Genomic DNA, 72089 nt, shown 5'->3' with positions numbered 1-72089 from the left:
TTGCTAGAGAAGCACAGAGACCCAGTGATGATATCACTGGGATGATATGTGATGTTTTCTTTAATAAATGTATTATCATGTTGATGGGGGGGGGGGGGTTTAATTTTGAATAGAACAGGAAAGTGATGGTAAAGCTCTCAGGAAGCTATATACAGCCTCCTGACGGATCTTCCTACTAGCCAAGATCTGCCTGCTTTGCATAGGGAAGCACAGAGGCCCAGTGGTGATGTCACCAGGTCTACAATGAGGTATGTAATAAAAACATAAAGATGACATTTAATAATTTCATTAGCACGTTGACGTGTCAGGAGGGAGGAACCAGGAAAGGCAAAATCTAAGTATTTAAGTGTCAGCTTTCAGATTAATCACCCGTTAACTGACACAATGTAGCGATTAGTGAAATGACGTGCCGGTGTTGCTGAGGAGATGGCTGGCATTTGCCCACTCAGATGACACACATCATGCCCTGTTCACCCCCCTCCCCGATGGATCCTCCTCGTGCACACACAATGATGGGGATCCACACACAGATATTGATGAGAGGCTCTGCGGGGCCCACGTCTGACATCCCACAGCTGTGGGGGACACTTGATGAAATCCTGCGTCAGCACGCTGCATAATCTCAGCTTTGTCCCTGAATATGTTACCACTCTCAGCAAAGTGACATGCACTCCTATTATCCTGCCAGCGACGGGGATTATGCTCGCCGATAAAATGCAAATCAGCCGGAGAAACGCAGAACGAGAGATAGGAGCGCCTGAAAACACGCTCTGATGGGGAGCTGAGCGATCAAGTGGTCCTTCCTTACCGTGTCTCCATTCATTGCAGCTGCAGTCTTCCTAGGAGACGATGGGGCATCTAACACATGGGATTTATCTGTGAACGCTTCCCTTGTGTAGGCATCCAAGAGCACGGAGACTGCTGCTGGGTGCCGCCATCTTGGATGTGATGTCAGCAGTCCCAGCAGACTCAGAGATGTTACTCCAGTGACACCGTATAGCAGGGGGTCTCCAAACTTTCTAAAGAAAGGACCAGTTTACTGTCCTTCAAACTTTAGGAAGGCTGGGCTGTGGTCAGCAGGAGTAGAAAATGTCTTGGTGGGAGGAATAGTGCCCCATCATTGGTGTCACTGGGAGGAATAGTGACCCCATCATTGGTGTCAGTGGGAGGAATAGTGACCCCATCATTGGTGTCAGTGGGAGGAATAGTGCCCCATCATTGGTGTCACTGGGAGGAATAGTGACCCCATCATTGGTGTCAGTGGGAGGAATAGTGCCCCATCATTGGTGTCAGTGGAAGGAATAGTGCCCCATCATTGGTATCAGTGGGAGGAATAGTGCCCCATCATTGGTGTCAGTGGGAGGAATAGTGTCCCATCATTGGTGTCAGTGGGAGAAACAGTAGCCCATCATTGGTGTCAGTGGGAGGAATAGTACCCCATCACTGGTGTCAGTGGGAGGAATAGTGCCCCATCATTGGTGTCACTGGGAGGAATAGTGACCCATCATTGGTGTCAGTGGGAGGAATAGTGCCCCATCATTGGTGTCAGTGGGAGGAATAGTGCCCCATCATTGGTGTCAGTGGGAGGAATAGTGCCCCATCATTGGTGTCAGTGGGAGGAATAGTGCCCCATCATTGGTGTCAGTGGGAAGAATAATGCCCCATCATTGGTTTTAGTGGGAAGAATAGTGCCCCATCATTGGTATCAGTGGGGGAATAGTGCCCCATCATTGGTGTCAGTGGGAGGAATAGTGCCCCATCACTGGTGTCAGTGGGAGGAATAGTGCCCCATCATTGGTATCAGTGGGAGGAATAGTGCCCCATCATTGGTATCAGTGGGAGGAATAGTGCCCCATCATTGGTATCAGTGGGAGGAATAGTGCCCCATCATTGGTGTCAGTGGCAGGAATAGTGCCCCATCATTGGTATCAGTGGGAGGAGTAGTGCCCTATCATTGGTGTCAGTGGGAGGAATAGTGCCCCATCATTGGTATCAGTGGGAGAAACAGTGGCCCATAATTGGTATTAGTGGGAGGAATAGTGCCCCATCATTGGTGTCCGTGGGAGGAATAGTGTCCCATCATTGGTGTCCGTGGGAGGAATAGTGTCCCATCATTGGTGTCAGTGGGAGGAATAGCGCCCCATCATTGGTATCAGTGGGAGGAATAGTGCCCCATCATTGGTGTCAGTGGGAGGAATAGTGCCCCATCATTGGTGTCAGTGGGAGGAATAGTGCCCCATCATTGGTATCAGTGGGATGAATAGTGCCCCATCATTGGTATCAGTGGGAGGAATAGTGCCCCATCATTGGTATCAGTGGGAGAAACAGTGGCCCATAATTGGTATTAGTGGCAGGAATTGTGCCCCATCATTGGTGTCCGTGGGAGGAATAGTGTCCCATCATTGGTATCAGTGGGAGGAATAGTGTCCCATCATTGGTGTCAGTGGGAGGAATAGTGCCCCATCATTGGTGTCCGTGGGAGGAATAGTGCCCCATCATTGGTGTCAGTGGGAGGAATAGTGCCCCATCATTGGTATCAGTGGGAGGAATAGTGTCCCATCATTGGTGTCCGTGGGAGGAATAGTGCCCTGTTGTCGGTGTCAGTGCCATGAACTATGCCCCACTGTTGCTGACATAATGGCCCAAGGGATAAAAGCAACCAAACAGCCACATCTGGCCCTCGAGCCGCAGTTTGATAACCACTACTCTATAGTATGCCCCTTCACTTCCCTCCTATCCAGGTGTACAGGCTGCATGGGCCCCCTGGAGTATGGGGCCTGGTCTCAGTTGTGACCCCTGCGACCTCTGTATGTACACCCCTGATGTTGGGTCTTTTTAAGTCCCTGCCCCCAGGTTTTGGCACACATTTGCGAAGTGGCTAATATAGGGAGAGCATACCCTTCTGCCAGGGACAGCACTAGCGATAGGCACAGGTTTAGGAGGAGTTGCTCAGGGACTCTGTCTGCACTTCATCAAGCTCCCTTTTGGGTACGAACTGGCAAGGCGGCATTCTACCCCTCTTGGCATGCCGGGCCAACTAACACTGATTCTCCACTGGACCCTCAGCTGGTCCTGAAGAAGCTTTATGAGAAATGTGTTGACTTAAAGGGATCTTCCAGTATACAGTGAAGGAAATAAGTATTTGATCCCCTGCAGATGTTGAATGTTCGCCCCTCACTAAGAAATGATCAGTCTAAAAATCGATGACTGATGAGGTAAATAAGTATTTGATCCCCTATCATTCAGCAGGATTTCTGGCTACCAGGTGTCTTTCATACAGGTAACAAGCTGAGATTAGAAGCAGTCTCTTAAAGGGAGTGCTGCTAATCTCATTGTGTTACCTGAATAAAAGACACCTGTCCACAGGAGCAATCAAACCATCAGATTCCAAACTCTCCACCATGGCAAAGACCAAAGAGCTGTCCAAGGATGTCAGGGACAATATTGTAGACCTACACAAGGCTGGACTGGGCTACCAAACTATGGCCAAGCAGCTTGGTGAGAAGGTGACAACAGTTGGTGCAATCATTCACAAATGGAAGAAAAACAAAACAAGTGTCAGTCTCCCTAGGTCTGGTGCACCATGCAAGATCTCACCTCGTGGAGTGTCAATGATCATGAGAACAGTGAGGAATCATCCCAGAACTACACGTGAGGATCTTGTCAATGATCTCCAGGCAGCTGGGACCACAGTCACCAAGAAAACAATTGGTAACACACTACGCCGACAAGGACTGAAATCCTGCAGTGCCCGCAAGGTCCCTCTGCTCAAGAAAGCCAGTCCCTCTGCTTTCCTATTAAAAACTGACCACACTAGGTATGAGATTACAGCGTGGTCAGTTCTCTAACTGTTCTGGGAACTCAGCCTGCTGTCCTCCAATGATCAGACTTGTCCTGACAAACCCTCCTCCCCGCAGAGCCATTAATGGGAAGATCCTCCCCCAGCTCTTTATGCAGCTGAGAACAGAGGGAATGTGATCACTTACAACAAAGGGGGAAAAGGGTATTTATGATGTTTTAATATTTATACACAAATGTTTTGCCTTTCATTTCTATTTTACACTGAATGGGTTGTTTTACAAGATGAGGGTTTACATATACTTTAAATTTAGATTGAATACTTGACAATGTATGATGGCAGCTAGGAGAAGATATTGAATAGTAAGGACCAGGGGCGGACTGACAACTCATGGGGCCCCCGGTCAATAGGGGATCATGGGGCCCCTGTGTCCTTGCCCAAACTCAAAAAAGCCTATGAAAAATGTACCAGGGGCATCTCATGGGGCCCCCTACTGATCCCGGGCCCTTGGGCAGTGCCCGAGTTTCCAAATGGTCAGTCCGCCCCTGGTAAGGACTATGGTTTTTAGGATCACAATGATCCATATATATTTTATAAGCAAAAATAAAATGATGTACAACTTTTTATGATATGTCAGCGTCATCTCATCTGTACCAGTAAAGTATCCAATCAGAGAACGCCTTGCATTCATTGAGGAAATGATTGGCGCTCGTGCCAAGTGAGCAACCTTCTGTGTTCAAAATGCAGAAGGATAGGCACGCAGCATGCGCCTACTACAGGTGATTTCCAGCTTCCTTGAGGATCCCACAGGTATGGTACAGTGAAGGAAATGCGTATTTGCTCCCCTGCTGATGTTGAATGTTCGCCCCTCACAAAGAAATGATCGGTCTAACAATGGAATGTTCGGTGTAACACTGAGAGACAGAATACAACAACAAATTCAGCAGAAATGCGTCTAACAAATGATGACTGATCTGCATGTTCATGAGGGAAATAAGGATTTGATCCTCTTCACAAAACATGACTTAGTACTTGCTGGCCAATCCCTTGTTGGCAATCACAGAGGTCAGACGTTTCCTTGAGTTGGCCCCCAGGTTTGCACACATCTCAGGAGGGATTTTGGCCCACTCCTCTTGGCAGATCCTCTCCAAGTCATTAAGGTTTGGTGGATGACGTTTGGCAACTCAAACTCTCAGCTCCCTCCACAGATTTTCAATCGGATTAAGGTCTGGAGACTGGCTAGGCCACTCCAGGACCTTAATGTGCTGCTTCTTGAGCCACTCCTTTGTTGCCTTGGCCGCGTGTTTTGGGTCATTGTCATGCTGGAACACCCATCCACGACCCGTTTTCAATGCCCTGGCTGAGGGAAGAAGGTTCTCACCCAAGATTTGAGGGTACATTGCCCCGTCCATTGTCCCTTTGATGCGGTGCAGTTGTCCTGTCCCCTTAGCAGAAAAACACCCCCAAAGCAGAATGTTTCCACCACCATGTTTCACAGTTGGAATGGTGTTCTTGGGGTCATAGGCAGCATTCCTCCTCCTCCAAACATGGCGAGTTGATGCCAAAGAGCTCGATTTTGGTCTCATCTGACCACACTTTCAACCAGTCCTCCTCTGCATCATTCAGATGTTCAGTGGCAGACTTCTGACGGGCCTCTTTGTGAGGGGCAAACATTCAAAATCAGCAGGGGATCAAATACTTATTTCCTTCACTGTACATACAGTGCATTGATAAAGTAGTCAGACCCCCTTCACTTTTTTCAATGTTGTTATGTTGCAGCCTGATACTACAGCTGTATACATTCATTTTGTTCCCATTAATCCACACTCAGTACCCCATAATGGCAAAGTGAAAACAGAATTTTAGACATTTCCGTGAATTTATCAAAAAGAAAAAACTGAAATATCACATGTATTGTATTCAGACCCTTTACTCAGTACTTTGTTGAAGCACCTTTGGCAGCAATTCCAGCCTTGAGTCTTTTTGGGTGTGAGGCCACAAGCTTTGCCATTCTTCTTTGCAAATCCTCTCAAGCTCGGCCAGGATGGATGGGGACTGTCGGTGGACAGCCATTTTCAGGTCTCTCCAGAGATGTTAAAAGGGTTCATTCAGGGCTCTGGCTTGGCCACTCTAGGACATTGACAGAGTTGTCCCTAAGCAGGGGCGGACTGACCATTTGTAAACTCGGACACTGCCTGAGGGCCCTGGGTCAGTAGGGGGCCCCATGAGATGCCCCTGGTACCTTTTTCATAGGCTTGTTTGAGCTTGGGCAAGGACACAGGGGCCCCATGATCCCCTATTGCCCGGGGGCCCCATGAGTTGTCAGTCCGCCTCTGTCCCTAAGCCACTCCTGTGTTGTCTTGGCTGTGTGCTTAGGATCTTTGTCATGTTGGAGGGTGAAGCTTCAGCCCAGTCTGAGGTCCTGAGAGCTGTGGAACAGGTTTTCATTCAGAATATCTCTGTACTTTGTTTCATTTAGCTTTCCCCCAACCCTGCCCACTCTCCCAGCCCCTGCTGCTGAAAAACACCCCCCAGCGTGATGCTGCCACCACCATGCTTCACTGTTGGGATGGTATTGGGCAGGTGACGAACAGTGCCGTGTTTCCACCAGGAATAACATTTAGAATTGAGGCCTAACAGCTCAATCTTGTTTTCATCAGACCAGAGAATCTTGTGCCTCACAGTCTGAGAGTTCTTCAGGTGTTTATTTGCAAACTTCAACCAGACTTTCATGTGTTCTCCCTTGAGGAGAGGCTTCCGTCTAGCCAATCTGTCATAAAGCCCAGATTGGTGGAGGGTTGCGGCGATGGTTGTCCTTCTGGAACTTTGTCCCATCTCCTCACAGGATCTCTGGAGCTCAGCCAGAGTGTCCATCGGGATCTTGATCACCTCTCTCTTACTAAGGCCCTTTTCCCCCCGATTGCTCAGTTTGGCTGTACAACCAGTTCTTGGAAGAGTCCTGGTTGTGCCAAATTTCTTCCATTTGAGGCATTATGGAGGTCACTGTGCTCTTGGGAACTTTCAGTGCAGTAGAAATGTTTTTGTAGCCTTCCCTAGATCTGTGCCTTGCAATAATCCTGTCTCTGAGCTCTGCTCCTTTCACCTCATGGCTTTTGCTCTGATACAGTATGCATTGTCAGCTGTGAGGCCTTTTATAGAGAGGTGTGTTCCTTTCCAAATCATGTCCAATCAATGTAATTTACCACAGATGGACTCCAATCAAGCTGTAGAAACATCTCAGCAACGTTCAAGAGATATAGGAGGCACCTGAGCTAAATTTCAAGCGTTGTTGCAAAGGGTCTGAATACTTATGCCAATGTGATATTTCAGTTTTTCTTTTTTCATACATTTGCAAATATTTCTAAAATTCTGTTTCCACTTTGTCATTATGGGGTACTGAGTGTAGATTATTGAGAGAAAACATGAATTAAAACAACTGTAGTATAAAGCTGCAACATGTCAAAAATTGATAAAAGTGAAGAGGCCCTGAATACTCTATGAATGCACTGTACATACTTTGCATGCTTTGGATTGCAACATGTGACATACACTCACTGGCCACTTTATTAGGTCCACCTTGCTAGTATCGGGTTAGACCCCCTTTTGCCTTCAGAACTGCCTTCATTCTTTATGGCACAAATTCAAAAAGGTGTTGGAAACATTTTGGTCCATGTTGACATGATAGCATCACGCAGTTGCTGCAGATTTGTTGGCTGCACATCCATGATGCGAATCTCCCGTTCCACCACATCCCCAAGGTGCTCTATTGGATTGAGATTTGGTGACTGTGGAGGCCATTGGAGTACAGTGACCTCATTGTCATGTTCATGTCATGTCAAGAAACCAGTTTGAGATGATCTGAGCTTTGTGACATGGCGCATTATCCAGCTGGAAGGAGCCATCAGAAGATGGGGACACTGGAGTCATAAAAGGATGGACATGGTCAGCATCGATACTCAGGCAGGTCGTGGTGTTTAAACGATGCTCATTTGGTACTAAGGGGCCAAAAGTGTGCCAAGAAAACATTCCCCAACAATATTACACCACCAGCAGCCTGAACCGTTGATAAAAGTGTCAGGGATCGCTCCCTCGCCGTCACGTATCCCTGTCAGCCGCAGGGTTGCGAGTGCGCATGCGCGGGAGCGTGCAGTTGTGCGCATGCGTACTAGCGTACTCGTCACCGCAAGGCGGGCTATTTAAATCACCAACACAGTTTAGCTTATGCCTTCTGGTCTATAACGTTCTGCACTCCATAACCTGATTCTGTTGCCTGTATCTGATCTGACCCTGACTAAGAAAGAACTCCGCCTGCACCGACCCCGGCTATCCCTGACTATCCGTTTTCCTGTTCCCTTGTACCTGATCCGCTCGAATGATTCTGACGCGGCTTGTCTGACACTGCTACACATACGTTCCTGTATCTGCACCTGGCCTGTATCCTCCTGCTGCAGCACCTAGGCTCCTGCATCCACACCTGGCCTGCACTGGGGTTACCGCCATACCTACCTGCTGCCGCACCTACGTTTCTGCATCCGCACCTGGTCTGCATCCTGGTTGCCGCCATACCTACCTGCTGCTGCCACTACGTTCCTGTATCCGCACCTGGCCTGTATCCTGGTTACCGCCATACCTACCTGCTGCTGCACCCACGTCCCTGCATCCGCACCTGGCCTGTGTCCTGATTGCTGCCAAACCTACCTGCTGTTGCACCCACGTTCCTGCATCTGCACCTGGCCTGCATCTGGGTCATCATCCGCCATCTCAAGACCCACCCGGCACTCCTGTCACTCCTGTCTCGGCGCCCTCTGTCCCCACTATCAGGGGCTCCGAGCAGGAGTAGTAAGAGGACACCCTCCTCTCCACGTCAGGCTCCCCAACCAGGTACGTGAAAAAAAAGGCAGGATGGATTTATGCTTTCATGTTGTTTAGGCCAAATTCTGACCCTACCCTCTGAACGTCACAGCTGAAATCGAGACTCATCAGGCCAGGCAATGTTTTTCTTATCTTCTACTGTCCAATTTTGGTGATCCTTTGTGAATTGTAATCTCCGTTTCCTGTTCTCAGCTGACAGGAGTGGCACCCGGTGTGGTCTTCTGCTGCTGTAGCCCATCTGCTTCAAGGTTGGATGTGTTGTCAAAGATGGTATTCTGCATACCTTGGTTGTAATGAGTCGTTATTTGAGTTACTGTTGCCTTTCTATCATCTTAAACCAGTCTGCCCATTCTCCTCTGACCTCTGACACCAACAAGGCATTTTCCTCCACACAACTGCTGCTCACTGGATATTTCCTCTTTTTCAGACCATTCTCTGTAAACCCCAGAGATGGTTGTGTGTGAAAATCCCAGTAGATCAGCAGTTTTTAAAATACTCAGACCAGCCCAGGGGCGGACTGACCATTTGGAAACTCGGGCACTGCCCGAGGGCCCGGATCAGTAGGGGGCCCCATGAGATGCCCCTGGTACCTTTTTCATAGGCTTTTTTGAGTTTGGGCAAGGACACAGGGGCCCCATGATCCCCTATTGCCCGGGGGCCTCATGAGTTGTCAGTCCACCCCTGTCACCAGCCCGTCTGGCACCAACCACCACGCCACGTTCAAAGTCACTTAAATCTCTTTTCTTCCCCATTCTGATGTTCGGTTTAAACTTCAGCAAGTCGTCTTCACCACATCTAGATGCCTAAATGCATTGAGTTGCTGCCATGTGATTGGCTGATTAGCAATTTGTGTAGCAATTGAACAGGTGTACCTAATAAAGTGGCTGGTGAGTGTATGTGCATCATGGTGTGGCAAACAGGAACATTACAAGTCCAAAAGAGGCAAATAGATATAGATTTGTGATAACTGTGAGCTACTTCAAACTCCTGAGAAGATAACGAAGTACAAGACACACGGAGGAAAACAGTCATCAAGAAAGTTGATCCAATTTTGCAAGGTATGACATCCCTGAGATAATCCGTGTTCTTCGTTAATGCAGCTCAGTTTACTTTTGATGAGTTTAAGCAGACAAATAAGATGTAGGATTTGCAGCATCAGACTTTATCACCGCGAGATCCTCAAATCAATGTTAGAGCAGAGTCAGCAGGAAAAAAGGCCAAAAGATGGATGCATAAAGCATAACAGGCTGAAACAGATATATATCTGAGTTTGTTGGATCAAAGAAGTACAGCCAGCCAAGGCCTGGATGGTAGTCCAGCACAAAGACTAATGCAGGCCATAGATGGGTTGAAAATCGGCCGATTTTTCGTCCGAAAATAAAATCGGCCGTTTTTCGGATCGTTAGTGGGCTATTTGTTCGGCTGTTTTTTGGTATTTTGGCAGATTTTTTTTATCAGTAAAGTTGGAAAAAAAATCGGCCGATTTTGCCGATCGGCCGATTTTCACGGCAATAATGGGCAAATCAATAAAAAATCTGCGCATGAGCAGTGACCTGCAAGAGGAAGACAAAAAGAAGAAAAAGAAGAAGAGGAAGAAGAAGAGGATGAAGATGATGAAGAAGAAGAGGATGATGATGATGAAGAAGAAGTAGAAGAGGATGATACTGATGATGAAGAAGAAGTAGAAGAAGAAGAGGATGATGAAGAAGAAGAAGAAGAAGAAGAAGAAGAAGACGAAGATGATGAAGAAAAAGAAGAAGATGATGATGAAGAAAAAGAAGAAGAAGAAGAAGAAGAAGAAGAAGAAGATGATGATGAAGAAAAAGAAGAAGCAGAAGAAGAGGATGATGATGAAGAAGAAGAGGATGATGATGATGAAGAAGAAAAGGATGATGATGAAGAAGAAGAAGAAGAGGATGATGAAGAAAAAGAAGAAGAAGAAGAGGATGATGATGATGAAGAAGAAGAAGAGGATGATGATGATGAAGAAGAAGAGGATGATGCTGAAGAAGAAGAAGAAGAAGATGATGCTGATGATGAAGAAGAAGAAGAAGAAGAAGAGGATGATGATGATGATGATGATGATGAAGAAGAAGAAGAAGAATGAAAAATAAGAGGAATTCCAGCCCGGCAAAAAGTGTCCCTGCAGAGAGCTCCTCTATTTCTTTGACAGTTCCTTGACATTTACAGCGGTTGCAACATTGTATCTATTTGTTTCCGAATAAAAACATCTGTATCCTAAATGGATACAAATAGATACATTGTTGCAACCTCTGTAAATGTCAAGGAACTGTCAAAGAACTGTCAAAGAAATAGCAGAGCTCTCTGCAGGGACACTTTTGCTGGCTGTAGACGGGATGAAAATCGGCCGATTTTTTTTACCATTGGTGGTAACGTCGGCCGCTTGAACGACCGATTTTTCGTTTTTTAAAAGAAAAATCGGCCGTTTTTCTCCCCATCTATGGCCTGCATAACAAGCAAGCGCACTAGGACTACCAGCTATAAGTCATCCTGCAGCCAGTTTCCCCCCAGTAGTACCGGACTGGATCCTCAGATGGCAGCTCCTCAGTCAGCCTTCAGCAACCTTTGGTGGCTTCAGGCCCTCCAGCCTCACAGCCACTTGACAAGCACATGGCAATAGAGCCCAAGGAGGGCTAATGGCCTTCTAGGCTATGATCCTTCCCTCTGGAAGAAGACAAGACTGCTCTCAGCTCCAGGGTATTTATGCATTCTCCCAGAATCCTATGGGCCAGGCCTCCCGGGGATTGGCTGTGGCTACATAAACAGGATTTATATAGCGCCAACAGTTTGCTCAGCGCTTTACAATATAACGGGAGACAATACAGCAACAATACAGTTCAATACAAGAGGGATAGCTCCTGGGAGCTTACAATCTATGAGGGAGGGGCTAGTGGTACAAAAGATAGTAACTGTGGGGGATGGACTGTTTGGAAGAGTAGAAGATTCCATTATTAGCTGAGGGCAGGATAGGCTTCCCTGAAGAGATAGGTTTTCAGAGATCGCCTTAAAGTGAGCAGAGTAGGCGATAGTCTGATAAATTGGGGTAGAGAGTTCCAGAGGATGGGGGAAGCTCTGGAGAAGTCCTGGAGATGAGCATGGGAGGAGGAGACAAGGGAGCTAGAGAGCAGGAGGTTGTGCGAGGAGCGGAGAGGACGGTTTGGGTGATATTTGGAGCTAGAGAGCAGGAGGTTGTGCGAGGAGCGGAGAGGACGGTTTGGGTGATATTTGGAGACAAGATTGGTGATGTAATTTGGGGCAGAGTTATAAATGGCTAAGCTGCTGATTGATATGCTCCCACGCAGGGCTGGGAGAAGGGGTGGGCAGTAGGGGTGGCTGTCCTGGGCACTGTAGTATCATGTAATGTGGGAGGGTGCACCACAAGGAGATTGGGGGGAGGGGATTTGTGTTAGGAGGAGGGATTGGGAGGGGGCTACAGGGGGTAAGAATTGTTCTAGTAGGGGAAATGTGCTAGTAGTGGTTATTTGGGGGGATTTCTGTTGCGAGGGGAAATGTGGGAAAATAATTTGTGCTAGGAGGGAGATTTAGGGGTTTGTGCTATGCTAGAAAAGGTGATATGGTAAGGGGGGAAGTGATTTGTGCTAGTAGGGGACATTTTTGTTAGGGGTGGGCAGCGGCGGACTGACAGCTCAATGGGCCCCCCGGGCAATAGGGGATCATGGGGCCCCTGTGTCCTTGCCCACACTCAAAGCACACCCAAAAAAGCCTATAAAAGGTATAAGGGCATTTCATGGGGCCCCCTTCTGACCCCGGGCCCTCGGGCAGTGCCCGAGTGCTCGAATGGTCAGTCCGCCCCTGGGAGTGGGGGATTTGTACTAGTTGGGCTGATTGGGGGGATTTATCTAGGAGGGGAATTTTAGTGGGGATTTGTGCTAGGATGGGGAATTGAGGGAGAGAAATTTGTACTGTGATGGGGGATTTGGAGTGTGTGTGTCTGGGGGGGATCTGTTTGGAGGGAGAATTTCACGAACAAAAGATTTGTTCTAGAGGGGGGGGGGGTTTGGGGAGGTGATTTGTGCTAGGAGGGGGAAGTTTTTTTGAGGGGGGGTTTGTGCTGGGTGCATATGGAAGAGTGAGGATTTGAGCTATGGGAATGGGAAGGTAAGCAAAGGGGAATTTTTTTATTGGGGGGGGGGAGGTTGGGATTTTCCTGATACATAATGCTTACACATCTTGGATGGGGGGGGGGACTTTGGCATGTTTGCCATAGGCTCTAGATGGTCTTGTCCCAACAATGCTCCCACCTCTGTTACCCAGAGCTCCTCCGGGCGAACAGGGAGAAGCAAACTATCATGCATCCTCTGGAACACAAACCAAACCAAACCGAATCGAAAGCAACTCCACTGATTACAGTGGGCCAAAACTAAAATGTACCTACACTAACACCTATACTACAACCCAAAAAATTCCAACTCCACTGATTACAGTGGGCCAAAACTAAAATGTACCTACACTAACACCTATACTACAACCCAACAAATTCCAACTCCACTGATTACAGTGGGCCAAAACTAAAATGTACCTACACTAACACCTATACTACAACCCAACAAATTCCAACTCCACTGGTTACAGTGGGCCAACTAAATTTGCCTAATAGAGCAAACTAACCTCATTGACTACAATGGGCCCAAACTCAATTTACCTATCCTAGCACCTACCTAGGAAGATGCTACACGAGGCAGGGAGTGTTGGGACTCCAGAGGGGCATGCATGTCGGATGGTGATGTTGGAGTTACAGGAACTTTGAAAGCATGGTCATCAATAGATTGGAAGTGATGAGATGTGGTTCATGGGTTAAGACACAAAGTACATGATGTGAGATTCATGCAAGAACAAGCACACAGTATACGCCTGCATAGAGGTACATGGTACAATCCTATGTGCAGAACAACGTACATGCACAGGAACTTGAGCTTGATTCCAGCTATACAGGCTGGCATGGATTTCCAGACATATGCAGAAGGCTATTAGAATGCACACTTTGATAAAGAATTTTTCTTGGCTTTGTGGGACCAATCATTAATTCTCATACAGGGTTCTTTGGGGATCTGTGGCTTACAATTTCAGACATTGAAGGTGGTATTCCTGACTGCTATCACCTTGGCTAGAAGGATTTCTTCAGACACATGCTCCTTTTTTCTGTGAGGAACCTTTCTGTCTTTAATTACTTGACAGGTTCATTCTGTGTCCCTCACCAGAACTCCATTTGAAAACCACTTTTCATGTCAACTGGGAATCCTTTCTTCCAGTCTATCTGCCAGTGTTTCCAGATCCACAGCAGGGAGAGTTTAGTGCCTTGGACATGGTGAGAATGATCTATGTTTACATTGAAAAAAAACTACATCCTTCAGAAAAGTAAATAATCTGTTTGTGCTGCCAGGAGGTCCCATGAAAGGTACAGAGGATTCTCTCTGGAATTCCTTCTTCCTGGTTTCACATGGTTGTTCATGTGGCTTATGCAGAACAGGACCTAACCCAACCGGCTGAAGTGCAAGCAAACTTTGACTTTGAAGACATCTTATTTTGAGGTGTCTGGAGATTACATTTGTAAAACAGTCAATTGGAGTTCTGCAAACACCTTTGTAAGGACCCTGCCCTTAGCTGGAGTGTTCCCATTCCAGTTTTAGTGGGATGCTAGACTGCAGTCAGCCTGAGCTCTGGTTGTATTTGTTGAGTTTCCCCTAAGCCTAGGGAATTGTTTACTTCTGCCTGCTCCTTGGGAGTGTTCTCCAGGTGATTTATCAACCTTTATTTCACTCTAGCCAGCCACAAGAATGTTTATTGCCAGTAATGTAGGCTAGAGAAGGAGATACATGTTTAAGGAACTTATAGACGGGTCCTTGGTCTTCCAGGCTGCACCTTTGATGTTGGAGGGTCCTGTGCTTGCAAGGCTTCTCCTGGAGAGGATGTAGTGTTAGAGAGTCATTTGGCTCCCAGGCTTTACATAGAGAAGATGTAGTGTTTGAGAGTCATTTGCCTCCCAGGCCTTAACTGAAGAAGATGATGTGTTGGAAGGTCCTTTTATCTCCTCAGCCTCCTGCCTGGGGAGGAAGTTGTTCCAGGGAAAAGCCCCAAGGATTGGACATGGGCCTATGCCTTCCTGGTAGACAGGAAGGTGGCTGAAAAAGGATGGACCTCTTGAAAGAATATTTCTCAGTCCATTGCCAATCTCGGCTTAAAGACACATCACTCGTCCTTGACAGGGCCTAGAGAATTTTTTTTTGAGCAGATGGAATGTGTTGCTATTTTGGGGCATGCTGTAAATCCTAACGCTCTTTTCTGTAGGCACTGAGCAAATAGAGACCTGTTGGAAGAATTTGACGGGGTGAAGGTTAGTCACTGGGTCACTGCTGGTAGGATGGTGAGTACTTTGGGGGCTACTCTTCAAATAACTTTCAGGTCTAGGGGAACCCTGGCTAAAACCCATTTATCAGGGGACCATGGGAAGAATGCAGCTTACATAAGTGGTCATTGGGAATAATGCTACTCTTACAGTGGTGGTCAGAAGACTGCCACTGGCTCTGCCAAGTGGTGATGTCCCCGGAACTATGAAGGCACCATCAAGTGGGAGGGCAACTAGACACCACTTAAGGAAAATCCAGCAACCTCTGGAGGAGCCCTGGTTGAGAATGGCTGCTGTAGTGGGTAAACAGTACGCCTTCATCCATCACTACAGCCTGGATGAGTTATCTGCCCGAGCATTGTAATTTGGCTCCTTAGTCTTATCTGCCGCCTTGTCATCTAAACATACTGTAATTAATAGTTTTGGTTCTGTCTTATGTTTCTTTTTCTTTCATGGGTAGTGGTGCTCCTGCCCACTGCTGCACAGACCAGGCTGTCATTCTAATGCTTCCGCTGCCCACACACGGATTTCTCTCCCTCTCCACAGACATAGTAAACCGGAGGAGGAGAGAGAGAGAGATGATTGCAGGATGCTTTATATGGCCCCATTCACACTTGCATCGCAATTGTCACGATTCTGCCTGTGATTACACATCGCGACTAAACACACGAGTGTTTGAGTGCCATTCATTATTAATTGCCCTCCAAATGCTGTGCTATTTTGCTACAATTGTGGCAAAACACACATATCAAAATTGTGCAAAATTCATCACCCAAAAAGGTGCATGAGCTTCTTTTGTGCAGCAAACCACATAGGGCAGTCCATTCGTGTGAATGGGCTGCTCTATGCATGACATGCAGAATCATGTGAAAATCACAAGCAAGATGTAAATGGGGCCTTAGGGCTGTATTTGCAGTCATAGTGAGTGTAACAGAACCGGACCCCAGACCGCACTTGGGTATATTCCGTTATACCGCAGCTTCATTGTCCGAACACAAATCCACAGACCACACCCTTGAAATCCCTCAGGAAATAGACAGCACCCGACTCTTCTTAAAACAGGAAGTCAACTCCTTTATTTTACACACACAACAAGTTATATACACAGGGCGGGGAAACACAACCAGGAACAGGAAACACATTATCAGCGCACCCCATCAGTGGGGAGGGCTACAGGAAACACATCATCACCCCTCCCCATCCAACCAAGACACAGAACAATAGGGCAGCACATGGCAAAAAGGACAATAGACAGCCATGTGGCAGAGAACAAAGGACAACACACCAATACACAATAGACAGACATTCACATACACACCCTGTACCCTAACAGGCACAGGGTCGCTTAAACATAGGAATTTGGGAAGATGATACAGAGGTCCACTCACCCCCAAAAGTCACTCCCATCACAGTGAGCCATAAGGAAGTGTCACCCACCCCCCCAGGGGACAGCAGAGGACACTGTGATTAGCTGCTGTGCTGCCTGGGTGGAGACACAGACTGCTGGGAACCACCTGGAATTATGGGGGATGCGGTTCCAGGAGACAGTTCTCTATCAAGCCAAGGACTAGATGGGACTACAAGTCCTAGGAGGACAGAAAGCTGCATCAGAAGGAAAAGGAAAGAGAAGCCCGGGTCGGGGCAGTCTCACACGGGATGTGAGAGGTAACCAGAGACTGAACTGCTGAGTTGGAGACCTCCCTATCACAGGTGTTCACTGTGGTGTCAGAGAGAAGTTGGGCTCAGGGGCGGACTGACCATTCGGAAACTCGGGCACTGCCCGAGGGCCCGGGGTCAGTAGGGGGTCCCATGAGATGCCCCTGGTACCTTTTTCATAGGCTTTTTTGAGTTTGGGCAAGGACACGGGGGCCCCATGATCCCCTATTGCCTGGGGGCCCATGAGTTGTCAGTCTGCCCCTGGTTGGGCTACCACATCTGTGTAAAGGGTAGACGTGTGTGATAGAATTGGATGAAAATCACATTTTCATAGATCCGGATGTGTACGAATCTCCGAATGGACATAGTAACAAATGTCAACGAATCTTCAAAAAAGTTAAAACAAAATTAACGAATGCATTTGTTTCATTCAGATGACATCACATGATGCGATAGTGGCTCAGACCCATGGGGAAATTAATTCAATTTTCAAATTAATGCGATAATTTGGAATTGGATAACAAATGGATCTGAATTTTGTTCCATTCATTAATTCAGATGCACATGAGGCCAGTCGATATTGTCCAATCAGCTCATGCCATTTCTCTTGGTGGGTCGGACCAGGGGCGGACTGACAACTCACGGGGCCCCCGGGCAATAGGGGATCATGGGGCCCTTGTGTCCTCAAAGCACACCCAAAAAAGCCTATAAAAGGTACCAGGGGCATTTCATGGGGGCCCCTACTGACCTCGGGCAGTGCCCGAGTGCTCAAATGGTCAGTCCGCCCCTGGGTCGGACTGGTGTCTGAAAATATGGAATCCTTCTGATTCCAAATCCGTCCAATTCGATAATATATCGAATATATAGCAATCTTCCAGAAAAACTGCAAAAGTTGTCGAATCTGCCCAGACCAACGAATATACACTGCTCAAAAAGACATGCTGGTAGGTTCATTGGCTCCTATCTAAATTGTCCCTAGTATGTGTATGTATGAATGTGAGTTAGGGACCTTAGATTGTACACCCCTTGAGGGTTAGGGACTGATGTGAATGTACTATATACACTGCTTCAAAAAAATGAAAGAAACACTTTGAAAACACATCAGATCTCAATGGGGAAAAATCTCCTGCTGGATATCTATACTTATATGGATTGGGTATTATGTTAGGAACGCAAGGACGCCCCATCGCTTGATGGAAATGAAAATGATCGACCTACAGAGGACTGAATTCAAAGACAGCCCGAAAATCAAAGTGATAAAATGATGCAGCAGGCAAGTCCATTTTGCTGAAATTTCATTGCAGCAACTCAGAACGGTCCTCAGTTTGTATGGCCCCCACGTGCTTGTATGCATGCCTGACAATGTCGGGGGAGGCTCCTAATGAGACCATGGATGGTGTCCTGGGGGATTTCCTCCCAGATCTGGACCAGGGCATCACTGAGCTCCTGGACAGTCTGAGGTGCAACCTGGTGTTGTCAGATGGACCGAAACATGAGATCCCAGATGTGTTCTATTGGATTTAGATCAGGAAAGCGTGTGGGCCATTCAATGGTATAAATTCCTTCATCCTCCAGGTGCTGCCTGCATACTCTCCCCACATGAGGCCGGACATTGTCGTGCACCAGGAGGAACCCACTGCACCAGCATAGGGTCTGACAATCTGTCCAAGGATTTCATCCCAATACCTAATGGCAGTCAGGGTGCCATTGTCTAGCCTGTAGAGGTCTGTGTGTCCCTCCATGGAGATGTCTCCCCAGACCATCACTGACCCACCACCAAAACGGTCATGCTGAACGATGTTCCAGGTAGCAGAACGTTCTCCACGGCTTCTCCAGACCTTTTTACGTCTCTCACATGTGCTCAGAGTGAACCTGCTCTCATCTGTGAAATGCACAGGGTGCCAGTGGTAGACTGTCCAATTCTGGTGTTCAATGGCAAATGCCAATGGAGCTCTATGGTGTCGGGCAGTGAGCACAGGGCCCACTAGAGGACGTCAGACCCTCAGGCCACCCTCATGTAGTCTTTTTCTGATTGTTTATTCAGAGACATTCACACCAGTGGCCTACTGGGGGGTCATTTTGTAGGGCTCTGGCAGTGCTCATCCTGTCCCTCCTTGCACAAAGGAGCAGATACCGGTCCTGCTGATGGGTTAAGGACCTTCTACAGCCCTGTCCAGCTCTCCTAGAGTAACTGCCTGTCTCCTGGAATCTCCTCCATGCTCTTGAGACTGTGCTGGGAGACACAGCAAACCTTCTGGCAATGGGAGGTATTGATGTGCTATCCTGGAGGAGTTGGACTGCCTGTGCAACCTCTGTAGGGTCCAGGTATGGCCTCATGCTACCAGTAGTGACACTGACCCTAGCATAATGCAAAACTAGTAAAAAACAGTCAGAAAAGATGAGTAGGAAAAAAAAGTCAGTGACCTCCACCTGTAAAACCATTACTGTTTTGGGGGTCGTCTCATTGTTGCCCATCTAATGCACCTGTTGTTAATTTCATTAACACCAAAGCAGCGGAGACTGATTACCAACCCCCTCTGCGACTTACCTGACCACATCAGTGTCCCAGGAGGTTCATTGACTTGATGCTAGACTCGGATTACAAAGTCTTCCTTTCATTTTTTGGAGCAGTGTATGAAACCAATGCCGAAGATATGAATCCTGATAGTGAATCGGTTCAACATAATGAATATGACGAAACAAAATTCTTCAATGAACGGACGCATCCGGAAGGAAACTAACATTGCCGGTGTGCATATGTGTAGTGGAAGGCACAGCGATCGGAGAGACCCAGCGAGCTGGAGGAAAGGGGCATCGCAGGTCCTGTGAGAGATCGCTGTACACGGTATGTCAGCTGGTTGTGTCTGTTAGTCCGCTGACATGAGGGGATCTAAGAAAAGGGAAAATTGTTGCCTGATCCTTCCCGTACGTTTGCTTCCCTCATATCGGCGTACCCAGCGCCGGCTCACGACTCTATTCACAAAACAGCTGGGCAGGGAACTCGCTCTTTTTTCTGGACGGTGGACCTGTGAGGTCAAAGTTCCAAGACAACCCATAGTGCGCTGACATGAGGTGATCTAAGAAAACGGAAAATTGTTCCCTGATCCTTCCCGTACGTTTGCTTCCCTCATATCGGCGTACTCAGTGCCCGCTCACAACTCTAGTCACAGAACAGCGGGGCAGGGAACTCGCTCTTTTTTCTGGATGGCGGCCCTGTGAGGTCAAAGTTCCAAGACAACCCATAGTGTGCTGACATGAGGTGATCTAAGAAAACGGAAAATTGTTCCCCGATCCTTCCCGTACGTTTGCTTCCCTCATATCGGCGTACTCAGTGCCCGCTCACAACTCTAGTCACAGAACAGCGGGGCAGGGAACTCGCTCTTTTTTCTGGATGGCGGCCCTGTGAGGTCAAAGTTCCAAGACAACCCATAGTGTGCTGACATGAGGTGATCTAAGAAAACGGAAAATTGTTCCCCGATCCTTCCCGTACGTTTGCTTCCCTCATATCGGCGTACTCAGTGCCCGCTCACAACTCTAGTCACAGAACAGCAGGGCAGGGAACTCGCTCTAATTTCTGGATGGCGGCCCTGTGAGGTCAAAGGTCTAAGACAAGCCATAGTGCACTGACATGAGGCAATCTAAGAAAATGGAAACTTGTTGCGTGATCCTTCCCGTACGTTTGCTTCCTTCACGTCGGCGTACTCAGCGCCCGCTCACAACTCTAGTCACAGAACAGCTGGGCAGGGAACTCGCTATTTTTTTGGACGGCGGCCCTGTGAGGTCAAAGTTCCAAGATGACCCATAGTGCGCTGACATGAGGTGATCTAAGAAAACGGAAAATTGTTGCCTGATTCTTCCTGTACATCTGCTTCCCTCATATCGGCGTACCCAGCGCCTGCTCACAACTCATTCACAGAACAGTTGGGCAAGGAACTCGCTCTTTTTCTGGATGATGGCCCTGTGGGGGTCAAGGGTCCAAGATGACCCATAGTGCGCTGACATGAGGTGATCTAAGAAAAAGGGAAAATTGTTGCCTGATCCTTCCCGTACGTTTGCTTCCATCAGGTCAGCGTACCCAGCGCATGCTCACAACTCTAGTCACAGAACAGCAGAGCACGGAACTCACTTTTTTCTGGACGGCGGCCCTGTGAGGTCAAAGGTCCAAGACGACCCATAGTGCGCTGACATGAGGTGATCTAAGAAAACGGAAAATTGTTGCCTGATCCTTCCCGTACGTTTGCTTCCATCACGTCGGCGTACCCAGCGCCCGCTCACGACTCTATTCACAGAACAGTGAGGCAGGGAACTCGCTCTTTTTCTGGATGGTGGCCCTGTGAGGTCAAAGGTCCAAGACGACCCAAGTAGTGCGCTGACCTGAGGAAAAGAACATTCCGGAAAGATCAGGTCCCAATTTATATAACCTCAGCGGAGGAGAATGGGATTCGTCATAAGACCAGCAATTATTTCACAACAACAAAGGCATTTTATTATAAAAAATGACTAATAACAGGTTCTCTTTACTTTCCCACTAACAGCAGTGTTGCTGGCACAGTCATCACCAGGCAACACGCTCTGGTCACATGACATCACCTGACCAACCAGCCACAGCGTTAACGGTAAAAGACCGACCAATCAGCGCGCAGCCCGCCTCCGGCCAATCGGCGGAAGCGCGTGAAACGGTTTCTGAATAAAATCTAGAGTAAGCCCGCCCACGGGGGAATGACTGACAGATCTGGGACGGCTGGGAGGCCGCCGCGAGCTGATTGGTGGAGGCTGGCCGGCGAGCGCCCAATGGTAAGGCGTTGGGCAGACCGTGTGTGACAGGGGTGCGGGGGCGGGTTCCCCGTGACGTCACGGCGGCTGCTAGTTGCCGGCTCCCGCTCGGAGTTGGGATTCAGTTGGGCGCTGAGGAGACAGCCGCGCGGCGGACAGGTAGGAGAGCTGCTGTGGCTGTACGCATGCGTGACAAGTCCCCACTTTAGTGTTAGCCGCTCATCTGCATATCATTTACCCGTCATCCCCCTTTGATGTGCCCGTGTGAGTGTGTGTCACCCTGTGTGAGGGGACCGGGGCCCCCAGAGGGACCTGGACTGCCTGGGGTCAGTAGGGTGGTTCAGTGGTGCTCTGTTACACCCTTAATGTGGGGTAAGTATGATGTTGTTAGAGTAGCCATAAGTTAGAACCTAAAAAAGTTTCTATTACTTTTTTTTTCTAAATATATTTTCTTTTAAAAGTTATAAATAATAATGTTATAGTTACATTGTTATTGGATCTGAATTGTATCCTTCATAGAGAAGTTCCTGCTAGTCACTCTTCTGGGGCGGGGGTCTGCGGACAGTCCTTGTACTCATAGATGAGGACATGAGACCCCCATATTATAAGTGGCTTCCCATGCCAGTGTCCATCCCCTTTTTCCGGAACTTTCTGTGCTGCTCCCTGTTCTGCATCCCATCACTTTGAACGTCCCTCCTTCATTGGGTGCTGGTAATATTGGGGACCCCTTTGATGAGCTCCTTACTTGTACAGAGGACCCCATAGTCTTCCCTTCCCCCCACCCCTATAATATCCTTCCCTTGTCATGGATGAGGCTGGTGACAACTCGGACACCCTCTACTGCAACCCTTCAGAATAAGTGGACCTTTCACATGTGGTCCAAGGTCGGTTCTTGTGGACTCTCCTCACCTATCTTGTCAGAACCCTTGTTTGGTATTGGTGACCCCAAATGTGTTCACTTCTGGACCCTCTATATCTGCACCAAGGGTTGTTATATGCAGAGAACCCTCAATGTCTTCCCCATCCTTTGTGATCTTGGGCACCCTCCCAGCTTTTCCAAGGGTTCTTCTGTCCTCCTGCTACTGATCACCCCCCCCCCCCAGCATGATCTGCCCTTCCATGACTGGTTTTGTCCATAAGTTGTGTCTTATGGAGGAACCTACCTGTTATCTATGTTCCCCAATTTCACTTATCAACCTCTATCCTTCCTTTCATACTTCTGCCCGGATATGACCCTTGCTTTTTCAAGGGTCCTTCTGCTTTCCTACTGTTGATCATGGAATGGTCTGCCCTTCCATGACTGGCTGTGTTGGACATTTCATGGTATCTTATGGCTGAACCCCCCTTATATTACCTTGGTCCTCAGATCCCCCCCTTATTACCCACTGTCCTTGCCCTTCATACTTCTGCCCTGACCCCTATATAATAGCTGCCTTCCCAGGTTTTCCATTGGTGCTCCTGCTCTCCTATTTTTGATCACCACCCTACCCCATCCATGGTTGGCTATGCTGGAAATTCAATGGTGTCTTATGGCTGAACCCCCTTATATTACCTTGGTCCTCAGATCCCCCCTTATTGCCCACTGTCCTTGCCCTTCATACTTCTGCCCTGACCCCTATGTAATAGCTACCCTCCCAGCTTTTCCATGGGTGCTCCTGCTCTCCTATTTTTGATCACAACCCTGCCCCCTTCCATGGTTGGCTATGCTGGACATTCCATGGTGTCTTATGGCTGAACCCCCTGTTATAACCTTGGTCCCCAGATCACCCTTATGACGCTCTGTCCTTGCCCTTCATACTTCTGCAATGACCTGACCCCTATAGAATAGCTGCTCTCCCAGGTTTTCCATGGGTGCTCCTGTCCTCCTACTATTGATCTCCAACCTGCCCCTCCATAGCTGGCTATGCTGGACATTCCAAGATGTCTTCTGGTCAAACCTCCTTATATTACCTTGGTCCCCAGATCCCCTTATCACTGTCCTTACCCTTCATACTTCTGCCCTGATCTGACCCCTATATATTAGCTACCCTCCCAGCTTTTCCATGGGTGGTCCTGCCTCTTACTGTTGATCACCTTCATGGCATGATCTGCATCTTTATAGCTGGCTATGTTGGACATTCCAAGGTGTCTCATGGCCGAACCCCTTTTATTACCCTGGTCCCCAAATCACCCTTATGCTGCTCTGTCCTCGTCCTTCATGCTTCTGCCCTGACCTGACCCCTATAGAATAGCTGCCATCCCAGCTTTTCCATGGGTGCTCCTACCCTCCTACTGTTGCTCACCACCCTGCCCCACCATGGCTGACTATGCTGGATATTCCATGGTGTCTTATGGCTGAACCCCCTGATATAACCTTGGTCCCCAGATCACCCTTATGTCACTCTGTCCTTGCCCTTCATGCTTCTTCCCTAACCCCTATATAATAGCTGCCTTCCCAGCTTTTCTATGGGTGCTCCTGCCCTCCTACTGTTGCTCACCACCCTGCCCCTCCATGGCTGGCTCTGCTGGACATTCCATGATGTCTTATGGCTGAGCCCCCTTGGATTACCTTATTCTCCATATCCCCCTTATCACTCCCTGGCCTTGCGCTTCGTATTTCTGCCCTGACCTGACCCCTATAAAATAGCTACCCTCCCAAATTTTCCTAGGGTTCTTGGCCATCTCTACCACTGGGCACTCCTATGACAATCTACCTCTCCATGGCTGACTATAGTGGGCATTCTATTGTGTCTTTTGGCAGATCCCACTTGATATTACCCTAGCCCTTCAATCTCCCCTATCACCCTCTGTCCGTGCCCTTGATATTTCTACCCTTCTGTAATAGCTACCCCCCTAGCTTTTCCAAGGATGTTTTTGCCATCCCAACCAGTGAACAGTGATCTGCCCCTCCACAGCTTTCTATGCTGGGAAACCCATGATGTCTTATGCCCTTATATAACTTACAGGCTCAGATCCCCTGTCTAGGCTCTTCATTCTTCTGCCCTGACCTGAACCCTTTATAACAGCTACCCTCCCAAATTTTCCAAGGGTGCTCGTGTCCTAATACTGCTAGGCAATTCCATAGGATGATATCCCCCTCCACAGTTGGCTGTGTTGGACATTATATGATGTCTTATGGCATGCCCTCCTCGTATTACCCAGGAATTCCAATGGTAGAGATATTACCTATGGACTCCCAATGGTAAAACCCCTTTGTTATTCATGGTCACCCAGTGTCAGAACCCCCCAACCCCTACATTACCCATGGACACCCAATGTCAGAGACCCTATATTACCCAGGACTCCTAATAGTATCCATGGACTTCCAATGGTGAAGCCCCTATATTATCCATGGATCCCCAGTGTCAGACCCCTGTACATTACCCATGGACTCCCTCCATCCCCCTTTATCACCTTCTGTCTGAGTCCTTTATTCTTTTGCCCTGATCTGACCTCTTCATAATTTCTGCCCAGTGACAGAAGCCTCCAGTGCCCTCTGGATTCCCCCACAGAGCTTGCCAACAGACAACTCCGCTGCCCCATGTGACCGGCAGTTCATGTATGATGAAATAGTTTCATTGTTTCTTCACCTCTTTCTGATCTGGCATCTACACTTTGCACTTTGTGTTCTCATTGGGTGTCATTAAATATCACCATGATGGAACCCTACAGCGTTTGTTGCTCTTTGGGTTTTGGCTATACCAGAGGATCTAATTATGGAGCTTGGAACACCTTCCAAACTGCAGATTGGCATTGATAATGGGAAACGGGTGACTATAGGGCATTGCTGTCAAATCTGATTGGCATGGAATCTGGGACACCCTCCCCACGTTCCTCCTCGATGTTGGACTCTCCAGCAGTCTGTGATTATCGGTATGGACTATGAGTTGCAGCATGGCAGGGACCTAGATGGTTGCCCATATCTTTTCCTTGAAAATAGCTCATTCCTCCACTCTTGGAGATTTAACCCTCGCAATAAAACATTTGACTTAACTCAGCATGATGGATCTTCTCTTGATGGCCTACATGATATATACGACTGCCTAAAGGTAATTGTGCTCTGCCCGTTCCGGGTCAGTGCCCCTTTAGTCTCGGCTCAGTGCCCCCTTAGGCTCATCTCAGTGCCCAGTAACAATGGTGCCCCGCTTGAGCTGTCCATTGGGGCAACAAATGGTGTTTAACGCTCTCTCTTCTGCTTTGCTGCTTCTCCTCCACCATGTCCTCAGCTTGGAGTTCATGCTTAGTAATGTAACAGGCTCCTACCAGGCTTCATTGATGGGGAAAGCCTGGCATTGCTGCCATGGCACCAAGCTGCCCTTTGAGCAATCCGGCAAAGGAAATCTCTGCATCCATGAGCACCGCCAATCCCCCTGGCATCCCCTCTAGTCAAACATAAAGGAAACTGGGACAAAGGCATGCATTGGGGGGGGGGGGGCTCTGGGCCATGATGTAATGTTTCCGGATCTGGGTGGGTGTCGGTTAACCCTTTGGACACAAAGTTCCTGCCTGTAGCGCCATTCCTCTTCTTTCGGTGAGGGTCTCAGATTAGGGAGGAACAGACCAACGTGGGCTTTACAGCCTGGCAGAACAACATGTCTGGATGGCTTGGCGTTAATGGCAAGAATGGGCCGGGCCAAGCAGTCTGTTCTCCAGCTGGGTGAGCCTATCGCTCGCTTATTGGTCTCCGGCAGCCTGTGCTTCCAGATTGTGGATGGCATGGGGAGGGTGTAGGGGCCAATTTAGTCTGGCACTAATTAATGCTTTCGTGATTGGCGCTGGAATCTGCGCTCTGTTCTTGACACGCACGGTAACACAAGTCCTAGGAAAAAAAAAAGGCTTCCTGCATTGCAAACTGGCTCAGAATCCTCCCCAGCTGCGATCATGCAGCTTGTGTGTCCTATATCCATCCCTGGAATGTACTTCCTCCTCCCTCCTCCTCTGCAATTCCCAGAATCCCAGCTCCGAAAAGCAATCCGTGTGTTTTCCCTGCTGCTTCCTTGTGTTGATGAGTCCAGACATGAACCAAAATAAGTCTTCACTGGTCAGTCAATGACCTCTGTCATGATGGAACGTCAAGCCTGGATCAGTCCAGCTGGCATTTCTGACCAACACCAGCCCCACCACAACCACCATCAACACCCCCCCCACCACCACAATCAACACCCCCCACCACCAACACAACCACCACCAACACCCCCCACCACCAACACAACCACCACCCAACAACGTAAAGAACAAGTCCACCCGACTGTGAGGTTTCAGTTGAGGGATGAAGTCTAATCAATTAATTTACCTTCTAATATTGGATAGGAATACTACAGGTGAGATCTGCTGCCATATTTCCCACCTCTATTCGCACCCCAGCTGGCCACCCATCCCATTGCATTGTTGAATGAATGAATATATATATATATATCTATTATGAGAAATCCAGCAGGGATGGTGGGAGACCCTCATAATGGGCCCACCAGGTGTTCTCACCTAAGAATTGAGTGCAGGGATGGTGGGCACAGCAGGTGTACAGACCTGGGTACCCACCACAGGGATGGTGGGAACCCCGCATAATGGGCACAGTGGATGTACAGACCCGGGAACTCAGCACAGGGATAATGGGAACCCCTCATAATGGGCACAGCAGGTGTGCAGACCTGGGAACCCCTCATAATGGACACAACAGGTGTACAGACCTGGGAACTCAGCACAGGGATGGTGGGAACCCCTCATAATGGACACAGCAGGTATACAGACCTGGGAACTCAGCACAGAGATGGTGTGAACTCGTTATAATAGGCACAGCAGGTGTACAGACCTGGGAACTCAGCACAGGTATGGTAGGAACCCCTCATAATGGGCACAGTGGGCGTACAGACCCCGGAACTCAGCACAGGGATGGTGGTAACCCCTCCTAATGGGCACAGCAGGGCCCAGTACCTCAGCACAGAGATCTCATTAGCAGATCCTGTAAGAGATAGAAAAGACTGTCAGGGCATTTAAATCTCCTCCACTGGCCTAAACCAGAAATATCAGTTTTCTGGGTGGACTCTCCCTTTTAATAGTTGCAGTGCCATGCCCTAGTTAGTAGTTGAAAAGAAATCTCTTCTCATAAGAAACTATTTCTAAAGACATGTTTCCTGTAAATGCACGTGTGACCAGGATGCACGTCTCTAGTAATGCACATTGCTGGTAGAGTCTCAGGACGCCAGCGGCGTGGATCGGCCTTCACGCACATTGCCGGTAGAGTCTCAGGGCGCCGGCGGCGTGGATCGGCCTTCACGCACATTGCCGGTAGAGTCTCAGGGCGCCGGTGGCGTGGATCGGCCTTCACGCACATTGCCGGTAGAGTCTCAGGACACCGGCGGCGTGGATCGGCCTTCACGCACATTGCCGGTAGAGTCTCAGGGCGCCGGCGGCGAGGATCGGCCTTCACGCACATTGCTGGTAGAGTCTCAGGATACCGGCGGCGTGGATCGGCCTTCACGCACATTGCTGGTAGAGTCTCAGGGCGCCGGCGGCGTGGATCGGCCTCCACATTGCAGCATTTGCAGTCACGTCGGTTGTGATCACACAGCTTGTAGTAGGCAGACTAGCACTTCTCATCGGTGACTCACTCAGCCATCATTTGCTGCAAATAGCAAGATCCCCGGCCTTCCGCTTTTCCCTTATGGGGACGTACTCCAAGCTGATGGTCTCGTGTTTGTCACATGGAGGGAGGAGAGAGCGATGGATGGAGCTTAATGGAGACCTGGCAGCAGATTGTTCACACGCTGCACACGTGTTCCCAGTAATGTGTCCGTTCTTCCCAGCATCTATTAACCATCACCGAGATCTCCCTCTGGCAATGCCTTCATTGCTTTTCTCTCCAGGAGGACGGCACCATCTTTGTTCAGGCATCATCCAGGGTCCACCATCTACTTCCAGGACAGAGCTGACACAATCCTGGTGCCTGTGCGGCGCTTGGCTGCGTTCACAAATGTCTGACACAGATCAGCCCCAGTGATAGAGTGGAGAGAGAGATTAGAACCCCTGTCGGGTTTTTATTGCGGTCTGTTAGGGAGATTCACTCTCCCAATTTGTCCTGTTTACTGTCATTACAAAGGGAAAGAAAATCCCAAATGTTGTCCCCAAAACAGGAATAGAGGAGACATTGTCCATTAGGGACCAAGAGATTTCCTTAACTTGTAGGGATTTCCTCTCACTTCCTGTTTTGACTATGAGACAGGAAGTGAAGGGAAGTCTCCCCAATGGGACACAGATGGCAAAAAAAAAAAAAAAAAGCTGACGGGTTATAGTTAGTGCACCGAAATGAAAATTCTGGTTCCGAAAACGAAAATTCTAAATGCACTTGGCCAAAACCCAAAATGCACAGTTTTTAAAAATGAATATAAATGAAATATAAATGGCACCGGCCGATTTTCGTGGTTCCTCCCCTTTTCAGTGATCGGGCATGTTGGAAAATTCGTGAAAAACGACCGATTTTCAACTCAATGATGGTCAAATCGTACGATCGTTTTTTCCGAAAAAGAATATGCGCCATGAGCCGTGACCTGGAAGGAACAGAAGATTCACCTGTTATACGGGGTTACTTTATGACTCGGTCGGCCGATTTTCAAAATCATTGATGGCGCCATTGTATTACTGAGCGAACAACGTTTGATTTTCGGACGAAAAATCGCTCGGTATTCGACCCGTGTATGGCCTGCATAAGTCATGACCCATATACGGGTATAGCTGTGTAGGCGAAACGCGTCAACCTGCTGTATCTACGATGTGATCTTTGCGTGGTCTGTACAATAAACGTAGATTTTGGCTCAGTGGCGGGAGTGCGGATCGATTTCTCCACCCGAGTGCTCAGTGGGGAGACCTGCTCATTAAAATCACATGCTGTCCGTCCTAGAAATGGGAAAAGCAGTCAGCCAATCACACGAGCGGGAAATTAGATTGCTGTTGCCATGGTAACGGGGAAAGAACATTGGGATTTTGTTGCAGAATTATAAAACTGAATGGGAATATGCAATGAAACAGGACCAGGAACGCTTCACCATCACTTTCCTGTTCTATTCAAAATTAATATTTAATAAATTAATAAAATGTATTAAATAAAACATGTTTTTTCATTACATATCGTCCCGGTGATGACATCACTGGGTCTCTGTGCTTCTCTAGGTAATGCAGGCAGATCTTGGCTACTTGGAGGATCCGTCAGGAGGCTGTACATAGCTTCCTGAAAGCATCACAGTACCGGTACTCCTGATGCAAGCAGTGGGCGGGCTCTTGGGAGGAGTTATTCAAATATCAAAGACTCCTTGATGGGTGGGTGTCAGTCTGGAGGAGTGGGTGTTCCTAGGAGGGCTGTATTTGCGTGCAGGGCGCCCACATGTGATGCTGAACGAACTGAAATCCAATGAGTAAAAGGGACGGGGTCAGGCTGGGGGGTGGGGACAGAAAGGGCTAGTTGATGTTGGACACCCTCCAGCCAGGAAATGAGGCGCGTTCTATCCTACTGGCTGCAGTTTCTAATGCACACTGTGAGAAGCCGTCATTGTTACCTGGATGGATTTCCCACTCGCTAGATTTTTACTGGCACCCTTATGTTTGGAACACTTTGGAATCTGTGAAAATTCAAGGCGGGTGTTCCCAGATTCCGAGCTCCGCCCCTTGGAGTTTTCAGAGAATTTGTAGGGAATCTATCTGCCAGATTCCTCGGGGGCGGAGTGCATGGGTCACTTTGAATGGGACGTCTATCTGCCGCTTTACGTTTTTTGGGGGGGGGGGGGTTTTGTTAGTGAGGAGAGGCTTCCTTTAAGCGCGGCGGTGTGAGATGGAGGTACGGCGGGAGCGAGTTGCGTTGGCTGTCCGGAGTCACGTTCCCAGCTGCGGTCCCTGATTCATGGCACTAATAATACCGGTTCTTGGAGGGGAGTGTTCTGGCACGCTGAGACACTAGTACAGTACATCACGCTGCAAGCCTCGGGGGAGGGGCCGCCGATTGTTCTCCGCAGACATTTCCCCGGAATGTTATTAATAGACGCCTGACAAGTGCGATATGTACTGTACACCGCGCTCAGCGCCTGACACATGGGAGAGAAATTCCAGGAATTACCTCCATTGCATGCTGGATGTGTCAGCTGCTGCTGGGGGGGGGGGGCTGAGACTCTCGGATTCTGATCAAAGAGGAAAAATCAACACATCGCTCCTCGAACTCGGAGCACCGGATCCCCGAATAACTCGGAGCACCGGATCCCCGAATAACTCGGAGCACCGAATCCCCAAATAACTCGGAGCACCGAATGCCCGAATAACTCGGAGCACCGGATCCCCGAATAACTCGGAGCACCGAATCCCCAAATAACTCGGAGCACCGAATCCCCGAATAACTCGGAGCACCGGATCCCCGAATAACTCGGAGCACCGAATGCCCGAATAACTCGGAGCACCGAATGCCCGAATCCCCGAATAACTCGGAGCACCGAATGCCCGAATCCCCGAATAACTCGGAGCACCGAATGCCCGAATCCCCAAATAACTCGGAGCACCGAATCCCCCAATAACTCGGAGCACCGAATCCCCGAATAACTCGGAGCACCGGATCCCCGAATAACTCGGAGCACCGGATCCCCGAATAACTCGGAGCACCGAATCCCCGAATAACTCGGAGCACCGAATGCCCGAATCCCCGAATAACTCGGAGCACCGGATCCCCGAATAACTCGGAGCACCGAATGCCCGAATAACTCGGAGCACCGAATGCCCGAATCCCCGAATAACTCGGAGCACCGAATCCCCAAATAACTCGGAGCACCGAATCCCCAAATAACTCTGAGCACCGAATGCCCGAATCCCCGAATAACTCGGAGCACCGGATCCCCGAATACAAGGAGATTTATGCAGGCTATAGACGGGTCAAAAATCAGCTGATTTTTCGGCCGAAAAAAAAACAAAATCGGCTGATTTTCGACCCATCTGTGCGTTAATTGGTCGGCCATTTTTCGGGGTTTTGGCACATTTTTTTAATCGGTAAAGTTGGAAAATTCATGGCCGATTTTCCCGGCATTGATGGGCAAATCCGCCGATCGTTTTACCGATAAAAAATCTGCACATGAGCCGTCACCTGCAAGAAGAAGAAACAGAATTCCAGTCCTCTATTATATTTTATATGAAAAGTCTTGCAGTTGCAACAATGTATCCGAATAAAAACATCTGTATCCGAAATGGATACAAATAGATACATTGTTGCAACCGCAAGACTTTTTCATGTAAAATATAATAGCTCTCTGCAAGGGACAGAAGTAAAAATGCCGGCCGTAGACGGGACAAAAATAGGCCGATATTTTTTTTTTTTTTCCCATTGGTGATAACGTCGGCTGATTGAGCGATCGATTTTTAATTATTTTTTTTAAACGCCTGATTTTCGACCTGTCTATGGCCTGCATTAGGCTCCATGTACACTGCAGCTGATAAACTGACGTTCAGGAGCTTTTCTGCGTTTTTTTTTTTTTCCCAGCAGCCCCTGAACTCGCCATAATGTTTTCCTCTGTGTCCGTGTACACATCGTCGTTTACGGGCAGTTGAGTTTACAGTCGTTTTTTGGAACGCACCAAACTTGCATTCAGGAGTAGATTTGATCAGTGTGCCAAACGCTTGTAAATGCGGCTAACCGCGTTTAGAAGCGTTTTTTAACTGATCCATATCCAGATGCTGTCCGGAGCCTTTTCTCATCATCAGAAATGCATGCAAAGCGTTTTCCATGTATTCCGATGGACCCGGTACACCAGCGCAGTCAGTTTCATGTTTGGCGTGAAGGAAACAATGGTAGAACGCGCCGCGTTATCCTCATGATGGGATCCATAGTGACTACACTTCCAGTCCGGACGCTTTCCCCCCGCCTTCCAGTCCGGACGCTTTCCCCCCGCCTTCCAGTCCGGACGCTTTCCCCCCGCCTTCCAGTCCGGACGCTTTCCCCCCGCCTTCCAGTCCGGACGCTTTCCCCCCGCCTTCCAGTCCGGACGCTTTCCCCCCGCCTTCCAGTCCGGACGCTTTCCCCCCGCCTTCCAGTCCGGACGCTTTCCCCCCGCCTTCCAGTCCGGACGCTTTCCCCCGCCTTCCAGTCCGGACGCTTTCCCCCCCGCCTTCCAGTCCGGACGCTTTCCCCCCCGCCTTCCAGTCCGGACGCTTTCCCCCCCGCCTTCCAGTCCGGACGCTTTCCCCCCCGCCTTCCAGTCCGGACGCTTTCCCCCCCGCCTTCCAGTCCGGACGCTTTCCCCCCCGCCTTCCAGTCCGGACGCTTTCCCCCCCGCCTTCCAGTCCGGACGCTTTCCCCCCCGCCTTCCAGTCCGGACGCTTTCCCCCCCGCCTTCCAGTCCGGACGCTTTCCCCCCCGCCTTCCAGTCCGGACGCTTTCCCCCCCGCCTTCCAGTCCGGACGCTTTCCCCCCCCGCCTTCCAGTCCGGACGCTTTTTCCCCGCCTTCCAGTCCGGACGCTTTTTCCCCGCCTTCCAGTCCGGACGCTTTCCCCCGCCTTCCAGTCCGGACGCTTTCCCCCGCCTTCCAGTCCGGACGCTTTCCCCCGCCTTCCAGTCCGGACGCTTTCCCCCGCCTTCCAGTCCGGACGCTTTCCCCGCCTTCCAGTCCGGACACTTTCACCCCCTTCCAGTCCAGGACAATTTTCAGCTTTCAGCGCTATCACACTATGAATGACAATTTCGCGCTCATGCAACACTGTACCCATATGACATTTTTTAGCATTTTTTATAGAGAAAACTTTTTATTTTGGTGGTATTTATTCACCGCTGGGATTTTAATTTTTTCTTCTATTTAAATGAAAAAGTTCAAAAATTTTGAAAAAAAAGTTTTTCTTATAAAAGTTTGCAAATAAATAATCTTTCTTCACAAATCTTGGCCAAAATGTATTCAGTTATCTTTTTAGTAAAAAAAAAAAAGTATAAAAAGTAATGTATAGTATAGGCTGCTTTCACACTGATCTGCTGCGGTTTACCTCTGATCCCAACTGCACTCCACCTCTTATCCCGGCTAGCGGCCTCCAGAGTGGTGCCAGCAGCAGGAAAGAAGAGATCTTCAGGTCAGTGTGAAGAAATACACTGGGCATCATAGTATAGGCTGCTTTCACACAGCTCACACAGTATTTCTCAATGGCTGCAAGAATGCAGCCAGAGCGAAGGAGAAATGATTGCTTTTACACCCTAGCACTGTACTGCTAGGGTGCCAGTATGTTAAAAAAAATAAATAAATAAATAATATAAAAATGTAAAAACATTTTTTTTTTTTAACATACTGGCACCCTAGCAGTACAGTGCTAGGGTGTAAAAGCAATCATTTCTCCTTCGCTCTGGCTGCATTCTTGCAGCCATTGAGAAATACTGTGTGAGCTGTGTGAAAGCAGCCTATACTATGATGCCCAGTGTATTTCTTCACACTGACCTGAAGATCTCTTCTTTCCTGCTGCTGGCACCACTCTGGAGGCTGCTAGCCGGGATAAGAGGTGGAGTGCAGTTGGGATCAGAGGTAAACCGCAGCACATAGGGTGGCCTAGAACAGGAAGAGTTGCAGTTTGGGGGGGGTAGTAAAACCCCATAGTTAAAATGTGTTTCTACCCCAACCCCCCCCTTTAGCTGCAGTGGCCAGGGTTGTACACACGACACCCTGTCATGGTTGGTGGGTGTAGCACTTGCCAAGCATGACCCATTCTAGTGGAAGAGGCCGCTCTGCAAGTGCGAGTTGATGAGGGGAGGGGGGGGGACCAGGGAAAACACATTCTAATCAGATTAAACGTCTTCTTTATGTTGGCTTGATGTACAGAAGAGTCATGTGCTAAACACCGAAGGAGCATTCAGCTTTACACAAAGCCCACGGCGTGACAGCGGGCCGCGTAGCCGGGAGAACAGTACACTCCGTGTCAGCCTTCAAACAATGCCGCGCCGCCACCCACACTCCTCACCGCCGGCACACACTGTACCCAGCGCAGAGGCAAGGAATGCACCGGGACATTAACCCTCTCCCTGCCGTTCCCCCACCGGGCCGAGCGCAATCATCAGACAAAGCCGCCTTCCGCTGGGTGGCAGCACGCCGTTATCAGCGACTTATTCTACTCAGGAATAGAACGCCAACTAAATGAGGGCTCTGCGGGTGGAGGACAACGAGATTCTGCCAGTCGTGATTGGTCATAGGTGGACCTCGACGCAAGTGATTTGTCGATTTAATCGACTTAAATGATCTCTCATTCGATGGTCGTTACCTACAAAGGAAAGGATCAATTCACTTGAAATCAGTTGGATCTGATCTATACTGGGCGGCACGGTGGCTTAGTGGTTAACACTTCAGTAAATGGGTCATGGGCAGGGGCGGACTGACAACTCATGGGGCCCCCGGGCAATAGGGGATCATGGGGCCCCTTTGTCCTCACCCATACTCAAACCACACCCAAAAAAGCCTATGAAAGGTACTAGGGGCATCTCATGGGGCCCCCTACTGACCCTGGGCCCTCAGGCAGTGCCCGAGTGCACGAACGGTCAGTCCACCCCTGGTCATGGGTTCGATTCCTGACCATGGCACCTCCTGCATGGAGTTTGCAGGTTCTCCCTGTGCTTGCGTGGGTTTCCTCCCACACTCCAAAGACATGCTGGTAGGTTAATTGGCTCCTGTCCAGTCCTGTGCTAGTTTCATCCCTGGCCATGTGGGATCTCCTGCATGGTGGGGGTTGGGGAAAGACCTGGCAACCTACCCTGTAAAATAATTGCTAAGAGAATTCATGGAAAAAGTCGCTTACGAGTGACGGTTCATGCAATCGCCAAGGGTCGGATACCACTGAATGGATAGATAGACAGATGATAGATAGATAGATGATAGACAGATGATAGATAGACAGATGACAGACGACACAGACAGACAGACAGATTATAGGGGATGGATAGATAGATGATCTATATTTCCTATCAAAATGTCGTGTTATTGGTTGATCCCCTCCCGTTTATTGCAGGCAAATGATACCGTTCTTTCATCCGGAACAATCATTGTCTGCAACAATCGTATGGCAATGTGTATGGGCACAATGTAGAGTTGTGTTACATACCAAATGTTCAGTAAAGGCATTTTTTCGGACTGTAGGGTGTGGGTCAAGCCTCCCCTGAAGTCTAGGGGTAAGGATGTGTGGCCCTTAAGCTCTTTTCTCCCCTGCCTTGGGGGCCCTTATCTTCTCATAAGTCAGCTTCAAATATGTGTAATGACATGCCTCCTCCATTCTCTGCAGAAGGTGTGGCCACTTGCTGACTTGGCAGAATCCACAGGCAGCTTAACTCTTTAAAAAGACACAAGTTAAATCCAACACAATGAGAAGAGCAAGGGGTGGGGGGGTCTAGCTGGGATTGTAGTAACTACCTCTAAAACAGGAGGAGAGACCAGAGGAACATCTCAAATTCAAAAAGCAAGAAAAAAAGACATGCTGTTGTGGTAGCAAACACTGGTTATCCTCAGAACAGCCTGAATTCTTCAATAAGGTGCTGAAATTCTTTTAGGATATTTGATCCATGCTAAGTGAATTTCTTGCACAACCTTCTGCAGTTTTAGTCTGCAGTACAGAACTGTTATTGGAGCAGCTGTGGACTTTCTGTTAGCTTGGACAGGTCTGGTCATTCTTCTCTACGGTCTGGCCAGCCTTCTCTACTGGTCAGCCTTCCCTACGGTCTGGTCATTCTTCCTGTCTTATTAACAAGGTGTTTTACCTGGAGAACCACCGCTCACTGTATTTTTTAGGTTCCTCACCATTTGCTGTAAACTCTGCCGGCTGTAAGACAGTCGTGGTCAACTATTTGGGAAAGGTGGTATTAAGTGCAGCCCTTGACATCACCAGAGGCCCGGGCAATATTTTGTGGACATAATGCTACAGAAAGCAGTTAGGGACTGCATGTGTATAACAGGAGATGGTCAAAGACTATACACCCTCTGCAGGAGATGGTCAGAGAGTATGTGTAGGAGATGTCAGAGACTGGCGACCCGCTGCACGAGATGGTCAGAGACTGGCGACCCGCTCCAGGAGAAGGTCAGAGACTGGCGGCCCGCTCCAGGAGAAGGTCAGAGACTGGCGGCCCGCTCCAGGAGAAGGTCGGAGACTGGCGGCCCGCTCCAGGAGAAGGTCGGAGACTGGCGGCCCGCTCCAGGAGAAGGTCGGAGACTGGCGGCCCGCTCCAGGAGAAGGTCGGAGACTGGCGGCCCGCTCCAGGAGAAGGTCGGAGACTGGCGGCCCGCTCCAGGAGAAGGTCGGAGACTGGCGGCCCGCTCCAGGAGAAGGTCGGAGACTGGCGGCCCGCTCCAGGAGAAGGTCGGAGACTGGCGGCCCGCTCCAGGAGAAGGTCGGAGACTGGCGGCCCGCTCCAGGAGAAGGTCGGAGACTGGCGGCCCGCTCCAGGAGAAGGTCGGAGACTGGCGGCCCGCTCCAGGAGAAGGTCAGGGACTGGCGGCCCGCTCCAGGAGAAGGTCAGAGACTGGCGGCCCGCTCCAGGAGAAGGTCAGAGACTGGCGGCCCGCTCCAGGAGAAGGTCAGAGACTGCGCAAGGAGTCCCAAGGGCTGCACAATAAGTGTCAAAGAACCGCAGATAGGCACCAAGGCTGTAAAGTGTAAAAATCTCAGGAGGGCAGCAGTTTCTCAGATTCAACAACCTGTACATCTGCCACCAACAGCCATTCCACGGTCAGCGTTTCATAGTAGATCATTCAATATCTAATATTCCTTTGGACAACTGAATTCTTTGGTTGTGCGGTATTGAGTGGCGGTTGCATGATTCCATGCTTGCCTTAACCAGCATAGACACCTAATAAAGCAGCAGTACAAATAGATCATGTGAGTTATGATGTCACTGATGACATCAGTTTCCTGTAGCGGTATGACGAATGTTCCCGCTGAAAAGATGAATTCCCTTCCCCCGGCTGATGTATGTGGGAAGAAAGTCTCTCCCTAACTTCATGCTACAGAAGAACTAATTAACACAAAGTTTAAAAGACAATTAAATCCCCTGAACAGATGCAGTCATTCTAAAACGCCGCGTTATTAGCGGATAATTAAAGCTAACTGAGCGTGGACAGCCATTATGTGATGCAGCTTCCGCTAATAACTGGATGCAGCATGGGGAAATGTCTGCTAAGTGCCTGACAGACCGCCAAATCCAAGGGAACGCGGTTTATTCTCATCTGGCCATGATTTTTCACAAACTCCATTTTATTTACCTAAAAAAGAAAAAGAAGCAACATTTTATCGACGTATGAAACCAATGCAAGTATCGATCCTATAACAAGGGGTGATCGTTTTCAATAAAAAATCATTGGCATACAACACAGATTTCCACCACGGTGAGAGATACCCACTGGAGGTTCATTTTAAGTATTTACATATTTATAACAAGCAATAAATGAGCTTTACAGCAAGCCTTCACTGACCTCTGTAGCTGTAGGTACTGTGGAGCAATTCATCTTCAAAACGCTGTTTATTCTCATCTGGCCAAGATTTTTCACAAACTCCATTTTGTTTACCTAAAAAAGAAAATGAAGCAACATTTTATTGATGTATGAAACGAATGCAAGTATCATCAAATCCTGTAACGGGGCAATCTACCTTTAGTAACAAGAGACACACCAACAGGCAGTCCCATCAGGAGGGAGGGCTGCTGCAGACACCCCCCCACCAAGCCAATACACATAAACACGTACATCCCATAATAGTTTGCTCCCAAGTAAGACACACAATAGAACAATGGGATGCAACCACATGGCATTAAACAATCCACAACCCCCCACCCCAATATTAGGACAGATCACCCTGTACCCCTAACAGGCATAGGGTGACTTACACATAATAGGGATATGGAGAGCTGAGACAGGGGTCTCCCCACCTCTCCAAAGTGAGCTGGGTTCCATGGGCCCCCCACCCAAAGTGATTCCCGTCACAATTACATTCCATGGCTCTTACACCTATGGAGAAAAATCCCTAAAGGGAAACAAGCATTTATTGCTTGTTTAATGCCATGTGGTTGCATCCCATTGTTTTATTGTGTGTCTTACTTGGGAGCAAACTATTATGGGATGTAGGTGTATTGGGTTGGTGGGGGGTGTCTGCAGATGGGACTGTCTGCTGGTGTGTCTCTTGTTACTAAATGTAGATTGCCCCGCCCTGTGTCATTATACAGGGAGGGGGGTTGTTCCCTTGAATGTATATATCTTGTATCTGTGTTAAAATAAAGTAGTCTATTTCCTGGTTTTACTTCAAGATTGATGTCGTCTAGTCTTGTATGGTCAGCGGTGGTGTCTGTGGTCGGTGTTCAGACGGGGAAGCGGTAGTCTAACGGAAGTACCCAAGCGCAGTCTGGGGTCCGGTTCCGTTACAGTAATACAAAATATAATGCCTTATCCTCTTTAAAACATAATTTATTAAACATAGTAATGCACTCACATGTATTACAAGTTAAAACCGCATTAAAATGTTGAAATTTGAATCCACAGTAAAGTTTTCCAATATTGTTAAATACTTGCTGTATGTTGCTTTGAGTGTCGTGACGACAGAGCCCCTCCCCTACGCGTTACGCCACCGGGTTAGGTGGCTTCATCAGGGGGAATTTGCAGGTCCATTGGGGAAAAAAAACAAGACCAAATGTAATAAGTGCTAGGAGCTCCCAAGGAGAAGGGTGCTTTAGAAATATTATTTTTGTTGAAAATGTGACACTAATTTGAATTACGATGGGACTATGTGTGGCCATTGTCACTGTAACGGAACCGGTCCTGACTGCACTTGGGTATTTCCGTTAGACTCCCGCTTCCCTGTCCGAACACAGATCACAGACACCACAGCCGACCAAACAAGACTAGACGACACCAGACTTGAAGTAAACCAGGAAATAGACTAGTTTATTTGAACACAGATACAAGATACTCAGGGGACAATCCCCCCTCCCTGCATAATGACACAGGGCGGGGCAATCTACATTTAGTAACAAGAGACACACCAGCAGACAGTCCCATCAGGAGGGAGGGCTGCTGGAAACACCCCCAGCCAAGCCAATACACATAAACACATACATCCCATAATACTTTGCTCCCAAGAAAGACACACAATAGAACAAAGGGATGCAACCACATAACACCAAACAATCAACAACCCCCCACCCCAATATTAGGACAGATCACCCTGTACACCTAAGAGGCACAGGGTGACTTACACATAAGAAGGATATGGGGAGCTGAGACAGGGGTCTCCCCACCTCTCCAAAGTGAGCTGTGTTCCATGGGCCCCCCCCCCACCCAAAGTGACTCCCGTCACACTCACCAATAGGAGCAGACTCTCATCGGTTTGCTCTGGAGAGGAGCACAGTGCTGAGAGTTGCCCTTTTCCCCGGTTCACGAAGGTCAGCCTCTGCTGCGTTAGTCATTTCCATTCATTCAGCAGCAGAAGCGAGGTCCCCGTCCTTCCCAACCTCCGTCCAGAACATTCCGGATTACTCTGTCCCAACAGCCGGCTCTGTGTGTGTAGAACATGCTATTCTCCCACAGCCGTTCCAAAGAGGAAATGTTCTAGATTTTCTGTAAGTACTGGTACCGGAAAAAATATTTTCGATTCATGAATCGTTGTGCCAACTTTTCTCCGATTTTTTTGCTTCCTTTACGTTGCATTTTTAACTGGCATATACTTCACATACTACTACTCTTACTCTTGTCTGTGTGTTTTGTTTTTTTTTGTTTTGTTTTTTTTTTTACTTTTTAAATACACTTTATCACTAAATTGAATGTGGAGTTCTTACTTCTCAAAGAATTGTGCTTCTGAAGGTGTACTCTGGGATCTATCGATATTCTAGACCACGCAGTCAGCATGCCACTTTCCAAAGCGAATACAGAACAGGTAGCGCAGCATTCATACAGAACGAGCCGATATCGTTGCTTTCATAGGCCTATGTAATTAAAATCTATATATAGAACTTTAATTCATGCCTGTATAATTCCGGGGCAGACAAAATAATGTGGAATTCAGGAGCTAGTCGGTTCAATACAGGAGCCAGCAGGATATTTTTTTTTTTTTTTTTTCATAGGATCTAGCTGCATTGATGACAATTAGAGACAACTTCAAAAGTGAGGTGCAGCTGTAAGGTTCACACCGAATTCCACACCGCATCAGAATCGCAACCCGTTCATGCGAACTGCTGCAGGTGTGCATGTTACGTTATGAACACCCCGAAATCGGTCTACAAAACGCGGTGCGATGTGCAGAATTGGATCGCATGGGTGTGAATACGAGGGGCGGACTGACCATTTGGAAACTTGTGCACTGCCCAAGGGCCCAGGGTCAGTAGGGGGCCCCATGAGATGCCCCTGGTACCTTTTTCATAGGCTTTTTTGAGTTTGGGCAAGGACACAGGGGCCCCATGATCCCCTATTGCCCAGGGGCCCCATGAGTTGTCAGTCCGCCCCTGGTGAATATCCATGCGATCCGATTCTAGTGCGGACCCAAAAAAAGGGTCCTGCACGTTTTTGGTGCGGGTGCGGTGCGAATAGAGCCGCACAAAATGTATGGGTCCGATCGCACCGCACACAAATCGCATGCGATTAACAACACCCCGAAATCAGTCCACAAAATGTGGTGTGATGTGCAGAATCGGATCGCATGGGTGTGAATACCTATGCGATCCGATTCTAGCACGGACACAAAAAAAGGGTCCTGCACGTTTTTGGTGTGGTGCGAATAGAGCCGTACAAAATGTATGGCTCTGATCGCACTGCATACAAATCACATGTGATTTGCACAGGAATGCGGTGCTGTTCCTGTGCGAATCACATGCGATATACCGCACCGCATATATGTGAACCCGGGCTTAAGGAGCATTGGTTACTTGGCTGCAGTCCTGATATAACTGTATTTCTATTATATATAAACAAATGTTTAAAGCCCAACGCCAAGATATTATCAACCCCCTCCCACGCCCTTTGGCTAACAGTCGCTAGGAAAAAGGAAAAAAAAAACCAAAATGATCGAAATGCTCATTTTACTTTGTTTCCGCCCGCAGACCCCCACAACCACCAGGCCAGGGTTGTGGGGAATGGGCCTTTGTCTTCATCAAGGAGGGGACAAGGTGCTTTGCCAAGGTGTCCACCCTGACAAACTAAAAGTTCAGGGCATGTGTCCTGGTATGGCCACACTCTCCTGGCCACCCAGGCTGCATGCTTGAACAAGGGTCTTGTATAGAACTTGGGGGGATCTCAATTTCTTTTTCTTGGTTTTTTGAGCGAGGTTCCCCTTAAACCTTAACTGAAGCTTTAGTCATAGCATGATCTCTTTTCTTCTGTTTGCTATGGTATGGCCACACTTTCCTGGTCACCCAAGCTGCATGTTCAGTCTTGTATAGATTTTGGGGGGACCTCACTTTTTTTTCCTTGTTTTCTTTTTTTAGGGTTGTGGGGAATGGGCCTTTGTCTTCATCAAGGAGGGGACAAGGTGCTTTGCCAAGGTGTCCACCCTGAGAAAGTAAATGTTCAGGGCATGTGTCCTGGTATGGCCACGCTCTCATGGCCACCCAGGCTCCATGCTTGAATAAGGGTCTTGTAAAGAACTTGGGGGGGATCTCAATTTCTTTTTCTTGTTTTTTTGAGCGAGGTTCCCCTTAAACCTTAACTGAAGCCATAGTCACAGGATCATCCTTTTCTCTTCTTCTGTTTGCTATGGTATGACCATACTTTCCTGGTCACCCAAGCTGCATGCTTGTATAAATTTTGGGGGGACCTGACTTTTTTCCTTGTTTGTTTTTAGTGAGGTTTCCCTTAAACCTGAAGGGCCTGGTTTGATTTTTTTTGTTCTATGGGGAACAGGTAACGCAACCTAAGCTTTCCTATAGTGCTCAACAAGTCACAACTTATACAAAGCTAATCCTTTTGGGGCCCCTCTCTTGTGAATTTTGTATGATGAGCACAATACTTTCCCTCCGTTGCAGACCCCTACAGCCACAAGACCAGGGTTGTGGGGAAGGGGGTCCTTATCCTTACCAAGAAGGGAACAAGATGCCAAGGTGCCCCCCTTGGCAAGGTAAATGTTGAGGGCATGTGGCCTGGTATGGCCACACTTTCCTGGCCACACTTTCCTGGCCACCCAAGCTGTATGCTTGAATAAGGGCCTTGTATAGAACTTGGGGGGACCCCACTTTGTCTCTTGTTTTTTTGAGTGAGGTTCCCCTTAAACCTTAACTGAAGCCATAGAGTCACAGGATGATCCTACTCTCTTCTTCTGTTTACCTGTGTCAGGGCTCCAGGTATGACCAGAGGTGTGTGGACTGACACAGGGAAACGCAGGCTTCAGGAGTGATGTATAAGAATATAATTTATTAGGAACTACACAAGTATACAACGCACAGTACAACAAAACCAAACCTCCAACTAATGTCAGTATGTTCAGGAACACAGACAGGCGTAGTCAGGCTGCAGAGGTAGAGTGGTCAGGCAGGCCGGGTCAGGAACAATCGGGCAGACAAGGTACAAACGGAGCAGGCAGGAGAAAGGTCAGGAATAGCCGAGGTCAGTGCAGGCGGAGTTCGATCAGTGTCAGAGTCAAGCAGGGGAAACAGGCAGGCAGACAGGACCAGGTACAGGGGCTCATGGGAAACAAACACCAAGGCCCTGACTGCAGGTCTGGCCATTGCTTAAATACACCTCCTGCAATCAGCCTCAGGTGATGGCTTGATTGCAGGAGTGAGATTCTGGCTGCTGAGAGCACCCGCTGGCCAGCACTGGTACTGCAGCCCACAAGGCATGTGAGCCCCAGCACCACCTGTGCTGAGCCCATTCCTGACACTTGGGATCCTTCTATGAGTGTCCACAACAGTGCTTGCTTGATAGTGGAAGCAACACTTCCACTACTTCCAGTGGCTGGGTCTTCTCTCATAAGCACCCAAGGCCATTTCCGAGCCATCTCGATCCATTTAGTCAATATGAAAAAAGTAACTGGCTCACTATACGGTAGAGACCCTAAAGAGGCATTAACTCATTTCTCGACACCACCACCACCAATCAGGATCCAAAAAATACCCCATGGTTCTATGGGGAACAAATGACGCAACCCAAGCTTTCCCATAGTGCTCAAAAAGTCAAAACATACACAAAACTAATCCTATTGGGGCCCTTCTCCTGTGTCTTCTTGAATTTTGTATGTTGAGGATAAATGTGTAACATTTCACTCTGAAGTCAATATGTGTAAATGGTTAATTTACATTCAACCTGTATTTGGTTCTCCTCATCTACTCGTCTATGTTCGTCCCGTACCTGAGTGTCCCAAAGCCATTGTCAAACACGTTTTTTAGTCAAAATGGTTTTCCTAGCTGTAAGTGCCACATGGTCTTATAAAATGTCACAGGACAAAAGTTTGGCCTTTTTAGTCTGATCTTGATTTCCTTGCAATCTTATAATGCTATAAAAAGTTCCAAGGTCTTCTTAGATATTTACAGTTCATGTTGAGGGTGGAAGAAAACTGCATCTGCCGGTTAATAACAAAAAAAAAAAAAAAGATCTACAGAACATTTTCCAAATGGAGTTGGAAGGTCAGAGATTTATGGCCATTTTCTTCACTGTTGGTGATGTTTTCTAGTATCGAAGATTAGAGAAGAAGCAGAGAATGGAGTAGGACGTTCAGCGTTAAATACAGTAACACTATAAAAAGCACTGGCAGGTGGCCCAGAGGTGCTGTTTCTCAGCCGAAACTTGGATAGGGCTTGAACTTCAATCCCTATAACCTGCAATGGAGATTTGGAGGTCTCCACAAGTTATTCCTGTGTGAAATTAAGCTTTGGTGCTATCCTGCTGTGAATGGTGGCTACCAGCTTCTTCAGATACCTCCGAGATCTCCTTCCAAGACTTAACTTAATCCTACAGAATTTGACCTAAACCTACAGAATTTGGGTTCTCTTTTGACCTAGAAACAACTCCATTGTGATACACCATCTTGTAGCTACCTCATTACATGTTTCCGTCAATCATGTCAAGACTCATCTTCCTTCCATCACTTGATTTATGAGTCCCCCTTGCTACAAAACAAACTGTGTTTCCTTCTACTAGATGTCTGCCTAAAAAGCCTAGAAAGAAGCCTGCTATACTACTGCCGCAGTGGGAAGCCCACTCCAACAAGCTCTTAGGCCCACAAATCATGTTTAAGTGTGAACCCAGGCAAAAAGCCGGCAGCGATTTTTTTATCAAGTCTATTGGGGACGGAGCTCAGGAGAAGCGGAAGACCACATTTTTCAGAGTGGGGATTACCTTAGGAATTTTATCCGCCCATTTTGGGGGTAGGTATATTTCCACCGTCTGTCGATAATGCATGCAAAACGTGTATCTGTCAAGTCCTTGTTTGGGAAACGCAAGAATTTTGTTATTAATGGAAGCATTTACATTGTCTGGGTTAATTTTTTGCCATAGATGGGCAGATGTGTTACTGAGAATGGTGGCAATCAGAAGTTTGCCTTTGTACAGGCTGACTAAAGTGTCTCTGGCGTGACTTCTCAAACCTTTATGACAGTAAAGCAGGCATCTAGAAGCCTTCATGAAGCCTTAAATCTCTGGGGGGGGGGGGGGGTGATGTACTATGCAAATACATTGTTCAGTTCCAAGAGCCAAGTCATTGTACATGGTTCTAGAAGTCAAGCTTGGGTCCACCTCACCTACAACACTATTGGTAAGTAAAGCTAACCATCATAGCCAAGGGCCAATTCCAAGTCAACCCCAAATTAGACTTTTGGAACTGAACCTGGTCCCAAGGTTAAGGGCTACCAGGGCATCCCTACAACTACCCAAAGATACAGTTGAGGGTCTTCTTTGCAGTCACCTTTACAGTTTTAAAACCTTAATCTGTTCTTTAAATATATATATATAACCTTCCACAATTTTCTGTGCTGTCCATTTGGGGGAGCTCGGTTAGGGCTTCCATCTCTCCTCGCTATGGAAAAGGGTTGGAGCTCACTTGCACAGGTTGAAGAAAACCTGAAAAACTGAAATGGTGGATTGTCGTCCCCACTTTCCCCCATGGAAGTCCCCCGCAAGCCATCCTTTCAACTGTTACATGGCTTAGATTGGATCAAGCGTGGTTCTAAGGCCGATTGTTCGACTCCTAAACTTAGAGCAATGGCAATGTTTTCAATTCATAAGAATTCTAAATATCTGCTTAAAAAACGATCCAAAAATTTTTGATGATCAATAAAGGAGCAATGAGAAATGTGCTAGTCTCAAACCCAAAAAGTGTTACACCGTCAGGACCTAGGTCAGGCTTGTTCCCAATTTGACCGTACATAAGCAGTGAACTATTGGTAATCTGTTCTCCCAAGCAGGGGCGGACTGACAACTCATGGGGCCCCCGGGCAATAGGGGATCATGGGGCCCCTGTGTCCTTGCCCAAACTCAAAAAAGCCTATGAAAAAGGTACCAGGGGCATCTTATGGAGCTACTACTGACCCCGGGCCCTCGGGCAGTGCCCGAGTTTCCAAATGGTCAGTCCGCCCCTGCTCCCAAGAAAAGGGAACATTTGAGCTCAAACGTTCTCATAAATGGGAGTATTTCATGGGAAGTGTCTAGTTGTTTCAAAAGACTGAAACAAAGTGGAAAAATATAATTGGGAGATCTGATTGTTTTAGTAGCCAGGGACTGACTCAGCCCACAAGGATTTAAAGTGGTTGTAAACCCTTACATATACCCGGGGAAGTGACTGGTCTCAGATGATACACAGAGATTAAACAAATCCTCCTGCATGATTTGTACCGGTTTATTCTCCTGCTTAGGTTGTACCTGTTTACCTGTTGATCTTCTCCACATCTGTTCAAAGTGCCGAATTTACACAGGATCTCCCAGCTCTAAAAAGCAGGGGGCAGGGAGCTGAAATTACATCAATGAGGAGAGCTCTAAGAGCTGATTGGAGGGAAGGGACATAACTCCCCTTCACACAGTACACAGGAACATAGTTGAGGCTGTCAATCACAAGCTGGGCCATCCCCAGTTACCATTTTTCTATTGGTGTCAGGAAAACTTGTCAGAAGTGACAAGGCAGCAGACAGAAATGACACCTAGTGCACTGGATTGAGACAAGCACACACTCTAGAGGGATATGCTTTGTTCATATTTCATGTCTCAGGTTTACATCCACTGTAATTCGAATATTACTTTAAGAACTCTGTTTTGTATCCAACAACTGATCATATATTACCAAATGACCTGAAAAGAAGGCAAAGATGACATTTCATTGGGCAGCACAGTGGCTAAATGGTTAGCACTTCCGCCTGGCAGTACTAGGGTCATTGGTTCAAACCCCAGCCACAGCACCTCCTGCCTGGAGTTTGCATGTTCTCCCCGTGCCTGCGTGTGTTTCCTCTGGGTACTCCGGTTTCCTCCCACACTCCAAAGAAATGCTGGTAGGTGAATTGGCTTCTGTCTAAATTGTCCCTAGTATGTGTATGTATGAATGTGAGTTAGGGACTTTAGATTGTACGTTCCTTGAGGGTCAGGGACTGATGTGAATGTACAAAAAAGGTACAAAAAAAAAAATCTCCAAAAGGCATCAAATTACAGATTAGACATTCTTATAATATGTCAACAAAAGTTAGATTTTATTTCCATCATTTACACTTTCAAAATAACAGAAAACAAAAAAATGGCGTCTGCAAAAGTTTGGGCACCCTGCAGAGTTAATATCTTGTACTGCCCCCTTTGGCAAGTATCACAGCTTGTAAACGCTTTTTGTAGCCAGCCAAGAGTCTTTCAATTCTTGTTTGAGGTATCTTTGCCCATTCTTCCTTACAAAAGTCTTCCAGTTCTTTGAGATTTCTGGGCTGTCTGTCACGCACGGCTCTTTTAAGGTCTATCCATAGATTTTCAATTATGTTGAGGTCAGGAGATTGTGAAGGCCATGGCAAAACCTTCAGTTTATGCCTCTTGATGTAATCCCCCGTGGATTTTGAGGTGTGTTTAGGATCATTATCCATTTGTAGAAGCCATCCTCTCTTTAACTTCAGCTTTTTCACAGATGGCATCAAGTTACCATCCAAAATTTGCTGAAATTTTATTGAATCCATTTTTCCTTCTACTCGTGAGATGTTCCCTGTGCCACTGGCTGCAACACAACCCCAAAGCATGATTGATCCAACCCCATGCTTAACAGTTGGACAGAGGTTCTTTTCATTAAATTCTGTGCCCCTTCTTCTCCAAACGTACCTTTGCTCATTCCGGCCAAAAAGTTCCATTTTAACCTCATCGGTCCACAGAACTTGTTTCCAAAATGCATCAGGCTTGTCTATATGTTCATTTGCAAAGTTCAAACGATGATTTTTGTGGTGAGGACGTAGAAGAGGTTTTCTTCTGATGACTCTTCCATGAAGACCATATTTGTACAAGTATCTCTTTATAGTGGAATAGTGTACCACAACTCCAGTGTCTGCCAGATCTGTCTGGAGGGATCGTGCAGTCAAACGTGGGTTTTGAATTGTTTTTCTCACAATCCTGCGAGCTGTTCTGTCTGATATTTTTCTTGGTCTTCCAGATCTTGCTTTAACTTCCACTGTTCCCGATGACTGCCATTTCTTAATTACATTCCGAACAGAGGATATTGACATCTGAAAACGCTTTGCTATCTTCTTATAGCCTTCTCCAGCTTTGTGAGCGTCAACTATTTTCAGTTTCAGTTTTCTAGACAACTGCTTAGAAGAACCCATGGTGCTGATTGTTGGGGCAAGGTCAGATGAGTCTGGGCATTTAAAACCTTTGAGATTGACATCACCTGGTCTTCCCAAACGATGATTGAGAACAATCCATGACACTGGCAGGTCTCAGCTTGGCAATGGGGGCAGTGCATGCTATAAATTCTGCAGGGTGCCCAAACTTTTGCAGACGCCATTTTTTTGTTTTCTGTTATTTTGAAAGTGTAAATGATGGAAATAAAATCTAACTTTTGTTGACATATTATAAGAATGTCTAATCTGTAATTTGATGCCTTTTGGAGATTTTTCCATTTTTCCTTGGCTTCTTTATGCACATTAATACAAATGTTTAGCTGGGGTGCCCAAACTTTCAATCCCCACTGTATATGGAAAGCGCTGCGTACATTGACAGCGCTATATAAGTACCTGAAATAAATAAATTACAACATCCAATAGGATGTCCCTAAGGTTTCCTAAATGGTATATCCTACATAAATGGCTTCTACGCAGAACTGCAAAATAACTCATTTTTGATTTGTATTTCCCTAGTGTAAGGTTATAAGTTCCCAAAGAAACATATGGATGTGTTTTCTGGAGCGTCGGGTCGCCCTACCAGTAGTATCATGATTATATAAAGCTATGAGCTCCGTCAGCAGAAGTCATTAAATGATCATCGCTAACTTAATACTTTCCAGAAATAGTCTGCAAGTGTCACATCAACAACCCGATATTAATACGAGACGTACAAAAGGTGAAATGACTTCTTCGACTCATCACCAAACCCTGCACGTCCGTAGATTTGTTTTTCTGATGAGCAATCGTGTCAGCGTTCACCGATGACGTCACTTCTAATGTGGATAAACCGCATAGCTTTCCAAAACAACTCCAAATTCCTGTAAATCACACTTATTAACCACTTGCCGTCCAGCCGCTGTACATACAGTGGGGATCGAAAGTTTGGGCACCCCAGCTAAAAATGTGTATTAATGTGCATAAAGAAGCCAAGGAAAGATGGAAAAATCTCCAAAAGGCATCAAATTACAGATTAGACATTCTTATAATATGTCAACAAAAGTTAGATTTTATTTCCATCATTTACACTTTCAAAATAACAGAAAACAAAAAAATGGCGTCTGCAAAAGTTTGGGCACCCTGCAGAGTTGGCAGTCGGTGGCAGTCCAGGGATGGGTTGCCGTTCATAAACGGTGCCCGCATTTTCAAGCTGTGCGTGCTCCCTGGGAGCACGCAGCACCGCGATCCGGTGCCCGCTGTGTCACCTACTGGAACACCGATCATCGTATGGGACCTCTGTGCGAGGTCTCGATCATTTGATCACTGATTGGCCAATCAGTGATCACATGCAGAGTAGTAAGCAAGATGTCACTTCTGACATCATTGCTTACGACATGTGAAATCTGTGAATGATCACAGAGATCACATGGTACAGGGCTATTCACAACAGCCTTGTACCATGTGACAAGCTGTAACCAATCACAACTCACACAGTTTTTCCCAATGGCTGCAAGAATGCAGCCAAAGAGGAGAGATGATTACTTTTACAGCCTTTATGGGTATAAAAACAATCAGTGTAAAAAAAAAAAAAAAAATCTTTAACACCCCCACAAGTAGTACAGTGTCACCATGGTGACCCTGTACTGCTAGGGTGACAGTATGTTAAAAAAAAAAACTATATAAAACAAAAAACCTAAATAATATAAAAATGTAAAAAAAAAAAATGTAAAAATAAATTTTTGGTTATAAACCAATTTGGATTTTTTTTTTTTTCTACTAAAAAGATAACTGAATAAATTTTGGCCAAGATTTAAGATGAAATATTATTTATTTGCAAAAGAAAAACACGTTTTTTTCAAAATTTTTGAACCATTTAATTTTTATAGCAAAAAAAAAATAAAAATCCCAGTGGTGAATAAATACCACCAAAATAAAGTTATATCGGTCTCAAAAAACTGCTAAAAAATTCCTATGGGTACAGTGTTGCATAACCGCGCAATTGTCTTTCAAAGTGTAATAGCGCTGAAAGCTGAAAATTGGCCTGGACTGGAAGGGGGTGAAAGCGTCCGGACTGGAAGGGGGTGAAAGCGTCCGGACTGGAAGGGGGTGAAAGCGTCCGGACTGGAAGGGGGGGGAAAGCGTCCGGACTGGAAGGGGGTGAAAGCGTCCGGACTGGAAGGGGGTGAAAGTGTCCGGACTGGAAGGGGGTGAAAGTGTCCGGACTGGAAGGGGGTGAAAGTGTCCGGACTGGAAGGGGGTGAAAGTGTCCGGACTGGAAGGGGGGGAAAGTGTCCGGACTGGAAGGGGGGGAAAGTTTCCGGACTGGAAGGGGGGGAAAGCGTCCGGACTGGAAGGGGGGGAAAGCGTCCGGACTGGAAGGGGGGGAAAGCGTCCGGACTGGAAGGGGGTGAAAGCGTCCGGACTGGAAGGGGGGGGAAAGCGTCCGGACTGGAAGGGGGTGAAAGCGTCCGGACTGGAAGGGGGTGAAAGCGTCCGGACTGGAAGGGGGGGGAAAGCGTCCGGACTGGAAGGGGGTGAAAGTGTCCGGACTGGAAGGGGGGGGAAAGCGTCCGGACTGGAAGGGGGTGAAAGTGTCCGGACTGGAAGGGGGGGAAAGTGTCCGGACTGGAAGGGGGGGGAAAGTGTCCGGACTGGAAGGGGGTGAAAGTGTCCGGACTGGAAGGGGGGGGAAAGTGTCCGGACTGGAAGGGGGTGAAAGTGTCCGGACTGGAAGGGGGGGAAAGTGTCCGGACTGGAAGGCGGGGGAAAGTGTCCGGACTGGAAGGGGGGGGGGAAAGTGTCCGGACTGGAAGTGGTTAAACATAATGTTGGATAGCCCAATGAGTTCTTCTTTTGATGGGAGAAATCAAGTTTCTGAACAGTACGTTGGCCCATCCAGCCCAGAAGTGTGGCATCTCATTACCTTGAAGAGTATGACAACCCCTGACTACCCTCTAATTACTTCCCAGAATATCCCTGGAATATCCCATGTATAGCTGGCATGCAGGAAATAATGGCTGTTTAATGTAAGGGAGTGTTACCAGTAATTGCAAATCGCAATTTAGAAATAAATACTTTTAGAAAAAAGTTGAGCAGTTTTCCTTTTCATGTTCGCTCCTCTTGTCTTTTTCTCCCCAACCTCTCTCTCTCTCTCCCTCTCTGTCACTCTTCCCTCTCTCTCCCTCCTCTGAATCCCTTTCCTTTTCTCATTTCTTAGGAAGGTCATAGTTGCTGTGGTTGCAAAGAGGTGAATTTTGAAACACATTAGACTGGTTCTCGTTGATAAGTGCTGGAACATTTTGTGTAGTGTGTGTAGAAGCCATTTATGGGCAGCTCAGTGGATAAATGGTTAGCACTTCCGCCTGGCAGTACTCAGGTCACTGGTTCAAATCCCAACCACGGCACCACCTGCCTGGAGTTTGCAAGTTCTTCCTGTGCCTGCGTGGGTTTCCTCCGGGTACTCCGGCTTCCTCCTACACTCCGGTTTCCTCCTACACTCCAAAGACATGCTGGTAGGTGAATTGGCTCCTGTCTAAATTGTCCCTAGTATGTGTATGTATGAATGTGAGTTAGGGACCTTAGATTGTACACCGCTTGAGGGTTAGGGACCTTAGATTGTACGCCCCTTGAGGGTTAGGGACTGATGTGAATATATTATATTTTTATAATATTTTCACTATATATATATTGCTATATTTTATGTATTTCAGGTACTTATATAGCGCCGTCAATTTACTCAGCGCTTTACATATATTTATTGTACATTCCCATCAGTCCCTAACCCTCAAGGGGCGTACAATCTAAGGTCCCTAACTCACATTCATATGCTAACGGCAATTTATAGAGGATCTAATTAACCTACCAGCATGTCTTTGGAGTGTAGGAGGAAACCGGAGTACCCGGAGGAAACCCACGCAGGCACAGGGAGAACATGCAAACTCCAGGCAGGTGGTGCCATGGTTGGGATTCGAACCAACGACCTGAGTACTGCCAGGTGGAAGTGCTAACCATTTAGCCACTGTGCTGCCCAGCTACTATATAAGTACCTGTAATAAATAAAATAAATATTCAGAAATAGGACAGACCTAGGTTTGCCTTTAGTCTTTTGCATTACACTTGTACACTTTTATATACTGTAGGTTTCAGATTTGAGATTCTTTTTGGGTGACGGAATTAACGAGCTTTGCCGTGTGCTGGGCCGCAGTGTTGGAAACATTTGACCGTTCCACCTAACATCCCTGTTTTATCTTTCCAGGGGCGAGGATTCTCGATCAGAAGCCTCAGACAGTGGACATGGGGAAAGATTATTACAAGATTCTGGGCATCCCTAACGGGGCCAACGAGGATGAGATCAAGAAGGCCTATCGCAAGATGGCCCTGAAATATCACCCCGACAAGAACAAGGACCCCAACGCCGAGGACAAGTTCAAGGAGATCGCAGAGGCCTACGACGTCCTCAGCGATCCCAAGAAGAGGGCGGTGTACGACCAGTACGGGGAGGAAGGTGAGGAATGCTGGGTATACTGGAGCACTTCCCATGCTGACCGCAGTGTTGGACAGCATATTAACAATGTATCACATTTCCTTTCTAAGTGCATGCCAGTTATCAGCAGTGGAAGGGCTGTGGAGTTCGGATGGACCGGGAAATAAAGAGGCGCATGGAGTATGCAGTCCATAGAGTCTTTATTGAACTCAATGGATGTAAAATCCATAAGCGGAGGGAGGGGTCAGCAGTCTGAATGCCAGGGCAAGCTGCGGTAGAGTGAAGCAAAAAGAAGAAGAAACACAGCGCCTCTGAGTATAGACTGTATAACAGCTTTAATAATTAAAAGGTAAGTTAGCAACTCACATCTTTAAAATGACAACCCGGCTCATATGGACCGATGTGCAGACCGCCTCATCGCCAGGTGGTAACCCGCAGTATGGATGTGTGCAGGCAGGACAGTGGGGAGCGCTGCACACGTCCATACTGCCACCTCGCGATGAGGCGGTCTGCACATCCGGTCCATATGAGCCTGGTTGTCATTTTAACCACTTCCTGTCCGGACACTTTTACCCCCCTTCCAGTCCGGACACTTTTACCCCCTTCCAGTCGGGACACTTTTACCCCCCCTTCCAGTCCGGACACTTTTACCCCCCTTCCAGTCCGGACACTTTTACCCCCCTTCCAGTCCGGACACTTTCACCCCCCTTCCAGTCCGGACACTTTCACCCCCCTTCCAGTCCGGACACTTTCACCCCCCTTCCAGTCCGGACACTTTCACCCCCCTTCCAGTCCGGACACTTTCACCCCCCTTTCCAGTCCGGACACTTTCACCCCCCTTCCAGTCCGGACACTTTCACCCCCCTTCCAGTCCGGACACTTTCACCCCCCTTCCAGTCCGGACACTTTCACCCCCTTCCAGTCCGGACACTTTTACCCCCCTTCCAGTCCGGACACTTTCACCCCCCTTCCAGTCCGGACACTTTCACCCCCTTCCAGTCCGGACACTTTTACCCCCCTTCCAGTCCGGACACTTTTACCCCCCTTCCAGTCCGGACACTTTTACCCCCCTTCCAGTCCGGACACTTTTACCCCCCTTCCAGTCCGGACACTTTTACCCCCTTCCAGTCCGGACACTTTTACCCCCTTCCAGTCCGGACACTTTTACCCCTTCCAGTCCGGACACTTTTACCCCCCTTCCAGTCCGGACACTTTTACCCCCTTCCAGTCCGGACACTTTCACCCCTTGACTGGAAGGGGGGTGAAAGTGTCCGGACTGGAAGGGGTTAAAGCGGTTATACAGTCTACACTCAGAGGCACTGTGTTCTTCTGTGGAGTTAGGATGGAACTGCAGCCAAAACTTTTTTAGTCTGTGGATAGGGAAGGGGGAGGTAATTTAAAGCCTCTATCGTGTTTTTTTATCGTTGTATTGTTGGAGAGATTTTCTCTTACTTGGGCAAAGCAAAGGTCTGGTGCAGCAAAAACAAAATAGCCTCCCCCACTTCTGTGCACCAACCTCCCACCACCTCGTGGAATCACAACAGGTGTTTTCTACTATATTTACACACACACACAATATATATATATAAATTATATTCGCCATGTCCCTTTCTCATTTTTTTTAAGGTGAAGTTTGTAACATCCATTACTTCTTGGTGTGATCCACAGTCCTGTGATCTTCCTCTCCTCCGGTTCCAGTTGCGACACTAACGCTGCTTGCTCTGCATGCTGGTCTCGGATGGGTCCCGTCACTGACACCAGTATGCTTTAACTGTAAGCAGAGTCACTGGTCGGATTCTCCACCCACATTGTAGTGCTGAAGAGCAAAAGACTGGGTCGGCGGTTCCTGCTGGGCCATGGATTACAACATTGGTGGACACAAACACTTTTACAAAACAAGCAAGACATTGAGAGAGTAGAATGCTCATTAAGTCTAGGGGTACAGGAATAATACTTACCTCATTCCTCACTCCAGCATGCTTTCTCCATTCTATGTGACGGGTCTCCTGAAGCCTGGAATGTTAAGATGCTCCGGTTGGTGACCGCATGCCAAGTACAATACCATCCAATCCTGCATTGTACATAGGGACAGCGAGGGCCGGCCCATAACCCTGAGCATGAAAGAGAAATACGAGAGCGCCATAAGCCTGCCAGGGTGAAGAAAAAGGTAAGTATCACACCCCATTCCTCTACCACAAGACTTAATAAACATTTCATTCTTGCAGTGTGGGGAGATAGGACCCATTACAAAAGGTAGATTTTTCTACAATCTCCTTTAAAGTGTATCCTAAGCCAAATTTTTTTTTTTTTCCACCTAGGATAGAGTAGAGAATGGTTAAAACCCCTATCCAGTGTTCCCACTGGGGAGATTTTCTTTCACTTCTTTTCCAAAAATGAAAGTAAATCTCTGTAAGAGCAAGGGGACATCTTTCTCTGAAATATTGGTCACCAGACGTGTCTCCAATGGAACATTTCACTGTTCCTCCTGTTCTGGTGACAACTGTTTTGGCGAAGGTTCATGTTCAGTAACCTAGTAGTGGGATTGTGCTGGATGTGCACCAAAATATTACGGTGGTGGTTAAAGTGTCTGAAATGAAAATCTACTTGTGCTTTTTTTTTTTTTTTTTTTTCAGCATGGACCAACCTTTTAGGAATATGAAGATGCCATTTTGTTCTTCCGTAAATCCATTCCTTCATTTTTTTTAACCCCATTTCATCTTTCATTTCTCTAGGTCTAAAAACTGGGGGTGGCTCATCAGGTAACACAGGCAGCTCCTTCCATTACACTTTCCACGGTGACCCCCACGCAACCTTCGCCTCTTTCTTTGGAGGCTCAAATCCCTTTGACATCTTCTTCGGTTCAAATCGCACCCGCATGGCCAATGGCTTTGACCACGAAGACATGGACATCGACGACGATAACGACGACCCCTTCAGCGGCTTCAGCCACTTCGGCTTCAACGGCGTGAACGGTTTCCACCGGCGGCACCAGGACCAGATACACAACCGCCGGAAAGTGCAGGACCCTCCCGTGATTCACGAGCTGAAAGTGTCCTTGGAGGAGATTTATCACGGCTGTACAAAACGGATGAAGATCACGCGGCGGCGGCTGAACCCCGATGGCCGCACTGTAAGATCGGAGGACAAGATTCTCAACGTGGTCATCAAGAAAGGGTGGAAGGAGGGCACCAAGATCACTTTCCCGAAAGAGGGCGACGCCACGTCAGAAAACATCCCCGCAGACATTGTGTTCCTACTGAAGGACAAACCTCATGCACATTTCAAGAGAGACGGGTCAAACATCGTGTACACTGCCAAGATCACACTGAAAGAGGTACGAAATCCCAGGATGATGGAGATTCCTATTACAGGAGGTACATGTGTCAATAATAGCAGCCACACAGTGTCTTCCCTCTATACTGCACTGGCAGGATGAATGAGGGAACTTGTTTGGCTGTTACTCTTGACACTTTTTTTAAATGTGGTCCAATTTATTTTCATGTCTCCTCCAAGATGCTTATATGGCTAAAGCTGGCCGTAAATGGATCGAAATTTGGCTGGTTCAGCGGGCAATGGCCGAGATTAGATCATTTTACATTTTTTTTACTGGACATGTTTTACAGCAAAAAGTCCAAAAGAAGCCTGGAAAGCATTGCACCAGCGATTGGTAGATTGCTGATGCCATGCAGGTCTCCTGCAGACCTGTCCGAATATCTGCTTGCCGTATGGGATGCACAGGGATGTATGGGGGGAGTACGGGGAATGTATGGGGGGAGTACGGGGAATGTATGAGGGGAGTACGGGGAATGTATGGGATGTACGGGGAGTACAGGAATGTATGGGGTGTACGGAGAGTACAGGGATGTATGGGGTGTACGGGGAGTACAGGGATGTATGGGGTGTACGGGGAGTACAGGAATGTATGGGGTGTACGGGGAGTACAGGAATGTATGGGGTGTACGGGGAGTACAGGAATGTATGGGGTGTACGGGGAGTACAGGAATGTATGGGGTGTACGGGGAGTACAGGAATGTATGGGGAGTACGGGGGATGTATGGGGAGTACGGGGGATGTATGGGGTGTACGGGGAGAACGGGGGATGTATGGGGTGTACGGGGAGAACGGGGGATGTATGGGTTGTACGAGGTGTACGGGGAATGTATGGGGAGTACGAGGTGTACGGGGAATGTATGGGGTGTATGGGGAGTACGGGGAATGTATGGGGAGTACGGGGAATGTATGGGGAGTACGAGGTGTACAGGATGTATGGGATGTACAGGATGTATGGGATGTACAGTCAAGCAGATATTTGGACATGAAGCTTCAGTGAACCACCATAGAGCTCCACAGGGCCATGATAGTTCATTGAAGACTACAAGCCCACAGCCACTAAGGCAGTTTGGACTTGCAGTTCATTCATTCACAGAAGTCCGTGAGTTGATGACGTAGATGTTTCATATTTGAAAGATACTATGGAGAAACTTCTCCCCGCACTGTCAGAGGGGGGGGGGGACGGCGGGCGTGGCTGCAGTTATGGGAACATGTTACATGTTCCATTCTAAAAATAGGTGGAACATATAACATGTTCCCAAAGGGAAACTTATCGCAGAGCTGGGTAAATCTCAGAACTGGACAGACAGAAATACAAAACAGTTCTCGTGTGTGTATATGTGTGTGTATATATATATATATATATAATCTGTGCATTTAGCAGATTACCTGGCGTTCAGCTTGAATATTCAGATTCTCGCATAGGCGCGGTTGTGACTGGCAGCGCTGATCTAGATGAGGAATTCTGGCCACATTATAACACTGATAAGGAGCACACGTGGGCTCAGCACATGTCTTGATATTCTTTGGAGTCTGAACATCCCTGTCTCAGGCGTGTGCATGTGACAGCTGTCATACATGGCAGCTGGCAGCATTGAGATCCATTGTGATCACTGATAGTTTCCTTGGGTGGAGACTGACTAATGATTCACAGTGCAAAGATCTGCCATCACTGAATATATTGGGAGATGATGTCATGGTTCACTGTGTAACAACAGGGCCACGGATGGCATTTAATCCGGTGTCTGAGGATTCCATTGGATAGATCAGGCTGAGAAGGTACAAATCTGGGGAGCAAAAGTTGAGAAGAAGCTGAAAGTCCCTGTTTTAGTTCGTACACAAATCGCTCTGTAGTACTGAGGAAAAGCGCTCTGAATTATGTCACTGCTTGCTGTAACGGGCAGACAAGGGAGTCTCGGACTCCAAGTCTGACCTGCCCTCTTGAAATACATTGACTGATTGACAGATTGATTCGCTATATCCGCTCTCCCCGGACCCCGCATTCGCTATATCCGCTCTCCCCGGACCCCGCATTCACTATATCCGCTCTCCCCGGACCCCGCATTCACTATATCCGCTCTCCCCGAACCCCGCATTCACTATATCCGCTCTCCCCGGACCCCGCATTCACTATATCCGCTCTCCCCGGACCCCGCATTCACTATATCCAGTCTCCCCGGACCCCGCATTCACTATATCCGCTCTCCCCGGACCCCGCATTCACTATATCCGCTCCCCACAGACCCCGCATTCACTATATCCGCTCTCCCCGGACCCCGCATTCACTATATCCGCTCTCCCCGGACCCCGCATTCACTATATCCGCTCTCCCCGGACCCCGCATTCACTATATCCGCTCTCCCCGGACCCCGCATTCACTATATCCGCTCTCCCCGGACCCCGCATTCACTATATCCGCTCTCCCCGGACCCCGCATTCACTATATCTGGTCTCTCACAGTACACACAACATGGAAATGCAATTATTTTAGTAAATATAAACTGCTAAATACCTTTTCTCATTAGCAGTATATTGCAGTCTTGTGACTCTTATCAGCGTCTGGCTGAGCACTGGTTAATCTTGTAGGAGAAGTTTTCATTCTCTGACTGTCCTATGAGGCTGCATGACCCCGACCCCTTGTCCGGACAGTGCTGATTGGCCCTGTGCTGATCACATTCACCCTCAAAAAAAAAAAAAAACCTCTAGTAACACACACCCAACTGAGCATGTGCAGAGTGACTCCTAGAGCTCTGTAATATCAACAGATGGATTAGGGGCTGTGGAAGAAGGGGAGGATCAGGGAAGACAGGATCAAACAGCCTTTTTACACAATGCAGAGGATTAACCCCTTCGGTTGAACAATGAGTACAATCAGCATGCGTTACTGCATCTACAGACTGATTTTTGCTGTTGTGAGTTTAGTAACGCCAATTGAACAAAGAAAAGTTAGAAGCCGATTGCCTACCATGCAGAGCTGCACTAGATTCTGAGTGCCCCAGTAAATCTCACCCCAGTATGGGCATATACAGAAAGCTGTTTGATCCCGTCTTCCCTGATCCTCCCCTTCTTCCCTAGCCCCCAATCCATTGATGGGCAGTTTTATATGGCTACAATACATGACCCCAATCCAGCCCACGTGAACACCCATGCCATGGTGGGAATTGTAGGTTTTCCAAGCAGCACCGCCCACTGCGCAGATGTGACGTATCTGCTCAATGGATACCTGACCATATACACGTGATCGACACCTTGCTGCACTGTGATGGGAGTGGCTTTGGGTGGGGGGCCCATGGAACACAGCCCCCTGTCTCGGCTCCCCATATCTCTATTATGTGTAAGTCACCCTGTGCCTGTTAGGGGTACAGGGTGGAACGTTCTAATATTGGGGGGGGGGGGTGTTCATGGTTCACTGCCATGCAGCTGCATCCCATTGTTCTATTGTGTGTCTTGCTTGGGAGCAAACTATTATGGGATGTAGGTGTTTGTGTATTATCTACTGCCACCTGATGTATCCCATTGCTCTATTGTGTGTCTTGCTTGGGAGAAAACTATTATGGGATAGATATGTTTGTACTGGCTTGGTGGGAGGTGTTTCCGGCAGCCCTTCCCCCTGATGGGATGGCCTGTGATTGTTTCCTGTTACTGGGTGTATTGCCCCGCCCTGTGTTTATATCTTGTATCTGTGTTAAAATAAAGCAGTCCACTTCCTGTTTTAATACAAGTCTGGTGCTGTCTCGTCCTGTATGGTCAGCGGTGGGGTCCGTGGATCTGTGTTCGGACAGGGAAGCGGGAGTCTAACGGGAATACCCAAGTGCAGTCGGGGTTCCGTTACATTGGTGGCAGCGGTGGTGATTTTTAATTTTTTTTCCTCCTCTGTGATGACATTTCAATATAAAAGTTTATCAGCTTTCTGGAACTGATCAAACAAAGCGACTCGTAGCCTAGATTTCAGCTATAAGTAGCTGCGGGGTATTTTTCCGCCTCTTAGGGTCATGTCGCTGCAAATTTGCACGTCCAGTTCAGCCCATGTAGCGATCAGATATACGAGCCGACTATAAACAGTAAATTCAGAACTTTAACCGACCCCCCCCCCCCCTCCCATTCCCAGTGACCTTTTATCCTTTCCCACCTGGTGAATGCAGAACCTCCATGGCTGCTATTTAAAGTCCTGTGTGTATTTATACCCCGAGCTGCTGGGAAGGCAGGCGGAGGGGTGCGCGGTCCGCGCTGCTCCACGTTCTCTCCGAGAATCCACTCCTGGGATCTGGGAGATGCTGGCTTGGTCTATGGAGGACGAAGGTCGCAAGTGCTGAGCACCTAGTCCCAAGTCCCCGGTCCCACCTGCATGTTGGAAAACGCCATGATTGCCACGTGTGGTTTGTTCTGGTTTCCAGCAAACACACGCATCAACTAAAGCAGGCCCGTACATGAGTTGAATTCCAAACCATTTTTCGATCAAAAACATGGTTCGTTCTGTAACCCAATGGTGCTACCAATGATTTTGAAAATCGGTCGTTTTTTCACAAATTTTCCAGCATGCCCTATAAACGAAATGGGGAGGAACCACGAAAATTGGCTGGTGCCATTGCCCCACTAACAGAGCGAAAATCGTCCGATTATATTCTTGGGTCCGATTTTCTGAACGGAAAATCATTCGGAAATCAACCCATGTATGGCCGGCCTTACTTACATCCAACTAATGGAGACTCCTTCATTAGCGCTCGCTCACACTTGACTATTTCTAACTCTTGCCAAACGCCCCTATAGCATTTGACAGGCGTTTGTAAAGCGTTTTTAATGCTCTGCAAACGATCCAAAAACGCCCCATGCGCAGTTTTGCGGCGGTTGGCAGGCGTTTGCCAAGCGTTAAAACCGCACCACAAACGCCTATAATGAAGTTTAAATGGGATTAATGCTCCGCAAATGCAACCGCACTGCGGAGTGGCACCATAGACTTGAATGGGAGACTTCAACTCCTCCTGACTGGACCAGAGGCGTCTGTTTTGCCGCGACGCGACACTAACGCTTCCGTGTGAACAGCACTGTGTGCTGCCATGTGCAGAATTTTCAGAGGCGTTTGAGAAGTGTTAAAAACGCTTCCCAAACGCCTGTCTGACGCCTGCTGACAAAGCTAGTGTGAACGTAGCCTTAGAGGATTGTTCCCTGTGAACTGCTGCAACCAAGCATTCAGTAGATGGTGATAATTAGGGTTGAGTTTGGCTGGCCTTATGCAAGCCATAGATGGGTCGAAAACCTTCCAAAAACGAAAAATCGGTCGTTCAATCGGCTGACGTTACCACCATTGGTTTAAAAAAAAAAAAATCGGCTGATTTTCGTCCCGTCCACGGCCGGCAAATATAATAGTGGAGTGTCCCTGCAGAGAGCTCCGCTATTATATTTGACATTTAAAAGTATTGCAAAGTTGCAACATTGTATCTATTTGTATCCATTTCTGATACAGATGTTTCTATTCGGATACAAATAGATACAATGTTGCAACCGCAAGACTTTTAAATGTCAAATATGATAGCAGACTGAAATTCTTTTTTTCTTCTTTTTCTTCTTCTTCATATTCTATTTTTTTTTTTTGCTTCTTTTCCTGCTTCTTGCAGGTCACGGCTCATGCGCATTTTTTTTTTTTTTTATCGGTAAAAAGATCAGCCGATTTGCCCATCATTGCCGTGAAAATCAGCCGATCGACAAAATCGGCCATTTTTTTCCCCAACATAACTGATTAAAAAAAATGTGTCAATCACAAAAAACGACCGACCAATTCACCCACTAACGATCCGAAAATTGGCCGATTATTCTTTCGTCCGATTTACGACCCATCTATGGCATTGGCAGCACGTGTAAAACACCCGCCATCCATATAGTGAACTGTGTAAGAAAAGAAAAAAAAACAGGGTGTTTGGGTCCGAAGAAGGGAAAGCAGTTAAGGCAGAATAGTTTTCATTTTATAATAAATCATTTTTGATCCTATGTACATTGTAATTAAAAAAAAAACAAATGTATCTAGTTTTTTAATTAAGGTGCCTTACAAAAGCCAGTGATGGGACAGCTACGCCCGGGCACCTTGGGGAGGTATTAGGGAGGTGCTGATGTCACATCAAATGTTACTAGAACTACAATTTCCATCAAGTTTCTAGTGGTAATAAAAGGACCAGGAGTCTTTTAACCCGTCCGTCGAGGTATAGTGTCATAGTGGGCGGACCAGACTTTTCATGGCCTTTCAGTCAAGGTATGATGTCATGGTTGGCAGGACAGGGCAGGAGTTTTCTGCCCTGTCAGTCAAGTAATGACGTCACAGTAGGCTGGACAGAACAGGAGTCTCCTGGACTGTCAAAGTATGATGTCCTGGTGGGTGGGGCAGACCAGGTAACTCCTGGCCTGTCAATTAAGGTATGATCTCTTGGTAGATGGGATGTGTCAGGAGTCTCCTGGCCTGCCAGTCAAGGACTGATGTTATGGTAGGTGCGACAGACAAGGAGTTTCCTGGCCTGTCAGACAAGGACTGATGTTATGGTAGGGGAAACAGACCAGGAGTTTCCAGGCCTGGTAATCAAGGCTTGATGTCATGGTAGGTGGGACAGACTAGGAGTTTTCTGGCCTGTCAGCCAAGGCTTGATGTCATGGTAAACAGGACAGACAAGGAGTTTCCTGGCCTGTCAGACAAGGACTGATGTTATGGTAGGTGGGACAGACAAGGAGTTTTCTGGCCTGGTAATCAAGGCTTGAAGTTATGGTAGGTGGGACAGACTAGAAGTCTCCTAGCCTGTCAGTTAAGGTATGATGTCTTGGTAGATGGGTTGTGCCAGGAGTCTCCTGGCCTGTCAGTCAAGGTTTGATGTTATGGTAGGTGGGACAGACGAGGAGTCTCCTGGCCTGTCAGTCAAGGCGTGATGTCATGGTAGGTGGGACAGACTAGAAGTCTCCTGGCCTGTCAGTTAAGGTATGATGTCTTGGTGGATGGGATGTGCCAGGAGTCTTCTGGCCTGTCAGCCAAGGCTTGATGTTATAGTAAACAGGACAGACAAGGAGTCTCCTGGCCGGTCATTCAAGGTTTGATGTCATGGTAGGTGGGACAGACTAGGCGTCTCCTCAGTGAGGGGGGGGGGGGGCAGGAGAGACTGAAGACTGAGATACCCGGGTCTTCTCAGTACAGCCAGTTGTGAAAGACATATGTGACCATCGGTAAAAAATAGACTCCCCCAGCAGAGTTACAAGAATGGTGTCAGGGTGGGGCAGGCAACAGTGGCCTCCAATCATATAAACAGGAACACATGGGACCGGAGTTGCAGCATTACATTGCACAAGACGACCATGTGTGGGGGAGTTGTGAAAAACGTCATTTCTTTAAGCTGCTGAAAAGTTTCTGCTTCAAGTCCAGTAGATTTGGTCCATAAGGCGCAAGACAAAGCCACCCAGGATAGCAGACAATTGGCTGAACAGTTCCTCACGGTTTGCTCATTGATCCGACGTTTCCCATACTAACCTGTAAATGGATCTGTGGGATATGACAGCTGCGACTCATAACTAATGCAAGAACCAGGTTGTCAGTCCCCTCCTACTTTCACTCCTGGGGTAGTCACTGACCTGTGCCAAATACATGCAGGTGTTCCCATACTTTAACTGGAAGCTGCCCCCACCGTCTTCCCAGTGCTTACTTACCCCACCCGACAAAAGCCTCCCACAATGGTCTACAGCCTGACTGGTGCATGTCATCAAAGCCACGCACCAACAAAAATAAAACCTCTTTTTAGTACATACCTTACTTTAGACTCGGTGATGTCATCACTGGGTCTCTGTTCTTTTCTATGCATTCCTAAAACAAGGTAGGTATCTAGAAATGTAACATAAATAATAAATACACATTGCCCAGGGGTAGGGGAGGGGACCTGGGCGAAATAATACATTTCATACCTGGAGTTCTGCTTTAGGGACTCCCTTAAGGGTTAGGGACACTTTGAACCCTGCAAGGTTACACGCTTTGAGTGGTATTTTCAATGCCATTTTATACAGTAGTTTGGAGAAGGCAACGAGGGGAAGGGATCATGTAGCCCGTAATGTCTGTGTTAGCGAGACCCCACTGCTGGAGTCCTCAGGAATCCAGGGGGATTCGGCCCACCAGGTTCCACCTGTAAGGGAAATGTCACTTTTTGGATGGCCTGGCCCTCGTTCGCAATCACAAGTGCTGGCTTTCTCCAAGCTAGAGCAGATCTATAGTGTCAGAGTACTCCATCAGCTACCGAGGAACTACAAGTCCCAGGCTGTGGCTGGCAGAAAGCCCAGCAGTTCCCCAGAACTGGAGAGAAGCAGAATGCCGCAGCTCAGCGACTCGCTCTGCTCCATTAAAGGTGATGGCATTGGAGAGCGATTCTCCCACGGGAGACGGAGATGAACATTTTCTCTCTGTTGCCATATTTAGTACAGAACTCCTGTGCCAGGAATAGTCTGTCAGGCTCTGCGGGAGGCACATGAATCACAGAGAAGGAGAACATGCCCATTATATACAGCATTGTCCCTGAGGGCACCTGATACCTGCCAAGGACGGGTCACCCTTACCGTGTATCCCTAGGGGCACCCGTGTCCTCTGCCAGGATGTCTCCTGAGGTGCCAAGGACGGGTCACCCTTACCGTGTATCCCTAGGGGCCCCCGTGTCTTCTGCCAGGACTTCTCCTGAGGTGCCAAGGACAGGTTACCTGTATATTACGGTGTATCCCTAGGGGCACCCAATGTCCTCTGCCAGGACTTCTTCTGAGGTGCCAAGAACGGGTCACCTGTATATTACTGTGTATCCCTAGGGGCACCCAATATCCTCTGCCAGGACTTCTTCTGAGGTGTCAAGGATGGGCCACCTGTATATTACGGTGTATCCCTAGGGGCACCCAGTGTCCTCTGCCAGGACTTCTTCTGAGGTGCCAAGAATGGGTCACCTGTATATTACGGTGTATCCCTAGGGGCACCCAGTGTCCTCTGCCAGGACTTCTTCTGAGGTGCCAAGGACAGGTCACCTGTATATTACGGCGTATCCCTAGGGGTACCTGATGTCTTCTGCTAGGACTTCTTCTGATGTGCCAAGGATAGGTCACCTGCGTAAAACGGCCTAACCCTGGGGGCACCCTGGTCCTCTACCAGGACTTATTCCAATGTGCCAAGGAGAGGTTACCTGTAGAACACTGTGTACCCCTAGGAGTATCTGGTGTCCTCTGCCAGGACTTGTTCTGATGTGCCAAGGACAGGTCACCTGTTGGTGACCCCTCTAGTGATAACTAAAGATCTATATAGAGGAATCAGGACCTCCTTCCTCCTGCCGGTGACCCCTCTAGTGATATAAAGATCTATATAGAGGAATTGGGACCTCCTTCCTCCTGCGGGTGACCCCTCTAGTGATATAAAGATCTATATAGAGGAATCAGGACCTCCTTCCTCCTGGTGACCCCTCTAGTGATACAGAGATCTATATAGAGGAATCAGGACCTCCTTCCTCCTGGTGACCCCTCTAGTGATGTAAAGATCTATATAGAGGAATCAGGACCTCCTTCCTCCTGCCGGTGACCCCTCTAGTGATATAAAGATCTATATAGAGGAATCGGGACCTCCTTCCTCCTCCTGGTGATCCCCCTAGTGATAGGATCTATATAGAGGAATCAGGACCTCCTTCCTCCTGCCGGTGACCCCTCTAGTGATAGATCTATATAGAGGAATCAGGACCTCCTTCCTCCTCCTGGTGACCCCTCTAGTGATAGATCTATATAGAGGAATCGGGACCTCCTTCCTCCTGCTGGTGATCCCCCTAGTGATATAAAGATCTATATAGAGGAATCAGGACCTCCTTCCTCCTGCCGGTGACCCCTCTAGTGATACAGAGATCTATATAGAGGAATCGGGACCTCCTTCCTCCTGCCGGTGACCCCTCTAGTGATATAAAGATCTATATAGAGGAATCAGGACCTCCTTCCTCCTGCCGGTGATCCCCCTAGTGATGCACCCCACAATTGTATTCACATTCTGCACTGTTTGGCTACACGGTTTACAAACATCTGACACAAGTACTACTAAGTGTAGTTCTGGCCACCATTGTAACCCCCAATATTGCATTCTCTCAGAGGATCCGATTCTATTCGAAGTACACTATTTTTGCACACACACAAATGTCCACATTTTTTTTCCAAATCTCATTCCTGACATGTTATTGCACAGCCGGCCAGCAATGGGTCCCCTCTTTTGTAAGGAGGACCATAACAGCTGAATGGTTTGCTGTGGTTACAGTTTTCTGACAAGGACTTTCATAGCTGCTTAACCCCTTCCCTACTGGGCGCTATTACCCCCTTCCTGCCCAGGCCAATTTTCAGCTTTCAGCGCTGTCGCATTTTGAATGACAATTGCACGGTCATGGAATATTATACCCATATGACATTTTTATAATTTTTTTTAACACAAATAGAGATTTCTTTTGGTGGTCGTTAATCGCTGCTGGGGGTTTTATTTTTTTGCACTATAAACAAAAAAAAGAGCAAAAAATTTGAAGAGAAAAAAAAAAGTTTTTCTTTGTTCCTATCAAAGTTTTGCAAACAGGTAATTCCTTCGCTGATGTGCGTTGATTAGGTAACCCTGATGGGCACTGATAGGCTGCACTGATGAGGTGGCACTGATATGCAATGATGGGTACTGATAGGCGGCACTGATATGCAATCATGGGCACTGATGAGGTGGCACTGATATGCAATGATGGGTACTGATAGATGTCACCGATATGCAATGATGGGCACTGATAGGCGGCACTAATATGCAATGATGGGTACTGATAGGCGGCACTGATATGCAATCATGGGCACTGATGAGGTGGCACTGATGGGCACTGATAGGCAGCACTGATGAGGTGGCACTGATATGCAATGATGGGTACTGATAGGTGGCACTGATATGCAATGATGGGCACTGATAGGCGGCACTGATATGCAATCATGGGCACTGATGAGGTGGCACTGATGGGCACTGATAGGCAGCACTGATAAGGTGGCACTGATATGCAATGATGGGTACTGATAGGTGGCACTGATATGCAATGATGGGCACTGATAGGTGGCACTGATATGCAGCACTGATGAGGTGGCACTGATATGCAATGATGGGTACTGATAGGCGGGACTGATATGCAATGATGGGCACTGATGAGGTGGCACTGATGAGGTGGCACTGATATGCAATGATGGGTACTGATAGGCGGGACTGATATGCAATGATGGGCACTGATGAGGTGGCACTGATATGCAGCACTGATATGCAATGATGGGTACTGATAGGCGGGACTGATATGCAATGATGGGTACTGATAGGCGGGACTGATATGCAATGATGGGCACTGATAGGCAGCAGTGATGAGGTGGCACTGATAAGCAGCACTGATGGGTGACAGTGACTGGCAGCACTGTGACAGCATGAGGAAAGTGCTGCCAATAACTGGCAACTGTATCTACTCAGTGATCTGCTGTGTCATTGGGCACAGCTGATCACGTGGTAAAAGGACGCTGTGATTGGCCTTTTACCTCATCACGTGATCAGCTGTGTCCGTAGGACACAGTGATCACGGAGATCGCCGGGTGCACGGCGGTGGGGGGGCGCACGGGAGGGTACGTTCATGGAGGATGTCATATGACGCCCTCCCAGAACTAGAGAACCGCGCTGTGGCCGTCATTCGGCTATAGCGCGGTTGGCAAGAGGTTTAAATACTTCCTGTTCTCAGGTGACAATGCTGATCCTCCATAGATACAGTACAGTCAGTGAGCGTTGTCACCCTAGGACAGGAAGTGCGTTACCAGCAGGATCTCCAGGTGAAAATAAAAGGGGAAAAAATGTATGAAAAAAAAACCAAATGCATCAACCGCACTCAAGGACCGGTAAGCTGCAATATGTTCCATCTTTGTTCTTGTGAATCAATACACTTGGTTGTAAGGCTTCCCCTTAATGTCTTCCTTCTCTTCTGTTACTGCTGTGAGCTGCCCTATCCATGATCTACTGCAATTACCATAACATTGAAATCTACCTTTTTTGTGTGTGTTTTGGATAGAGTCGGGAATGGTTAGAACCCCTGTCTGGTTTTTCAGGGACCTCTGTCCCCTTTTAGAGAGATTTCCTCAATGGGGACAGCAATAAAAACCAAACAGAGGGTGTAGAGCGTCTCCACAAACCCACAGCAGCCAACTAGACTCTAATGGCTGCAGTATTTTGCATTTATTGCTATGCTCCCAATAGCCAGATGTCCGCCATCATGTACCAACCTGTCCTAGGATTGGCTGCTGGGACATTGCCACCATGTTTGTTCATCTCTGCTTTTTATATTCGGACATTGACTGTGATGCATTGGTGTGACACCACGTTTTCTTTCTCTTCTCTCCTCAGGCTCTTTGTGGCTGCACCGTCAACATTCCCACCATCGATGGACGGGTCATCCCGCTGCCTTGCAGCGACGTCATCAAGCCCGCCACAGTGAAGCGCCTGCGGGGTGAAGGACTACCGTTTCCGAAAGTCCCCAACCAGCGGGGCGATTTAATAGTCGAGTTTCAGGTGCGCTTCCCAGACAGAATACCCCAACCCACCCGGGAACTGCTCAAACAACACCTGCCCTGCTCCTAGTACTGTAAGCGAAGATGGGGAGGGGGTCGACGAGAGACCCCCCCCCCCCTCCCATGCAATACACCAGACACAACGCCGATAAACCCTGCAGGGTCCCGGGACAATCATCACCAAAACACATCCTATGCACAAGAAAAAGATGAGACACTTTATTAAGTTTGTATTTTACAAAAAGAACTTTAGATCTCGCGTCACGCTTCCGCGTGCACAGCTCCAGATCACTCCGACGCAATGGTGCCACTATGGGAACGCGCTACCTCTATCCCGCCATTGTGCGATAAACACCCTGCTGGCAGTGTAAAGGGTTAAAAAGGACTACTTAGATAACCTATTATTATTATTATTATTAAAGGGCCAGTGCACCCAAATTTCACGTACTGTAAGCTTTTTGTATCGCTCTGGGTCTCCAGGGTCAAAGATCTTCCCTCTGTTCTCTGCTCTACCTCCTCTACATGGCACTCACCCCCTGCTAATATCAAAGACATTCAGCTCAGTAAGACCCCCATGTGACAAGTGAGGGGAGCCGAGAGCAAATATCACCCAGGGAGTCCCTGAGAGGTACAAGAAGCCAGGAGATTGTTGGGATGCTCCCCAGCATCCCGACTGCAGCCGAGACCCGTTTTGGATGGACTGACCCTTTTAAAGTGTAGACTTTTATCAGCTGGTATGTGTGTATATATTTCTGCTTCAGAAAGTGATTTTATCAGTATTTTTAAATATTAGAGGACAGAGGAATGACTTTTCGAAAAAAAAAAAAAACATTTTTTAAGCAAATTGAAGGTTTGTAAATATAATTTAAACTGACCTGTGAATTTTGACATTTCTACACACTGAGCTGAAATAAAATCATTTGTGGATTTTCTATGGCGTTGTTATATATATTATTATGTCTTGCATGACTGCTGTCCCATGTTTAACTCCTGGGTGCCGGCGCCTCCCGGCCCTTTAACCACTTGCCATCCGGCCACTGTATATAAACGGCCGGACGGTGGCAGTGCAGGGGCAGGTTGCCGTTCATAAACAGCGCTCGCCTTTTTGGACTGTGCACGCTCCCTGGGAGCACGCAGCACCGCGATCCGGTGCCCGCTGTGTCCTCGGGACACAGTGGAACACCGATCGTCATACAGGACCTCTGTGTGAGGTCCCGATCATATGATCACCGATTGGCCAATCAGTGATCACATGAATAGTAGTAAGCAAGATGTCACTTCTGATATCATTGCTTACTACGTGTGAAATCTGTGAATGATCACAGAGGTCACATGGTACAAGGCCAATCACAACAGCCTTGTACCATGTGACAAGCTGTGACCAATCACAGCTCACACAGTATTTCTCAATGGCTGCAGGAATGCAGCCAGAGAGAAGGAGAAATTATTGCTTTTACAGCCTTTATGGGTATAAAAGCAATCAGTGTAAAAAAAAAAAAAAAAATCATCAGCCCCCACAAGTAGTACAGTGTCACCATGGTGACACTGTACTGCTAGGGTGACAGTATGTAAAAAAAAAAAAAAAAACCCTTAATATAAAAAAAAAGAAAAAATGTAAAACATTTTTTTAAAATTAGAATTTTTGGTTATAAACTAATTTGGGTTATTTTTTTTACTAAAAAGATAATTGAATACATTTTGACCGCGCAATTGTCATTTAAAGTGTGATAGCGCTGAAAGCTGAAAATTGGCCTGGGCAGGAAGGGGGGGAAAGCGTCCGGACTGGAAGGGGGGGAAAGCGTCCGGACTGGAAGGGGGGGAAAGCGTCCGGACTGGAAGGGGGGGAAAGCGTCCGGACTGGAAGGGGGGGAAAGCGTCCGGACTGGCAGTGGTGAAGGGTTTCAGAAGCCAGGAGGCGAGGCAGGGTTTAGGGTCATGTGACCACCGTGACACGCCGTCACATGATCGGGAAAGGTCCCGATCGAAAGAGGAGATTGGGACTTTTCCGTGAGTACTGGACATGTGTGCTGGGAGCGCGCAGGGTGCACGCTCTCAGCACATATATATATATTTTTTTTAAACAGAATGCAAATGTGCGGCTGCTCGCCGTCTAGGCCCAGACACCGGGAGGCCGCACATTTGCGTTCCGCCGGCGCCAAGAGGTTAATATGTAAAGACCTATATGGCTGAGTCAAGACCTCCTTTCTCCATCAGGTGATCCCTCTAGTGATAATTAGATGCTTTCAACAATATACATTTTAAATTGTTTATTTTTAGCAATTTACAAAATGCAAATTGAGTGAACAGAAGAAAAATCTAAATCAAATCAATATTTGGTGTGACCATCTTTTGGATCCAAAACGGCATCAGTTCTTCTCGGGACACTTGACACAGTTTTTTGAAGGAACTCGGGAGGTAGGTTGTTCCAAACATCTTCAAAAACTAACCCCAGATCTTCTGTGGATGTAGGCTGCCTCAAATCCATCTGTTATCACTAGAGGGATCACCAGTAGGTAGGAGGTCCCGATTCCTTTATATACAATAATGTGCAAAAGTTTTAGGCATGTGTGAAAAAATGGCGTAAATTATTATAATTATACAGGATTTATGGCGCCAACAGTTTGCTCAGCGCTTTACAATATAACGGGAGACAATACAGCAACAATACAGTTCAATACAAGAGGGATAGGAGGGCCCTGATCCATGGAGCTTACAATCTAGGAGAAGAATTCTTTCAGAAATAGAAGTGTTCATAGTTTATTTTTATGAAATAAGAGGAATCCAAATCAAATCAATATTTGGTGTGACCACCCTTTGGCTCCAAAACGGCATCAATTCTTCTCGGGACACTTGCACACAGTTTTTGAAGGAACTCGGTAGGTAGGTTGTTCCAAACATCTTGGAGAACTAACCGCAGATCTTCTGTGGATGTCGGCTGCCTCAAATCCTTCTGTCTCTTCGTGTAATCCCGGACAGGTTTGATGATGGTGAGATCAGGGCTCTGTGGGGGCCAACCCATCACTTCCAGGACTCCTTGTTCTACTGTACTCTGAAGATAGTTCTTAATGACATTGGCTGTATGTTTGAGGTCATTGTCCTGCTGCATAATAAATTTGGGGCCAATCACATACCTCCCTGATGGTGTCATTTTGGAGAAGTATCTGCCTGTATTTTTCAGCATTGAGGATACCATTGAATGTTGAGGCCCATAGACACCAAGGCCAAGGAAACTTCATGCAGCAGATGAGACAACTCAGGCTAACTTCCCTTCAACACCGGAAGATGTCCAGCAGTGCCATCAGCACAGAACTGGCAGAAAGCAGTGGTACCCAGATATGCCCATCTACTGTCCGGGGAAGTCTAGCCAGAAATGGTCTCCATGGAAGAACTGTGGCCAAAAAGTCATACCTCCACCATGGAAACAAGGCTAAATGACTCAGCTATGCATGAAAACACGGGAACCGGGGTACATAAAATTGGCAGCCTGATAACTCAAAATGTGAAATATTTGGCTGTAGTAGAAGGCAGTTTGTTTGC

General features: G+C 47.8%; 1 protein-coding gene across 2 annotated transcripts; it reads left to right on the top strand.

Annotated features, from left to right (window-relative positions):
* Positions 1 to 21511: 21511 nt before the first annotated feature.
* On the top strand, positions 21512 to 69484 carry DNAJB5 (DnaJ heat shock protein family (Hsp40) member B5). Of its 2 annotated transcripts, XM_089656152.1 has the most exons (5): positions 21526 to 21644; positions 44544 to 44770; positions 52428 to 52676; positions 55388 to 55989; positions 68389 to 69484. In XM_089656152.1, the coding sequence occupies exons 2-5, from the start codon at positions 44632 to 44634 to the stop codon at positions 68620 to 68622; spliced, it is 1224 nt and encodes a 407-aa protein (XP_089512278.1). In that variant the 5' UTR covers positions 21526 to 21644; positions 44544 to 44631; the 3' UTR covers positions 68623 to 69484. The 2 variants fall into 2 exon arrangements, with proteins under 2 accessions (XP_089512279.1, XP_089512278.1); XM_089656153.1 differs by lacking the exon at positions 44544 to 44770 and having other exon boundaries at positions 21512 to 21644.
* The last annotated feature ends 2605 nt before the right edge of the window (positions 69485 to 72089 follow it).

The sequence above is a fragment of the Staurois parvus genome, unplaced genomic scaffold, assembly GCF_062004578.1.
Source record: "Staurois parvus isolate SC_StPar_1 unplaced genomic scaffold, SC_StPar_1.0 ptg000892l, whole genome shotgun sequence".
NCBI lineage: Eukaryota > Metazoa > Chordata > Amphibia > Anura > Ranidae > Staurois > Staurois parvus.
Note: the sequence above shows the minus strand (reverse complement) of the source record. Positions and strands in the feature narration are given on the sequence as shown.

What these genes read in the sequence shown, in the direction of transcription:
- DNAJB5 (XM_089656152.1), top strand. Translation starts at nt 44,632, where the DNA reads ATGTTTAAGTGTGAACCCAGGCAAAAAGCCGGCAGCGATTTTTTTATC. An exon ending in TTTATCCGCCCATTTTGGGG is followed by an intron (nt 44,771 to 52,427) that starts GTAGGTATATTT and finishes TTATCTTTCCAG; the next exon opens with GGGCGAGGATTCTCGATCAG. An exon ending in CGACCAGTACGGGGAGGAAG is followed by an intron (nt 52,677 to 55,387) that starts GTGAGGAATGCT and finishes TCATTTCTCTAG; the next exon opens with GTCTAAAAACTGGGGGTGGC.